General features: G+C 46.7%; 2 protein-coding genes and 1 long non-coding RNA gene across 4 annotated transcripts; 2 read left to right on the top strand and 1 right to left on the bottom strand.

The window, feature by feature from the left end:
* The first annotated feature begins 866 nt into the window (after positions 1-866).
* On the top strand, positions 867-17,248 carry Prss54 (serine protease 54). 2 transcript variants are annotated; one of them, XM_021641554.1, is made up of 5 exons: positions 867-939; positions 4,713-4,884; positions 11,582-11,840; positions 12,410-12,538; positions 16,718-17,248. In XM_021641554.1, exons 1-5 carry the CDS (start codon positions 879-881, stop codon positions 17,246-17,248), a joined length of 1,152 nt encoding a protein of 383 aa, XP_021497229.1. In that variant the 5' UTR covers positions 867-878. The 2 variants fall into 2 exon arrangements, with proteins under 2 accessions (XP_021497229.1, XP_021497228.1); XM_021641553.1 differs by having other exon boundaries at positions 879-939; positions 4,713-4,888; positions 11,586-11,840.
* A 383-nt stretch (positions 17,249-17,631) lies between these two features.
* On the bottom strand, positions 17,632-43,833 carry Ccdc113 (coiled-coil domain containing 113). Its single transcript, XM_021641586.1, has 9 exons — positions 43,661-43,833; positions 40,835-40,961; positions 39,099-39,260; positions 35,121-35,276; positions 33,328-33,408; positions 30,743-30,898; positions 26,508-26,615; positions 19,049-19,204; positions 17,632-17,781 (listed from the first exon to the last, which is right to left on the bottom strand). The coding sequence occupies exons 1-9, from the start codon at positions 43,759-43,761 to the stop codon at positions 17,695-17,697; spliced, it is 1,134 nt and encodes a 377-aa protein (XP_021497261.1). The 5' UTR covers positions 43,762-43,833; the 3' UTR covers positions 17,632-17,694.
* Positions 22,866-29,326, top strand: LOC132656828 (uncharacterized). The gene is made up of 3 exons (XR_009594579.1): positions 22,866-22,963; positions 26,580-26,640; positions 26,896-29,326. It is a non-coding gene; the product is annotated as an uncharacterized LOC132656828 (long non-coding RNA).
* Positions 43,834-71,124: the final 27,291 nt, after the last annotated feature.

Here is a 71,124-nt window from a genome sequence, read left to right on the forward strand (position 1 = left end):
GGTTTGGTGGTTCAGATAGTTTTTGAGCTCCCATTCCAGATTCACTGTTTAGTTGCTGTGTGACCTTGGGCTGTTACTCGGTGTCTCTGGGAGTCAGTTTCTGAGTCTGTAAAATGGGGATCATGAGCGTGCCTGTGTCTGAGGTGGCTATATGAACGGACTGAGCCAAATGCTGGAACCGTTGCTGGTGAAGACATCCCAGCAGGACTTAATGTGAGGTGGGGTTTATTTTGTTTTTATTTTTCAAGACAGGTTTTCTCTGTGTAACAGTCTTGGCTGACCTGGAACTAGCTCTGTAGACCATGCTGGCCTCGAATTTACAGAGATCCACCTGCCTCTACAGCCCAAGTCCTGGTATTAAAGGCAGGTGCTACCAGGCCCAGCCCTGATATGAGTTTTAATAGAAGTGTGACGTCACTGCATGTCACTCAACCTTGGGGGAGCTCCCACCAAAACCCTGTCTTTTCTTTCAGCAGTGTTTTATGGCTATAGAGTCAAAGCAAGGGTTGAATTCCACAAATCCAAAACCAACCCTTTTTAGAGAACCAACTCTCCAGCACACCCAGGGTCCCAGGCTGCTCTGAGAAGAAAACTGGAAAAAGCAGACTACCCTCTCTCCTTGGGCCTTCTCACAAACTTCTGGGCGAGCATCGGAGCCATACAGCCTCTTCCTGCCCATGACTGCACAGAACCCAGAGCTGGGGATGTGACAGGTCCGTTTACTCTGTCTGGGAAACTCAAAGGTGGAAAGGAACAGGCTTCTACCATGGGGCTCCGCCCCCTCGGGAAGCAGGGGAGCCTGCCTGAGGAAGGTGGTGGAGTCACGGCTCTTCTGTCTTCCCAGATGCCCATGGTGCTCGCTGCATTTGTCTCTGGGGATGACGGGGATGAGCGGGATGCTGCTGCTGCTACTGTATATGTCCCACTCAACATCTGCCAGTGAGTGCTCCCCTCCCAGGGCAGTCAGTGACAGGTGGAGCCTGGGGTGGGGTGGGGTCAGGGTTGGCAGGGTTATCCAGGAGTGGTCCTTACTGTCCAGAAAGGGACTCACTCAGCAAGGAAGACCATCTCTAGCACTTTGTCCTGGGAGGCATGTGTGAGTCTCGGGAATGAGGTAATGCAGAGTGTCAGGCAGTGGACGAATGTGGGTCTAATTCTAAGGGTGGGAAACAGGAAAATCAGCAGTAGGGTACAGAATGGCCCGTGGGGCAGGGTGATCGGTGTGAGAACCGCCTCCCACACTCAGCTCAACCTTGCCCGCCTGGGATACATTGAGCTCTGCAAACTGTGGCCCTGAGCAGGACTAGTCCCACAGCAGCAATGTTTCCCAGGTAGCAGAAGTGGTTGCTACCACTAATATGTCCAGCCTAGGAAGGGGCAGGTGAAGAGGGAGCAGTTGACTCAAATAGGCTCTGTCCACCTTTGTGCCACTGACTAGATGGGAGATCATACACACACACACACACACACACACACACACACACACTGTATATAGCTCAGACCCAGAACAAAGGCTTGGTCCAAGTTTTCATCATGGCATTAGAGATAGAATCAGGCACAAGGCAAGGGACTCTGAGCACGTCCTCTGCTACTGAGCCACCGCCCCCAGGACCCAAGTGGGTGCTTTGGAAAAGGGGATGTCGTCACATACACGGAAGTTCTTGGCTTGGGAAGGATCGGCTAATGCCTGCATTATAGGTCACCAGTGTCCCCAAAGGAAAACCAAGGCATACACAAGGAATCTCATCGTTGGTATTTCTGATGGAGTTAGTGTTCTCCCAGAAAAGTCTACGTTTGGAAATTTGGTCTCAGGATACCCCATAATGAAGAGGTCCTCTGTTCTGTTCTGTTCTTTATTGGTTTGTTTATTCATTTGTTTGTTTATTTATTTATTTTAAGGCAAGAGTCTCACTATGTAGCGCTGGCCACCCTGGTGCTCACCAGGTAGACCAGGCTGGCTTTGACCCACCTGTCTCTGCCTCCCCGAGTGCTGGGCTTAAAGGCATCTGCTGCCATCCCTAGCCATACCTGAGCTCCTGACAATACCATAGATGACAGCGGGCTCTATGTTTGGAAATGGCTTTGCTGCCGACATCCATTCTGTCACCACCAGACGAAGCCCTTCCATCCTTCATGCTTTCTCTTCTGGATACTCAGCACAGACCTTGGCTCATCTCTCTCTGCATGGTCATCAGTCCTTCACATGTCACTGTCACAGATGCTCAAAGCCCATCCCTACCAGCTTAGTCCCCAACCCTGTGCCTGGCAGAGCTCTGTGCAGGCTGGATGAATGGCTGAAAGGGCACTCACTGGGAGTCCAATGCAGAGGACCTACATGGCACGGAGACCCAAGGCCACTGCCAACACAGAAATAAGCATTGATCTGAGAGCAAGCAGGGAGATGGTTTGTGTTTTTGAAAACAGAATGACCAGTTTTGCCCCAAGGCTCAGCACAGTGACAGAGATGTAGTTTGCATGTTCCCATAATTCCCTGCAATCTTGCAACAATCCCACATGGTGTACAGCTAGGCCTGTGACTACACCATTTAAAAGAGGACCAGCATCAGAGAGAGTATAGTGGCTTCTCTGAGATCTCAGCACACCAAGAGACTGACTTGACTTTGCAGCCTGCATCCAGGCTCTTCACAGATACAAATCAGGGTCTAGCCTGGGGAACTTCTAGCAAATGCATTGCCCAGAGATTCTTGTAGATGCCTGATGCTCTTAGGGTGAAGAATCTCTACGATGAACTAAGGAACTAAGGGGTCCTGTGGGCACCAGAGTGCAACAGAACAAGGTATCTCAGTGCCTGAGGGAGGACACAGGCCAGTGGAGGGAGTCAGCAGACTAGAGGAGTAACACAGTTCACGAGGTAGCTTTCTTGCTATGAGTGATGCCTGGAAAGTGGGGCCTCAGCTCACTCAACCCGGCACTACAAGAAAGTCAGTCCCTGATCTGGCCTTGCCCTCCCTCCTCTTGCCTCCATGATCTTTGCTGTTCTAGCAGTCTCCATGTTGGCATGAGTATAGAACCTTCAGGACAACACAGGTCCATCTGACCTCAGGCTGGCAGAGGGGGCATATCGTTTAAACTACATTGTGCTCTCCCCAGAAACAAAATCCAGGCTTCCCAGGGGACTGCTGAGCTGGACAGTCAGAGGCTGTCCAGAGGCAGAGGCTGAGCGGGATTGGAGAGGGGGACACCGACAGCTTCCACATGCCAGGACTTTTTATCTTCTTCACGACAGGATGTCAGGGTGTAGGGAACTGGTGGAGCAATTTTACTCATACACCAAATAACTTATTGAACACCAACTGGATACAAGGCACCACGCTAGCTCCTAGGGACACACTAACGAGCAAAACGGACCTGGCAGGGGGATTCATGCGTGCCAGCATCTTGCAGGGGAAGCAGGGAAAGGCCAGAGTGAATCTGAGGCTGAGGGTGTCTAGACACAGATGATGACAAGTTGAGTGGTGGGGTTGCATTCCTCTGTTGGCTCCGTATGTTTGCTGTCCGCAGGACGCAGATACGGGCTACAGGCCCTAAAGAAAGCTGGAGACCTGCATCGATCAACAGCAGTGCCCAGGGCTGGGGGAGAACTGTCCCAAGTGGTGAATGCTGACAGGGCTCTAACCTCTGGGCCTCAAGCCCCTTTCATACTCTTAAGTTGTTGGGGGGCCCCTAAACTAGTTTTGCTCGGGGGGGGGGGCTTTGTCCTAATTTTACTTCTGCTGCTAAACACTGCGCCTGAGGGACATCAGTCCCACAGTCACACCCACAGTCAAGAGTGGAGAGAAATGAATGTACCCTTGCTGTCTGCTTGTTCCCTCAGCTCACTTTCTGTATTTTTTTTTTTTAATTGACAGCGTCTTACCATGTGTCATCTGACTGCCCAGAACTCTCTAGGTAGGCCAGCTTGGCCTCAAACTCCCAGAGATCCTCCTGCCTCTGCCTCCCAGAATGCTGGGATTACAGGCGAAATCCTACCACACCGGGCGGCTTCTTCACTCTTGAACAGTTAAGGATCCTAACCTGTCTAGGAAATGGCGCTGCCCAAAGTGACCCGGTTGTTCTCATACCAAATCACAGTCAAGACAGTCCTCAGCAGACATGCTCTCAACCTAACCTCATCTCGATAATTCTTCTTTAAGGCTCTCTTCCCAAGGGATCCTAGGTTGCATCAAGTTGATAATTAAAACTAACCACCACAGGCTGTATCTTCCACATTTCCCATAGTATACATTAAACTAGGAAAAGCTAAAGCACAAGAATAAACAAATTCGTGCATGCATTTAGCCATCAGGATGATGACATCACAAATCTGGAAAATTGTACCATACACCGGTGAGAGGAGAGTTGGGAAAGCAAGCAACAGCTTTTCCCTGAAGAAAGGGCCTAGACTCCGTGCAGGGTGCCTACATACGGGTCCAGCTTTTGACACCCGCTTTTGTAAAAAAAAAAAACAACAACAAAAAACAAAAAACAGGTAAGGCCTAGCAAGAGGCACTGCGCTTCGCAGAGGAGCGCCGATAGCAGAGTCTAAAGACGTTTAAAAGGTTCAGAGATGCCACCAAGCATCTTTTCTGTGGAAGATCTCCTGGGTGGTAGGGTGAGCCCCAAGCAAAACAGGAGTCCTGAGGGCTGGGGAATGGGGCGCTCTCAGGGGGCCGGCCGCTTGCCACACAGTGAAGCCTATGCTCCCTCTGCAGTTTGCGGCATGCAGAAAGCCATCATCACGGACGAGTCCACGGAGAACATCGTCGGCATCAACGAGTTCCCCTGGGTGGTGTCCATACAGGACCAGCATTACACCCACCTGGCGTTCGGCTGTATTCTCAGCGAGTTCTGGATCCTCACCACCGCCTCCTTTCTCCAGCACAGGCTAGTGCTCCCCCTGGCGGAGGGGTGGGGATGAGGGGGGGGCGGTCCTGCAGGCCTGGGGACAGGTGAGGCCTGTAGAATAGACTCTAGGTGTGCCGGCCTGAGCCAGTGGCTCACGGGACTTTACTCTGCGGCCTGAGGGTGGCACCAGCGAAAAGTGAGATGGCATTTGTTGTGTCTAGGGAGTCCACTCGGGATTTTTGCCGCAGTCACAGAGATGTGGATTCTTCCATTCTATCCACTGGGTGTCCTTTCAGGATAAGTTAAGGAAGTCGGCAGGAATCCTCTCAAGACACCTTGGGCCTCCTCACAAACGTCACTGCCACAGACAAGAATGGCATAGAGAAAGACGGAGGGAAATTAGAGCCACTCCCAGAATGCTTTTCTCTGGGTGGTCAGAGCACTCACGATTTCTTTAATTGTGCTTGTTTCTGTTCCCCAAATCATATATCATAAGCTCAAATTCTTACAAACAAGAAAAAAACATAAATATGACTAAGGAAAGTATTTGGCAAATATATTTTCATGATTTTGCAAGGTGTAGAATACCTTACTTCTAGGCCAGTGACCTTTAACTTTTGAGAACCAGATAATTTCAACCTCTGGGGAAGGGAAGTTTCATGTGCCAAGTTGTTGATTGGGTGGCTAATTACACAGAAAATGCCAGAAAGAAAGTAAACATCCAAGGGATATTGTGACACAGACCTGTGATCTCAGCATGTGGAAGGTGGAGGCAGAAGGATCAGGGGCTCAGGGACATCCTTAGCTGTATGTTGAGTTTGAAGCCAGCCTGGGCTACATGAGACTTGGCCTCAAAAACGAACACACAAATGAGACCTGATAGACTAGGATCAGAGGGAAGGGGAGGAGGATCTTCCTTATCAGTGGACTGGGAGAGGGACAGGGGTGGGAAGAGGGAGAGTGGGATTGGGAGGGGAGGAGGGTGGGAGGTACAGGGGAGATACAAAGTGAATAAACTGTAACTAATAAAAATAATTTAAAAATGAACACACAAAACAAAACAAACAAAAAGAGAATATCCACTTAGCACAGATAAGCAAATTATAATTTATTATTGCACACTATATGTAAGATAGTTTAATATGCATTTCATGAATGGAGAGAGAAAGCATAGAGATTTGTTTGCACGTGCATGTGTGATGTGCACATGTGTGTGATGTGTGTTTGCATGTGTGTGGGTGACACTTCCATTGCTCTCCACTTTACTAAAGGAGTTCTGTCCCTCACCACAAAGCTCACTGATTTGGCTGGTTGTTGTTTGGTTGGTTGGTTTCCCAGAGTTCCCTGTCTCTGTCTCCTGAGTGCTAGGATGGCAGGCAGGCCACTTAGCTCTTATGTGATTATTAGGGACCCAAACTCTGGTCCTCACACTTGCATAGTAAGTGCTTTATCCACTGAGCCATCTCCCCAGCCTGAAAGTATGATCAGTTTAACTGGCTAGAGAAATTGTAATAGAAACATCAGATAGAATATTCTGTAGCTGCTGAATTCTTTTTTAATTAATTATTAGTATTTATTAGAATTTATCCAATTTGTATCCCAGCTGTGGCCACCTCCCTTGTCCCCTCCCAATCCTATCCACCCTCCCTCTTCTCCCCCTCCCATAGTCCACTAATAGTGGAGGACCTCCTCCTCTTTTATCTCACCCTAGCCTACCAGGTCACGTCAGGACTGGTTGCATTGTCTTCTTCTGTGGCCTGGTAAGGCTGTTCCCCCCTTCTTAATACTTGTTTTATGTATTTTTAAACTATTATTCTTCTATAGTGCATGTAAAATAATGAGCTTCACATGACATTTTCTTTTTATTTTGGTGTATTTGATTTTCAAGACATGGTTTCTCTAAAATTAAATATTTTTATAAAATATATTTTGATCATGTTTCCCCTCTTCCCCAACTCTGCTCCACCTCTCTACCTACTCAACTTTCATCTGTCTTTTCTCTCTCTTTCAAAAACAAACAAACAAACAAACAAACAAAAAACAAAATCCCACAAAACAGAAGTCAAAACAACCAAGTTAAAAGGTCAATAAGATTAAAAAATGCCAAATGAAACAAAAAGCTCACAAAAAAATACCACTGAGTTTGTTTTATGCTGGCCAACTACCCCCTGGGCACGCGGCCTTCCCTGGAGTGTCGCTGATATACCTGGCAACTCCACCGGAGAGAAATGATTTTCCCTCTGCCAGCAGGTGCCAATTGCAAACATCTTCTTAGCTATGGCTGCCTGTAAGTCCAGAAGCAAAAACAAACAAACAAAAACTTCTGACACTCTAACCTTGGACTTTCTGTGTCCATTTCCCCTTTCGGTGCTGGGACCCTGTCTGTTAAACCTGTGTGGGTCTGTCTAGGTGTGCTGCCACAGTCTCCGTGTGTTCATACGCGCTTCAGTCCTTTTGTGCCTTGAGAACATTGGTTCCTTGGAGCCATCCATCACCTCTGGCTCTTACGCTCTACCTCCTCTTCCTCATAGATCCCTGAGCCTTGAGAGGAGAGGTTTAATGAACACATCTTATTTAGGACTGAATGCTCCTAAGACCCTCACTCTCTGCACATTGTCCAGTTGTGGGTCTCTATCTTAACTCCCACCTACTACAAGAAAAAGCTTCTTTGATGTGGTTTGATCAAGGTACTGATCTCTGGGTATGTCATTGGGAGTCATTTTATTGCTGTGCTCCTTTCACCGAACAATATTAGGTTTTCCCTCTCAGGTTTTGGCCACTTTCTATCAGGTACGGGCTCTGTCTCATGGAGTTGGTTGGCTACTCTGAAAATGTTTGTGTCACTATTGCACCAGCATATCTTGTAGGCAGGTTGCTGTTATAGGTCAGGGTTTATCGATGGGTATTATTCATGATTACCTTTTCCCTCTGGTGCTGTGCAGAGTCCCTTCCAGCACCATGAACACTAATCAGTACGAGTGAAGCTTCTGGTTAGGCACCAGACCAGCTTCTCCTCGTTCAATGAAATAAGTGATGTCTTCAGCAACAGGGCTTTACCATCAAGTTGTGGAGGGTAACCAATAGCCTTGGCAATAGTCTGTGATGTTTGAGGGGGCCCATGGGACCTCTTTGGTCAATGACTCAATAATATGTAACCCATACTTGATACTGGAGGTTTACTTGGTGGCATAAGATGTCTAGTTTCTTATGGATGCTTCACCCTTAACCAATACTAGTCAGAATTTATATATATATAATATATGCAATATTTAAATGCATATAATTTATAGGTATATATTTATATATTATGTATTATATTATATAATGAGCATGTAATCATATATATAATATGTAGTATTATAGAGCCTTGACTTTTATTATTTTAAAAAGCTTCATATTTCTTTTTCTTTCTGACTCTTATACTTGTGCCTTCAACCCTTTGACAACAGTTTTCTGCTTCTCACTAAGGAAGCACACCTGATTCTCCAAGGACACATGCAGCACACATGTCGCCTCCGTAGGCCCTGACGATGTGCTTCTTTGTTTTAGACTTCTCACAAGGACTTGGGTCACACAGCATGAGCCCCTTGAAGTCTGCCCGGGCACACACCACATGTGGATTTTGGTGCTTCCCCAACCATCTTGGTAAAGAAGTAAACAGTCCTATTGTCAGGGGTTCAAGAGAGCCTAGTTCTGTTAGAGGCTGTATTGTGGGAAAGCCAACAATGGTGTGTCATTGCTGGACCATTCTGAGTGTCTCTAAGCACTGTCTCTTGAAGAGCAGAGTTTATAATGTTTAAGTGGTAATCCATGTATACGGGTGAATATCCACAAAGAAGCAATGATACGCAGTGAAAATGTCCCCTCAGTCACTGTTTCTTTCCTTTGTGCTATGTTCTCTCATCAGTTTCTTGGATGTTCCTCTTAAAAAACAAAAACAACAACAAAAAACAAAAACAAACAACTAATGTGTTCATGGATATCTATATATGTTCCTATACCGATTTTTATGTCTATTAACATAGATAAAATTCTCCCTCCACTAGTCAGCTCAGGTTTTCATAACACAATATCATAGACTGGGCGGTTTAGCCCTGAAAGCCCAAGGTTAGAGTGTGGGCAGGTTTGTCTCTTTCTGGACTTACAGGCAAAAGCCTTCTAGCTGGGTCTTCACATGGCTATTTCCCTTTGTGTGAAAATAAGACAGAAAACAGATTGTGGAAGACCCCTGACATCAACTCCAGTCCTAGACACAAATATATACACATGTGTATACATATAAACACATATACACACATATACACATGCACAAACACATATACACATACAAATACACATACACACAAATATACATATATACATGCACACACTTACACATATACACATACATAAACATGAAGAGAAAAAAAATATATATATATATATTTTTATAGAGGGGAAAGGGACACTGGTCTTTTTGGATTAGGCCCTAGGTACCTGTCTACAAATGTGAAAATAAAGGCCTTGCCACCAAATAAGGTCCTGTTTTCGGAGATCACAATGTGTTCTAGAACACTATACTGTAGAACCCTCTCATTCCCAGTTCATGTCTTTTTTATGGCTCACATTTCTTTTCTCATAAAGACTTTCTAGGTGTCACTTTGCCCCTCCCATTGCCATTCTAGCTTCTTAAGTATTTCTGTGGAGAAGTCTGCAGTGATTCTGACTTTACGCAGGATGACTACCAATGCTCATATGCCAAGGAGATGCCCGGCTCGCCCAGCTTCTGCTGTTATCCCTCACTTCCTTTTCAGTTAGGCAAAAATTTCAGTGAGACAAGTGAGATTTCATTTTCACGAGCTAGACAATAAAGTGTATGAGTGATTTCCTCTTTGCCGGACTGGATGTCGGGCTATGCCAGATGGCTCCCGTCTGTCACTCCTGATCCACACTCTACTCATCCCCCCTCTGGTGGCCCCAGGCGGTTGACCTGTGTGGGTGACAGACAGCATCATACTAGTTATAGCTGGGTGTCATGCAGACACATGCTAACCATGGCCTGGAGAGGAGTGTAAGGTCAGGGTCTGTATTCTCCTGAGGTGAAGGGCAGATTGTTTTCCTCATCCAACTCTGCCTGACCTAATTCTCCTCACCTAGGGAGGCAGCTATGTCTGAGATCTGGGCTTCTGAAACCATGCCTCAGTGAACGAAATGAAAGTGCAGCTGAGCATGATTGCCAACATCAACCTCAGGCTTCCACACAGGCGCACACACAGGCACATCTCCAACACACACTCATGCACACACATATACACCTGTGTGAACACACATACAAATACACACATGCACACACACACAAGAAAACTTTGCTAACTTCTATCTCATCTTGGTCATTCTCAGCCTGCTTCCTAAGTCTCTCTCTCTCTCTCTCTCTCTCTCTCTCTCTCTCTGAAATAGGATTTTCCTATGTAGCTCCTGGCTGTCCTGGAACTCCGTCTGTAGACCACGCTGGCCTCAAGCTCAGAGATCCACCTGCCTCTGCCTCCCGAGTGCTGGGATTAAAGGCGTGTGCCACCACACCTGACTTTACTTTCTAAGTCATCATGCTTTCTATTCTCCTTCATGCTACTTCTAACTTGACCTTCACTCTTATCTACCTTTTTTGCTGAGAACCTTCTCGCCCAGCTTCCTCTGAGGTCAGCGGTAGCAGGTGTCATCTACCATCCCAGCTGTCTTCTGCTGGCCTTTGCTCAGATGCTAAGTGTTGACTCCTCTTTATGGTTTCATGCTGTGTGCATTTGCTTCGCATTCTTATAGTTTCTTGAATGACTCCCCAAGGATGAAGAAGAGAATACCCAGCTTAACTCCATCACTCTTAAGTCCTGTCTTTCCACTCATAAGCTATATCATATCACTCATGGAGTATGGGAGGAGAGATGCGTTAAAATAAGTGCTAGCCAGGCGAAGTGGTACACGCCTGTAATCCCAAAACTCAGGGAGTCAGAGGCAGGAGGATCTCTGTGAGTTCGAGGCCAGCCTGTTCTACAGAGCACATGTAGGGCAGCCAAGCCTACACAGAGAAACCTTGTCTCGACAAAAACAAAACAAAACAACAACAACAAAAGTTAAGTGCTAAGACTATGGGTGAGAGTCCAGATTATGTATTTGGTATGATTACTCCTATGTTTAAAAAGACTATTCATATAGAAAAAGTTACCCAAAAACATGTGGACAAAGATGATCTTTGGTTGGTAACATAAATGGTATTAGGACAGAAGAACAGAAGAATCCCCCAAGAGGCCTTGGGCTCACTGGGGAGAAAACAAACCTGGAAATTCAGAAGAGATTCCCTGGAGACTGAGTTCAAAGGTATGAGTAAAAGCCAACCCAGGAGCTGGAGAGATGGCTCAGCAATTTAAGTGCTCCTTACTCTTTCAGACAGCCCAAGTGTAGTTCCCAGTTACTCCAGATCCAAGGAATGCAATACCCTCTTCCTTGGCAGGTACTTGTGGTACACACACACACACACACACACACACACACACACACACTTGCATGCACTCACATATATGCATATATACACACTCATGCATACAGAAATGCATGAACATAAATTAAAAATAAACAAATATCCAGGGATTGGGTTGGATGAGCATGCCAGATTGAAAAAACCAGGATAAGTGAGAAAAATGGAGGAAGTGTGAAGCTTCCTTCCTACCTTGACTTCTCAAAATCCCTTTGTTGTCTTTCTCTCTAGGAAGAAGCTTATTGTTATTGTTGGTATAGCTAACATGGATCCCAAAAAGACTGATCACACAGAGTACCCGGTCCATAGCATCATCATCCATGAGAAGTTTAATAACCAGTCAATGAGCAACAACATAGCCCTCCTGAGGACAGAATCTGCCATATTTTTCGACGACCTGGTCCAGGCCATCTGTTTCCTGAACAAAAAGCTCCATAGAGAATCCGTTTTGAGGAACTGCTGGGTAGCAGGATGGAACCCCACGTCTGCAGTTAATGCATCCCTTCCCCTAGAGGAGGCTGAGTGTGCTGGCAGTGGGGGCGACTTGGATGAATTTCTTTAGGGCTTGTCTTAATCATTCAGGATGTTCAAGGTTTTAGAGTTGATTCCTAGTGCTTGCCTTTGTGGGGGTCTTCCTTTCTTCCCTCCATCCCTTCCTTTTAACCCTTCCTCTCTCTCTCCTCTCTTTATCTTTTTTTTTAGCTCTATACCCGAGAAGTATACAGGCAGCAGACTGCTCACCAAGTGCTGGGAGGGGCGAGGGGGCTGGGGTTGGATGGAGTCTTACCTAAGCCACCATTTTCTGTCATTCTTGGCGTTAGGATGAAATGAAGAAATGTTTATTCTTTAAGTGTGACAGAAGGGTGAATTGTTCTGTCTACAGATTCAAATTCAGAGATAGTTTTCAGTAAACACTCACAGGCTCTGAGTTTCTATGGGTAAAAAGGATGAATAGAAACATGTTCTGTTCACTTCTGTTTGGATATGTGAGTTGCTGTTGTGTTGACACTGGACCGCCTTCTTGTTAATAATTCTTGGCCTCTCTGTTGCATGGTCCAGACAGGAAATCGCATGACAATGAGTATCCTGAGGAGAATCTCCGTGAAAGACATTGCCATGTGTCCTTTTAGAGACCGGAAAACAGAATGTGCCAGCCACTCACATAAGAAATCCAACCATGTTTGCCTGGTAAGAAGTTGATACAATAGAAGCCAAATTTTGAAAGTAACCATGGGCTGCACCAAGGGATCCCGGGAGCGTCTCCTTACTGGACACTGGGGAATGAAGGCAGGGACAGTGATGTAGGATTCATGTCTCTGGTAGGAATAGCGCTTAGAAGAAAGCAGGCATTCAACTAAAAACCTGCTGAATGGCTGAGTGTGGCAATTCATTCCTGTAACTCCAGTGCTCAGGAGGCCAAGGCAGAAGGATCGTGAATTTAAGGCCAGCATGTGCTACATGCTGACACCCTGTCAGGAAAAGCGGAAGTCTGCAGAAAGGACTGTACGGAGTTTTCAGTGTAACGATTAAGCATATCCAAGTCACAGATGTTTGTTAATGAGATAAAAATTGAAGCTGTGAGTCTACTTCTACCCGTGGGCGTATATACCCACCTCGTGTGTGCATGCCTACAGAGCTGGAGTCACCGTATCCAGCAGCTATGAAACATGAACTCTCTTTTGAAGCCCTGTTTACCAGGAACCGGGGATTTCTTCTATAAGAAGCCCTGCTCTCTACAGAAACAGGAGCTGCAGAGAATGACTATTGTCTGAGCAAAACATGCAGAATTCACCACCATCTGGTTCAGGTCCCCTGGTGTCTAAAGACTAAGGTGGCTTACCAAGACTGGTAAATTAGAGCAAAGAGAAAAACTTCAGGCAAAGCTCTCCGTGTCTCTCTCTCTCTCTACCTATCTTTGTCTCTTTCACTTTCTCTCTCTCTCTCTCTCTCTCTCTCTCTCTCTCTCTCTGTGTGTGTGTGTGTGTGTGTGTGTGTGTATCATATGCATATATATTCTGGGGATCAAATCCAGGACCTAGAGGATGCTAGGTAAATGCTCTACTACTGAGCTACATCCTCAACCTAAATCTGCCTTTCTAAGGTGTTGATCACCACTCTCTTCAAATAACCTTCAAGACTCCTCTGGTCAGGATGTTTTTCCTCCAAGAGGAAGGCAAGACATTTTTTTAAGAGTAAAGAACACATACTCAGACACACAAACACATTTTCTAAAAGCCTTTGGATCTCAAAGGCTTGATGGTTCTCATTAAGCAGCAAGTTTGCTCTCCCCGGAAGTGGCCCAACGTTGATTGGCTGCTTTGTGCTTTGCTCCCTTTGGGGGAAGGGCCTCAGAAACTTCCTTTGTTTGTTTGTTGTGTAGCCTTAGCCATCCTTGAACTAGCTCTGAACAAGCTGGCCTCCAAGTCACAGAGATCAGCCTCTGTACCATGAGTGCTGAGATTAAAGGCATGCACCACCACTGCCCCATCTCAGCACCTTCTTAAACTGAATAATGTTCTAAAAACAGTAGAAAATCCCAGTAGCAATCATTCCACCAACCCAGTACCATACTTCATTGACTCTAAGTTGCCATCAGTGTAGACGCTGGCATAATTTTACATAATGCTAAGAAGAAAAAAAAAATAGGACGATGTCGGTTAGAATTTGCTACCAATGGATACAAAACAAAATTGTTTCTTTTTTTTTTAACTGTGGCACCCTCTTGAAATATTTGTTTTGGCATATGTATGTGTGTTGTACATTGCAGCGTGCACATATATGTGGCTTCATGTGTGCTTGACTAAAACCATTATCTTCCTAGATTGCTCCCTACCCTACTACTTGAGGCGTGTCTCCTGATTGAGCAGCTAGCCTTCTCCCCCAGTGTGTCCCACCCGGCCTCCTGAGCCCACGAGGCATTTGCATGGAGTCTCGGCATCCAAGCCTTAGCCTCCAAGCTTGTTCAGCACGTACATTACCCTCGGAGCCATTCCCAGGCACTAGCCCTTAGCCTTTGAACTGAATTCTGATCACAAAACATCTAACGGTGACCTCTGCGTTTTGAATGTTTTCCTCTCTTGGAGATGTGATCTGGCGTCAGGAGTCTGGAACACCACCTTTGTTGGGTGTAGAGGAAACTCCCAACTTCAGAGTCCGACTAACGATTTTCCCCATAGATGCAGAAGAGCCTCTCTTTGCTCTTTACCTTTATAGTTCTTACAACTCTCAGAGGTTTCATGAGATGTCAAGGGAAAGGACCACCCAGAGAAAGAAGCCCCTTTGTGTGGTAGCTGCCCCTGACCCCAGGAGGTAAGATAGCTGCTTCAGGGGCCCTGGGCCCGTGGCCTCTGCAGCTTTTACTTCAGAAACTAAAAATCACAGCTCTACTTAGGTGGGGGAGAAGGGGGAAACAAACAAACAAACACCCTAGTTCATTCTGAGCCTGGGGTTGGTAACAAAACCATGTGCTCGCCAGGGCCATCTGTACACACCACTGCGTGTCAGGGCCGTCAGGATGTGTGTCCTGAATTCCACCTCTTGTCTTCCTCGAGGGCAGTTACCATTGGCTGGGGCAGGACCAGTGAAAGGATGGAGAGACCACACCATTCTACAGCAAGCAGCTCCGTGCCCCAAGCAACCTTAGCGTGCTACGGACAATGCTCTTTCAGCAGTCCCAAGTGACTGAACTCTGAAATAACGTTTCGGCCACCTGCCATTTGGCAGTTTAGTGTGACACAGCAGGCTATGAAGATAAAAAGGGGGAGGGGAACACAAGGTTGCTGTGCAGAACGTATTGCCCATAAACTGGCTCTGGCCTTCTGAAAGGCCAAACCCGGGCATGACCATGCCTCGTCTCTGCCCTGCTTGCAATCACGCCTTCTACCATTCATTCTCACCTTGGCTCTGCCCATACTTCCTAAGCAAAGAGAAGGACAGTGGGGTGAGGAGGACAGCCCAGGCAGGCCATGACCCTCACCTCAGGTGGGAAGCAGCTGGGTGGTCGCCCATTGCCTCTCTGCTTCTCGTCCTTGAGTCGGTCTAAACTGTTTGCTGCTGTCGTGGCCACCTTGCTCACTGGTTGCCTCAGTCCGAACAGCAAGAACAACCTCATTGGCCAGCTTGCCTGGCTCTTCCAGTCAAGGGGGTCACAAAGTAAGCAGGATGAGTCATCCTTCCCCTCTCTCGGACCAAGAGGGACCACGAGGTGAGAGTGCGGCTCTGACACATTTGGCAGCGGAGGCCTGGGGAGGGACAGGTGGCGTAAACATAAACCTAGTCATTATCTTGGGACTTTCCCTCATTTACTCAGATTTCTACAGAAAAACTGTAGCCGTTACAATCCCTCACCCTGATCGTAGCTAATACTTTACTGAGTCATACTGCGTGTCCGGCACCAGAGCTGCTGCACAGGTCCAGGGCAGTAACTCATCCCCACTGGATTGGCAGCAGGACCCTTGCCCTGGCCACAGATCCAGCTCAGTATACTAAGCTTCTGCCTTCTTGCCTTGCATGATATAAGGTGTGTGTGTGTGTGTGTGTGTGTGTGTGTGTGTGTGTGTGTACACGTACATACGAACCCCATCGGAGAGGAATTCCTGAGCCCCTGAGGTCTGCTTCTTCAGGAGAGGGGAAGGCTACAGAACATCGGGGCTGATGAGCACAGGGAGTGACTGTGGCTATGGCATGGGGAGGGAACCTGTGGTTCCTGGAGGGGCTCCCCTCCATGCAGCTACTCCTTAGGAAGAAAGAAAAAGAGGAGAAAGGTTCAGATGTGTGGTTGTTCTAAGCCAGAATGGAAAGAACTCATGATATTTGAGGAGTAGCCAAAAGAGAGGTAAGACTCAGAGTACTAGAAAAAGGCAAGAGAGTGAAAAAAAAAAAAAAATAGCCAGGAAGCTATAGGCAACCGAGGGGCCAGGGCCACAAATAATTTGCATAACACTAAGAAAAATTGGCCTGAGGAAGTAGCTCAGCTGGAGGGTGCTTGCTCTGTGTAAAGCCCTGTTTTCAGGGATTTGATCATCCAGCTCTGCCTAAAAAACCCCCACTGTGGTAGCAGGCCTGTACTCCCAGCACAAGGAGGCGGAGTCATGGGGCTCAAGAGCGCAAAGCCATCTTTAGCTACATAGTAAGTCATAGGCGATCCACACAAGAAGGCAAGAAAGGGGGAGAGGGAGGAAAGCGGGGCTAAGGGGGAGGCACCCTTGTTATAGTTGGTGGTGGCTGTCTAGATTTGAAATGGTAGCCTAGAATTTGTTCCATTTCTGGAGAGAATCAGTGCAAAACTTGCTAAAACAGACACTGGCGCAAGGATCTGCCGGGAAAGACGTTTTTCTGAGCCCTAAGGCCCTCTGCCCTTTCTTGCAGGGGGAAGCAGGGAACCCTATGATGTGCCAGGCCAAGAACTTGGACCTCTGGGTCCTGAGGGGAATCCTGACCGACGAAGGCAGCTTGTGCCCTGGCCTGTTTCTGTACACTGCTGTGGAGGAATATAGTGACTGGATCATGGCCAAGGCGAAGAAGGCTGGCCTTCCGCTGTCCCCACTCAACCCCTGGGAGAAGTTGGTTCCTGAGTTCTCCTTTGACGAGTCAAATAACGCCCTGACAACGATTGCGTATTCTCTACAGAGCTATTCTGAGTGGCCTAAATCCTACTCCCAAGGACAAAGAATGTCCACAGTGTACGACCAACCAACACAAAACGAGCAGAACTTCAGGGCAAATGGGCTTCAGAAATTAGACTGGCCTTCGAAGGTGGCTGTTCAACCCATGTACTATGACTACTACGGTGGAGAGGCCGGGGAAGGCAGGGTTGTGGCTGGCCAGAACAGGCCGCATTGGTCCCAAGAAAGGATCTTGATGTCCCTCGTGCTTGTTTTCTTGGGCAGCGGTGTCTAGCTAGGAGCTAACCTATCACCACAGAGAAGAAGCTCAGAGTGCAAGCTGCTAGGCATCTGCCGTACTGTTCTGGTGTCTGCTCTTGTTAGGGGCCACCTGGGTGGCCACGGGCAGGCCCACGGCAGCACCGGGCTGGCTCTCCCTCCTCTGTCCCACTCCCATATGTGGGAAGGTCACTTTCATTTATGCTTGTGAACTAAATATGGGCTAACAAGTGTCAAAACATTAGAGTGCCCTGTGGTTCTTTCAGGGTTAACGGTGCCAGGGGGCCAGACTAGGAAGAGATTTCCATGGGTAGATGCGGCCCTGCAGGTGACCATCTAGATGTGGCCTTGGTGGGACACTAGCACGGCACAGGCAACAAGTGAGAGAGCCCCATTACTGGAAAAATACGAGAACATTTTAATGGATCACTTCTTGGTCTGCAAGCCGTGGGCTGCTCCTCACTATTTCCCAGGGGGCATGACCGCCTGTAGGTGCTTGTCCGATGTTTTCATTTTATTCCAGGCCTTCCGATAGCCTTTTAAAGACATCTACAAAGCAGAAAAAGGGGGAAAGGGAGAGAAGGTTACTTGAAAAAACAAAACAGTGCGTGCGCCCGTGCTGAAGACCACTGCCGTGTTTAAACTGCTGATTGTGCAGGTGACCCTGTTGGGGGCCAAGGTCCTGTGGTGCATCAAAAGGCCTTTCTCAGGCTGGGATGCAGGGGCAGTGTGTGCTCAAAGCCCTGGGTCTGATCCACAGTGCCCTATAAACATCGGAGTGGTTGTGAGGTTAGGAAGTGGAGGGAAGGGGATCAGAAGTTCAAGGTTAATCTCAGCTACAAATTAAGCTGAGTTAAGCTGAAGGATAGTCTGGGATACACAGGACCCTGTCTCTCATAAAAGGAAAAAGAAAAAAAAAAAAAAAAACAGCAACAACAAAAACCCAAAAGACCGTTTTAAAGGGTGTGTTTTGTCCAGGGAAATGAGATGGTACATTCCCCTGTCGGATTCTCTGCTCAGGTCTAGGTGTTATGTTGCCCCCAAGTTAGGGCCCTCATGTCCTTCCTATCACCTAGTTACTACAGAGGAAGATGGAGCTGGGGCCAAGACGTAACAAGATTCCAGTTTTCCCAGCAGCCCGTGTAGATTTTAAGCTTCACTAAGGACACCGTATGTGGGCTGGCCACCATGAGGTCCAGGTGCATGCCGCCCATCTCAAAGGCTGCATGCTGACTTACACAGAGGCCCACAGCAGCTACGTCAATGCATGGAGTTAGGTTCTGAAAGTCACTAAAACCTGCTGTATTCTATTCTCTCTCTCCCCTCTCTCTCTGTCTCTGTCTCTCTCCTCTCCAGGGTCTCACCATACAGCCTTGAGTGGCCTGGAATTCACTATAGAGACCATGCTGGCCTCAAACACAGATCTACCCGCCCCTGCCTCCCAGTGCTGGGGCTGAAGGCATGACCACCACATGCAGCTTTTCATTGTCTTAAAAGCTGTCTTCTCCGTGTAAGAAGCATACCCATGGTATGGAGGGATCCTGAAGACTCTAGAATTTATTATGGAAACAAACACACCCATGACCCTAAAATACACAGTCCCTAACCATTGAAGTCGGGAGCTTGGAAAAATATCCATTGTTCATCTTTTGGCTAAGAAGTTGAAACAACTACAGAGATTATAAGATGGCCAGCACCCCTATAATCTGAACCCGATAAACAAAAGCCTGAGGAAAAATGTTGGTGGCTGGAGATATTCTGTAATCCCATGGTCAGGGCTGTTAGACTAAACCCCGCCTGGGGACAGCAGGCTCACCTCTGCGATCTCCACCTTCCTCTCCCACATCTTGATGGTCTTCTGCAGGTCCCCGTTCAAGATCTTCTCCTTGACATACACCATCACCTGTGGGGCCCGGAACTCAGCCAGCTGCTTCCGTAACTTAGCGTTCAAGGTGTAGGCCTTGGCCCTGTCCTGTTGGGAAGCACCCATTAAGCCCATGGAATTCTGGGAGCTCCTGCTCCATCCCCATGTCTCAGTACAGTTCCAAAAGAGAAGGCGACAGTTGCAAAGGGTGGTGCCCTCTCAAGATTCTGTTGTTTTTTTTTTCTAGCAGACTAGAAAAAACACTAGAGTGGCCAGACTTTTCATCCCTTCTTTTCCTTCCTTGTTTTCTTTCTGTCCCTTACTAACTACTATGCTTTCTCTTGTTTTGATTTCTTAAGCTGCTTTGTGTGCGAGATTGTGTACCTATATACACTCCAGTTTTATCAGTTTCAATTCACTTTACTGTCTTGTACTGTAAACTATACATAACAAAACTTTCTATTTTAACCATTTTAAAGCATATAGTCCAAGAATTTCGGGTTTGAATTCATTCTTTGGTGCATATAAGGTTGTGAACCCAGTCTGAAGTACAAAGTACCCTGTCCCTCACAAGCAGGGGAGGCAACCTACTCTTGGTACTTCCAACTGGAAAGCTCTTATGTCATAGATCCACCTGAGGTGTTAAATCCTCCTCACTGAGGGTCGCCTTTGGATTCCTTGCATGTCTTGCACTGGGAACTAGTTAGAAATGCAGAACTGGGCATTTCTAACCAGATCCATCTTGTCAGTCTGAATGTTAACAGGCTTTCCAGGTGGTTGGTTTCCAGTTTCCAACTTGAGAAGCTCTGTTTTGATCATTGTGACACAAACTAATAAAACATACCAGTAACGTGTTTTGAGAAGGTGAGAATACACACTGATTATTGCAGGCAGGCAGCTGTGGTTAGACCTGAACCCAGAACCACAGTGCACTTGCTTTCTCACAGGGTGATGATGAGAGAATATTGGGTATTCTCTTGTGGCATCTGAGATTACTCCTGTAGCCCCCAAACTCAGCAGGTTGAGGCAGAAGGATGAATATTTAAGACTAGCCCAGGCTACATAGCGAGACCGTGTCTTGGAAGCAGGGTTGAAGGAGGAGTAGGAAGCATCAAAATGTATTACAGCTGAAGGATGACCAAGGTCTGCAGTATCTACAAAACATTCCACTTGTGCATCAGGGATGTCGCTACACTGTTCCCATTTCTCTGGAAAAAGCTGCCAATCTGACAGGGCTCTGGACCGCTGCCTAAAGGACCGACTTATGGAAGAGCATGAGGAGCGCACACCGCAGGACCTTGGAGGAAACAATGGCGATCTCTGGGATAGGCAGCTTAGAGGAACTGTTTTAGTCAGTTCCTGTTGCTGTGATGAACACCATGAGCAAAAGCAACGAGGAGAGAAAAGGGCTCATGTCATCTTACAAGCTTGTACTCTGTCATCCAGGAAAGGCGGGGCAGGAACTCAAGGCAGGAATTTAAATGGAAGCCACTTACTAGGCTGTCTCTAATGGCTGCTCAGCCTGCTTGCTTCCTTCCTGTCTGCCTTTTTTATTTGTATGTGCATATATGTGTGGGTTTTTGCAGATGAGTGCACAGTGTTGAATCTCTTGCAGCTGGAGTTACTGGCAGTTGTGAGCGGCAGGATGTGGATGTGGGAACCAAACCCAAGCCTTCTACAAAAGTAGTACTTGCTCTTAACCACTAATCCGTCTCTCCAGCTTCTCGTCCTGCTTTCTTATAGTGCCCAGGAACACCAGCCCAGGCTCATCATTGCCCACAGTGAGCTGGGCCCTTTCACATCAATAGTAAGTCAGGAAAATGCGCCAACAGCTTGCCCATTGGCCAATATGGCGGGGGTGTTTTCTCAGTTGAGATCCCCTATTCCAAAATGACTCTAGCTCTGTCTCAAGTTGATAGCAAACTAGCCAGGTTCAGTAATACACGTGACAACAAACAAAACAGTTGAGCAGCCAGATGGTTAACAGAACCAGACAAACAGACCAAGAAGAGCCTGCCACATGTACAGAGCAAGCCTCAGAGACTGACTACACCTTGCTGCAAAGTGGCCTGGCACTAAACTGGATCAGAATATAAGGCAGTAACCCCACAGGATTTCGGAAAGTAATAAAGAAACTAGCCAGTAACTAACATGGGCTCATAGCTGGGTGGGATTCCTGCAGAAACAGTTTAGCAGGAAGACAAAAAAAAAAAAAAAAAAAAAAAAAAAAGAATTCACCTGGAACAGCACCCATGCCTGGTTGTCAGACTGTGTCCCTCCCTCACAAGGCTGAGACCACTGACAACGTTAGCAGTAGGAGAAGCAGCATCTACTGACCTGGTCCAACCTGATCGCTAAACAGTGACAATGCCATGAAAGGAGTCAGGGATTATTCTGAGTTGCTGTATTATCTAAAACACACGGTTTTCCAAAAATTGTGAGGTGGACAAAAGCAAAACAGGAAAACTCAAGCCCCATAGAAGGACAGAACGAAAAGCAGGCAACATGAGCCGTCCAGATGGTGGGCTGAATGCACAGTTTCAAAGAAGCTATTCGAGGACCCAAAGTAGATCATGTTCAAAGACTTAATGGAGAGTGGGTGTGGTGGTGAAACCCTTCCAGTGCCAGCGCTCAGAAGGCTGAAGCAGGAGAATCAGGAGTTTGAAACCATCCTGGGCTACATAGCAAAACTGTCTCAAAAAAAAAACCTTTAAAAATAATTTATGTATTTTATGTGTATGGGTGCTTTGTCTGTATACCTGTAAAGGACATCTGATCCCATCATAGACAGTTGTGAGCCACCATGTTGAGTGCTGGGAATTGAACTCAAGACCTCTGGTAGAGCACTAAACCACTGAGCCATCTCTCCAGCCCCTCAAAAAAAAAATCAGTAAAAGATGATAACATCTCATCAAATAGATAATCATAATATAAAGACGTCATCATCATTGTTATCATTACTTTTTGTTTTGTTTTCTGAGACAGGGTCTCACTATATACCTCTGGCTGTCCTAGAATTCTTTATGTTGATCAATTCACCTACTTCTGTCTCCTGAGTGCTGGGCTTCAAGGCATGAGCCATCACGCCTGGCAACCATTATTTTTTAAATGGGGAACCTGAGGCTGGATGGATGGCTCAGTGGTTAAGAGAGGGTTACGGATCTTTCCAAGGATCTAATTTTGGTCCCTAGCATCTTCATCAGGCAGCTCACAACCATCTGTAACTCCAGCCTCAAGGGGATCTGATGACTCTGGCCTCTCTGGGCACCTGCATTCACTGCACACACCCACACGTAGTCATGCACACTTATACATAATAAAAAGTGAATCTTTAAAAAGTAGCGCACCTGGGGTCCTTTTTAGTAGAATAATGGAAAAGAAGTCTTCCATCATTGTGGGGAATCAGTAGTAGATTTAAGCTATTAGGGGAATCAAGCACTGAACTTGAAGATAGATTGGTAGAGATTATGCAACATGAAGAGAGGAAGTGAAAACAGAAAAATTGGCAGTTTCAAAGAAATGTAGCTAGCACTGGGTGTGGCACATGTAGTGGTGGTAACAGAAGGGGAAAAGGAGAGAGGAACAGAAAACTGCTCAAAGGTTCCGAGGATAAGAACCTCCCAACTGTTACTTAGAAAGCATTAAGCTCGACACCCAGATAATTGAAGAAGCTCTGATACGGTAAGTGAAATACCGCACACTCCTAACATCGAATGATAAAGCAAAGGAAGAGCTTGAGGTTGGGGGTGAGGGGCGGGAAACAGCCATCAATCCCACACGCAACCATAGGCAGACCAACACCTGACTGCTCATCGGAAGCAACAGAGGCCACAGGACAATGGAATACAACATACGATAAATATGGAAGTAAGAAAAGCTCTCTCCCCACTTTTCTCCCCTCCCCGTGTGTGTGTGTGCGTGTGTGTGTGCGTGTGTGTGTTTTATGTATGTTTGTGTAGTATGTTCACATATTCATGCAGGTGCCTATATGGGTATCTTTCTTGATTACTTCCTTTTTTTTTTTTTTTTTTTTTTTGAGGCAGGATCTTTCACTGAACCAGGAGCTTCACTGATTTGGGTAGGTTGGCTAGCTCATGATCACCAGGGATCTTCTTGTCTCCCCCTCATCCCTATAGTCACCAGCACTGAAGTTACAGATGTGCATCTCTGTGCCAGACTATAAGGGTGCTGGGGATCCAAACTCAAGTCTTCCTGTTTGACTTTACTGACTGAGCCATCGCCCCAGCCCTGGGTGCTTGTTTCTAATGATGCTGTCAATTAAAATGGATCAGAACTTGAAAAAATGCTGATCCTTAGATGGAATGAGACTCATCCAAGATGAGCACACAGCATCTTCTCATGCCAGGGAAGGCCAGGAGGAGTCTAGAATGATATGACAACTGAGTGTAGGGATATCCTGGATGGGATCTGCAACAGTCAGAGAATATCAATCAAAAACAAAGGAAGTGCATCTGAAAACTTGGACTTTCGTCAATAATAGTAAACCAATGTCATTCATTGATTGTAACAAACATCATGCTGACGTTAATTGTTAAAATAGAGCCAGCCGTAACTGAGGAGCTGTTGGTAGCTGTTAGTAGCTGCTGGCTTCTGGAGTTGTGAGGAATGGTGTCGCGGGGCCCCTGTCAGGTCCACCACACTCCAGTGGATGGCCCCACATCCAGGAGAATATCGCTCAGTGCAAAGTGGACTCAGCGTGCTATTAAAAACAAGGAGAGAAAGGACACAAAGTCTGGAGAGTGGGTGGAGAAGTAGGTGGTAGATCTGGAAGGAGTTTGGGGGAGGAGTGAGGGTGAACATGATCATAAGACACTGTATGAAATTTCCAAAGAAGTAATAAAATTGTACTTTAAAATGGGGCTGGGGAGGTGGCTGGGCAGTTAATAGAGCATTGCTGCTTTTACAGAGGGTGTGACTCCCAGCCCCCACACCAGATGGCTCATTACTGCCTGCTATGAAGTTACAGCTTCTAACTCCAGGGGGATCCAGTGTCTCTGACCTCCAGAGGCACATGCGCGTGCACGCGTGCACGCATACACACACACACACACACACACACACACACACACACGCACACACTAAAAAAAAACTAAGATAAAAACCTCAAGATAGTGTACAGAAATTGGAGCCTAACATACTACTGGTGAGAATGTAAAATATTGTAGCCGCATTGCAGTTTGTCGGTTTCTCCAAATGTTCAACATAGTATTGCTGTGTGTAACTCACAATTCTACTTTATTTACATACTCAAGAGGAAAGAAAGCACAGCTACACAAAAACTGTAAGCAAGGATATTCGTACCAGCACCAACAGTAGCTGAAAAGTGGAACCCCAGGTACAAACAAATGAGACCCACGTATGTGATGGATCCTTTTATCTGAAATGTCCAGGTAGGAAAACATACAATGACACCCTGCATAGCAGTGGTTGACTAGGCTGGAGGAAGGAAGGAAGGTGAGGTGGGGAATAGAGAAGGGTCTGGAACAGGGCCAGGGTTTCTTCCTGGGAGATGAAGAGGTTCTAGGTTTATTGTGCCGATCGTTATGTAACTGTGACTATGCCACACACTCTTGAGCTGTATGCTCTCAGTAAACTTGTCTTTTGATGTTAATAAAGGCACCAGGCATGGTAACATATGCCTTCAATCCCAACACTCAAGACGCAGAGGCAGGTTCTCTGAGTTCTCTGAGTTCAAGGCCAGCCTGGTCTACTGAGTGAGTTCCAGGACAGGCAGGGCTATACAGAAAAACTCTGTCTCAGAGAAACAAAAAGTTAACAAAGAACCCAGGCACCGTATAACACACCTTTAATCCTAGAACTCAGGACACAGAGGCAGGCAGATCTCTGTGAGGCCAGCCTGGTCTACATAAGGAATTCCAGACCAACCAGAGCTACATAGTGAGTCCTTGTTTGTTTGTTTGTTTGTTTGTTTGTTTGTTTAAAGGTAACAAAGGGCCATGTGATGCTTGAATGAAAATGGCCCCTATAGGCTCATATATTTGAACACTTGGTCTCCAGTTGGTGGAACTGTTTGGAATAGGTTAGAAGATAAGGCCCTGCTGGAGCAGGTGTATCATCGGGGGCAGGCTTTGAGGATCCAAAACACTTGGCCCATTCCCAGCGCCTCTCTCTGCCTCCAGATCAAGATGTGAGCTCTCAGCTGCCCCTGCCACTGTGCCTTTGCGCCACCGTCGTGAACCCTAATCCTCTGAAATCGTGAGCCCAGAATTACCACTTCTACGAGTTGCCTTGGTCGTGATGTTTTATCACAGCAATAGGAAAGTACCTAAGGCAGGCTGGAAGTGCGACCCTTGTAAAACATGCGAGAAGCCCTGGGTTCAGTCCCCAGCACTGAGAAAAAGAAGTTAACAGGAAAAATAAGATGGGCTAAATAAAGAATTCCAGGACTTTATAAGGTAGATTTTAAGCTTTAGCAGTGATCAAACCCAAAGGAAAAAACAATGGTCAGACTGCAGCTTCAGCTTTGGCACCTGCCGCTCTGTCCCGAGGCTTTCTGTGGGAGCTGGTTCTCCATCAGGCACATGAGGTGGGTGTTGACAGCACAGTCTAATGTGGCAATCCTGAACTGAGGCCAGGCCTTCTGCCAGGAGGCCAATGGACTCTCTCCATCCCGAGGGATCTCTCTGGATAACACTCTAGTGTAATATACACACGACAGAGATTCAGCTAACACGTGCTGAGAGCATGCAGTGTTGGTGCACTGTGCTGACCCCGCCCGCCCTTCCACACTCTGACTGTTGGCTATAGAGTGAGCTCTGGCTGGCCAGGGGTCACAGTCCTTCAAGCTGAACATCCAAAGGACAGATGTGCTTCACAAAGCACCCTCTCCCTCCTCCCTCCCTCCCTCCCTCGTTCCCTCCCATCTCTACCTTTATATAAACCATTGTACATTTTGTCCCGTATCAGTTACATTGCTATACACATTATTTTGGTTTGGTTTGGTTTTTACACGGTTTCTCTGTGTAGCTCTAGCTGTCCTGGACTCACTTTGTAGACCAGGCTGGCTTCAAATTCACAGAGATCTGTCTGCCTCTGCCTCCTGGATCGCCCACTGGGCTTACAGGCAGGTGCCACCACGCCCACTTACATTACATATTTTTTAAAGGTTATAGGCACAGAACCTCAGAACTCTCCAAGTGGTACCTTGGCATGTTCTTTGTGCGCAAACTCTAGAACATCACCCAGCAGTAAATGTAACATCACTGAGCTGTGAGTCCAGCGTCTGCTTTTGTGGCTCAAAGCTCTTTTGATTTTTGTGGTCTGGGCTCCTCCTCTAGATTGACAACCAAGGACCTGGGGTCTTGGTGGACAGTGACCCCTGTGGACAGGAGGGGGCAAACAGCGAAAACAGCAACTGCTGGCCCCTTACCTCCTCTGCGTGAATGGTTTCTTTTTCAATTTTCCCAAGCAGCTCATTTCTCATCATGATCTCCTTGTCTAGATTGTTGTATATATCCATGGCCCGATGAAGCTTGTTCTGAAACACACCAGCAGGGCACACGGTAAGAGGAGCGTTCAGAACCACAGGGAGGGGAGACAGGAGCGAGGCAAGGCCGTCCACGCCATCTACATAGATGCCTATCGACTGGGAGCGCCAAACATGTCCAGACCTGGTGTCTGAGAACAGGCTGGGGGAAAGGAGAGGACCTTGGGATCTTGACCTCCGATGGAGACTGTGGAGTGCTCCGACAACTGAACTCAAATCTTGCCCCACTGCTTCCTAAGAGAAATTTTAAGTCACTAAACTTCTCTTACAGGGATACAGTCACCTTGCTAGGTTGTGAGCAGACATCCTGGTAGAGGGAGCAGAGCATTGCACGGTTGTCACGACCAGCCCACGAGTGAGTGGGAGAAGGATCCGACCTCTCTCCCCATTTAAAGCAAGGGAGCCAGGATTTGAATGGATGTGATGTGGTCTCTCAGCCTCTGAGCTCCAAGACATACTTCTGCCTAAAGGAGCTGGGCCTGCTGGTGTCAAAGAACCCTGCAGAAACTGCCTCATGGATGCCCACTGCATTAGTTGGCCTTCAGTTCCCCGAGCCCCTGCTGCTTAGATTGGCCTCCTCTGGAACACTCTCCCTGGGCCCTACCCTGCAGGGAAGTCTCTAGAAATGCTGGAATGTACTCTGCCTGGCTGAGGACTGGGCATGGCCCACCCCCAGGCACTGGCTAATGAAACAGTCTAGGCCTTGCCTCCAGGAAGCTCACTCACACAGCCCATGCCAGGAGAGGTGAGGAGGTACAAAATCATGGTGAGAAGAATTCCAGGATCGCACCTGTGCCAAGGGGCACACAGTGGGTGGAAGCTGGTGTGTGTCAGGAGTGGGGGTGTCCTGCAGCAGGGATGAGAACAGAGAACTAAAAAAATAAAAGCACACTTTGCTCTGTGAAGAAGGAGGAGGGGGCAAGGAAAGGGTAGGGGAGAAACAGGGTCCCAAAAGAGCTGGAAGAGATCACAAAGTCAATGGGAGGAGGAGGCTGCAGGGACGCTGCCCCAGAATCTCAAAACTTAGAGGAAGCAGAGATGCCTGGCACCACCCATGAACCACTCACTCCTGGTTCTTCCAGGCTTCGCTTCTTGAAGCCTTTCCTTCCTATTCCCTGCCCTGTGTGAGGATGAGAAACCAGACAAAGATGGGCCAGCTGCGGGGTGCAGGGCTGAAGGCAGCGTTTGGCAGAGCTTTACCACAAGCCAGCCACTCAGGTGGGAGGGAGAAGAGCCAGCGGAGATGATGCCCCGGCTCTGAGAGGCAGGGCGGAATCTACGCTGCTCTGTTGGGCCGCCTGACGCCAAACCACGTGAATGCCGCTCAGTGGCAGAGTCAGCCACTTGAGATCACTACAGAAGAGACAGGCCCAGCTTTCCAGTGTAACAAAAAGCACCTTCAGAGTCCAGGCCTAAATCGACGGCCGCTCCTTGTCTCCATTTACCCAGGGCACAGGGAAGCTGGCTTCTCTGCCCATAGGGCCACCAGGCCGAAATCTAGGAGTTGGCCTCGACCTCAGCTTGTGTCTAGATTTTGAGGGCCTCTCTTAAGCATAATGGTTGCTGGCAGAGTGCATTTCTTTGAAGTCCATGGAGTCAGAGGAAACACCAGTGCCATCCACTGTCAGGCTCACCGAGGAGAATCACAGAAGAAAAGGGGTCTGCCTGGTTGTTCTCAGAGCTGTGCCCTGAGCATTTGGCCGGTCCCTGGCAGGCACGGGCATCGGTGTTTTGCCAATAAAGAATTAGTCTGAATGTTTTCAACAAAGTGTCTTACTGGGGTATTTGATATGTGTGCCAAATGGCTCCCCCTTTCACCTTCCCGTGACCACCAAATATACAGCTAAACTGCTGACGTTTAGCTGCTCTTCGCTGAGCACCTGCTCTGGGCAGGCCTTGTTCTCTACTGCTGGGCACACCACACAGACCACACAGAACTCCGTCCAGGGGTGAGACCTTGCCTCTGATAGCTGAAGCACCTGTACTGCGTGAAACCTCGTCGTTCCCACCAGCACAGCCGCCAGCCAACCCCAGGTAGCGTCAGACTCCCAACGTCACTCCTGCTCATTTCTCCCATGAGAGCTGAGAACTGGGACACAAGAGAAGCCAGCAGAAACAGCAAGACAGCTTCTCCCTCAGTTCCTTGCTTGGGCCTACCCTGGGACTCCCGTGGAACAGCTCTTTTGGCTCCACCTTTGTTCACCTTCACGGGAAATAGGCTCACAGGCACTATTCCGACTGGCCAGCTGTGCTGCTGCTGCTCCCATTTCGCCAGCAGGCTACGCCATGACCCACCCTACGGAGGACAGACTCCTCAACCTGGCAGCTTCACGGTGGAAACCGTAGTTCCACTGCCCAAACTCTACAAGTCCAGGCAGGCACTGAGCTGCTGAGCTGTCTCCATGAGGTCGAGGACCAGTGTCAGCTAGCCGAGTCCTACCCAGCTCTCCGAGCATTGAGGATCTGGAAGACCCGGGCTGGGCTCATCTTGAAGTAACTGTTCAGATGGCGTAAGCCAAACGTGGACGGTCTGCTCGTTAACCACACGTGAGCCTGGCTCGGTATTGCTTCGTGCTCTGTGGGGTGAGGGAGGTCCAGTGGAATGCACACGAGGCAGGCGGTCGGTCCCCCACTGGCTCGCCAAAAACCTCAGCATTTTCGCTTCAGGGTTTTTGTGTGTTTGTTTGTTTGTAACGAAAAATGTTGAGCAAACGTTAAGTCTGGTCTCACATGGTCAAATTCACTTTGTCTCGCTTTTCCTGTGGAGGATTTTTGGAGCTTTTGTTTGCTAGGAGGCAAGGTCTCCTCCCTGGGTTGCCCAAGCTGCCCTCCCCACCCCCAAGCACAGGGATTATGGACACGTGCTACTTTGCCTGGCTACAAGTTCACATTCTTGGGGGCCAAATGAAGCTCATGTAGGAGCTAACTAAGCTGCCGCCACCACTGTCACCTAGGCACAGGAGCCAGCAAACTCATTCTGTGGCGGGCCAGAGGGTAAACTTTTTCAACCTTGCAGGACCTGGGGCAAAATTTTACACACTATATAGTGACTCATGCTAGCAAGGGAAAGGCTCCCACGTTCCTACAAGCAGAATGGTGACCGGGCGCGACACTTTCGAGCAGGGTTGGTGAGGTGGCTCAGTGGGTGGACCTGTCTGCCATGCTGCGTTTAATCCCTGTGAGCCACAGGAGAAAACTGAATGTATGTATTTCATATATGCATATATATACTAAGATCTCTATCACATCTGTGTGTGTGTGTGTGTGTGTGTGTGTGTGTGTGTGTGTGTGTGTGAATGGACTTTCTAGAAAGCAGGTCAGTTTTTCTGAGTTGGTTTGACAGTGTTCTCCATTGATGAGTTACATGCAAGTGTTTCTCAGCGAAGGCCATTCTTAGCTCACAGGCCATTTGGCTGGGGGAGGGGAAGGGGGAGGAAACAGGCTGACTGGGGGTGAACGACACACAACCTGCTCACTCATTTTGCCGGTCACTGCAATACTTCACTCCTCACAGGGTGAGCAGATGGCCTGGTCTGCTGAGGATAGGCCCTATTCATGCCCATAGTCCCTGCTGAATTATTAATAGTGCCTCTTTTCTCTTCCCCCAAAGCGTTGCATTCGGCTGTTAAATAATTTAGTAGTTTTCTGATTTATAGCGGAGACTGTTTTCCTTTGCAGGGTTTGTGAAGTGCCGGATACATACCTCAATTAAATGGGGCCCAGACGTGGTTCACTTTCAAACACAAAAACCTCCTGGGGAATTCAAAACAAAGCCAGGTCCATGGCCCTCACCAGCTCATTCAATCAGTCAGGGCGGGACTAGAACACAGATGTATGTGTTCACAAGGAGAAAGCTCCCAAAAACAGCAACTGCTGGCCCCTTACCTCCTCTGTGTGAATGGTTTTCTTTTTCAATTTTCCCTATCATGTACAGATAGGACTGTGAAAACATTCTGGGGGTTTTAGGAGACCAGGCTTTACCAAGTCAGAAGAAGTCAGGGGACAGCAGGAGATGCCCACAGGCTGAGGAACTGCTGGTGTTCACAGGGACCTCCCTGAGGCGGGGCAGGTGGCTGGAGGAAGCCCGGCAGGGTGCCTGGCCCTGAGGTGGGCCTTACCTTGTAGGTGTTGAGAACCTGTAAGGTGTTCCCACAGGCCAGCTTCAGCTGGATCAGCTCTTTATTCCTCGCTTCGATCGTCTCTAAAAACTGAGCATTCTCGATTTTCAGCTGCTGAAAGTCGACATCGTGGAGGGCCTCGCCCACCTCCTCCTTCTGTGATTCAGAAAGGCAAGGTCAGGGGTGACCATCAGCTTAAGCTCCCACCTCGAAATCTGCCAAGATTTTGGAGACCTGCCACCACTGCGTGAAAACGTCCTGGGCATTGGTATGGTGCTACGCACCAGGGCTCACATCCGCGTCTCTCTGCACAGCAATGGCATAGACATTAAAGGTCATCCACATCCTCCCCACGTCCAGACCCCTCAGCATGATGCCTGAGCCTGCACGAAGCCCTGGAGACCAGGAGCTCATATCTGCAGGCAGCCCCAGGGCAGCGTTCCTTTTTCTAGCCCTCCCTCCATCTTCCTTTCCACAGCAGCCCTAGGCACAGACAGCCACCCTCCCTCCTCTTGCACTCACCACACTGTCTGTTGCTTTCAAATGTGGAGTTCACGTTGGTGGGGCTGCCAGGGGAAGGGCAGAACAGAGCCAGTCCCTCCTTGGTCTGGTTTGTGTTTCTAGGACAGCCTGGGCCCCTGCTGAGCTTATTGTCCTAGACTTTTAATCTAAACCTGGGATTGTGCAGGTATTTTGGGAGTCTTACATTTCTCCTTAGTCACGTTAGGGCTGCTGCAGCTTGTTGAGGTCTTTCTGGATCCTGACTCAACCAAGCCCTAGTTGACTGACATGACCAATGTCCTGTCCCAGTCCTATGTCACTGTTCATGGCTACCTCTGAGGCACATGTCATCAGCACCCACATTTGATATAATGATAAAAACATTGGTCAAGGAAATGATGGTGCTCTAGACCATGCTCCAGGATCCTGGGGCCACACCAGCCCTCCTGCCTTTAACTGGGAGTCCTGGAAGTCAACTGCTAAAATACTCACCACTGTACAGTGCACTGATCCCACTTGGCCACATCCCTCAAAATCCACACGTGTCGTAAGAATCTCAAGTCCAAGCCAGCTTTGTTTACAGAAAGCCTTAAATTTGCCTGCCCAGAAGCTATATTGGTTTCAACAAATGGCTTCAAACCCAGTGGCTTACACGCATGGAGGTATATTACTTTCCCCTGAAGGTCTGAATGGGTTTGGTGATAAAGTCATAATGTTATCAGTGCTGCGTTCCTTATGGAGGCTCTTGGGAAGAACATTTCCTTGTTCTTCCCAGCTTCTGGAAGCCACTTGTATTCCTTGGCTCGTGACCCCTTCCTCTATCACAATTATCACCACTTTGATCTCTGCTTATTATGTTTTCTCTCACCCTCTTTCCTTTCTTTCATAGAAGGGAAGTGATGTTGGGGGCAGCCAGGTATTCCAAGGTCATCTACTTCGTGGGCTAGCTTTAATTGTCCAATTGAAACAACCTAAAATCACCTATGAAGAGTGTCTCAGCAAGGGTTTGTCTACACTGGGCTGCCCTGTTGGGGAGTCTTAATTAGGCTAATTGATGTAGGAAGACCCAGTCCACTGTGGGTATCATCATCCCCTAGGCAAGGGGTCCTGAACTGTATTAAGAGTGCAGAAATCCAGCTGAGCACAAACAAACAAGCAAGCAAACGTGAGCACATTTTTTTCCTGCTCTTGACTAGAGAAGTGCGGATGTCATGTGACTAGCTGTTTGAAGTACCTGCCACCTTGAATTCCCTGTAATGCTGGACCATAACCAGGAATGATAAGCTGAAAAACCGTTGTTTCTCCCCTAAGTTGCTTTTTCTCAAAGTATTGTATCACAGCAACAGAAATAAAACTAGAACATCTCCTCACCTCAAGACCCATAAACTAATAACAACTGCAAAAGTTCTTCTGCTTTGTAAAATAACCTGTGCAAAGATTCCAGGGACGAGGACAGGACTGTCAGGGGTGGGAGGGCTGATGGGTGGGGCTAGTACTCTGTGGTGGTTTGAACAGGAACAGCCGTCACAGACTCATGGTTTGAATGCCTGGTCCACAGGGACTGTCGATATTAGGTGTGGCCTTGTTGGAGTAGGTGTGACATTGTTGGAGAAAGTGTGTCACTCTGAAGGTGGGCTTTGAGGTCTCCTAGGCTCAAGGCACCCACAGTCTCCTTCTGCTGCCTGCGGATCAAGATGTAGAACTCTCAGCTCCTTCTCCAGTACCATATCTGTCTGCATGCTGCCATGCTTCCTGCCATGATGACAATGGAGCAAATCGCTGAAACTGAAGCCAGCTCCAACTAAATATCTTCCTTTATAAGAGATGCCATGGTCATGGTGTCTCTTGACAGCAAGAAAACTCTAACTAAGGCACTTAGATTATCTTTTTTTTTAAGATTTATTTATTATTTATACAACATTCTGCCTGCACACCAGATCTTACTATAGATGGTTCTGAGCCACCATGTGGTTGCCGGAAATTGAACTCAGGACCTTCAGAAGAACAGCGAGTGTTCTTAACCTCTGAGCCATCTCCCAAGCTTAGACTATCTTTTTAAAAAGAAAGAAAAAAAATCCACATACCTGCCTCAGTTGTAAGAGCATCTTTTTCTTCTGAACTTTGAGAGAAACGTTTTTCAAACATAATTTATCCTTCATATTATCCTTTAAAAAAAAAAAAAAGCACATTTTAATCAATTACTCATCTTTTCCCCTGTTGATCTGAATAGTAAACCTGGGACTACAAAGCAGACCTTGCACACCAGCATTCAGTCATTTCTTTCTGGCCATCTTCATTCTGCCCAAACTGGCGTTGAGATGACATTTCACTGAAAGCTGGGTGGGGTCACTGCCAGTGTCACAGGGCTTCCTGGATTGGCATGACTCGGGTGTGGTGCCACTGCAGGGGCCTTTACTGACAATACAATCTTGGGACTCATTGACTTTTGTTCGGAGGGCAGGCTGCAAACTTTTTATCTTTCATAATGTGTTAGGATTAAGAACCCTCTGGCTGGAGAGATGGCTCAACGGTTAAGCCCACTGGCTACTCTTCCAAGGTGTTTAATCCAATTCCCAGCGACCCTGTCTGTAATATGATCTAATGCCCTCTCTGGCATGCGGGTGTACATGCAGATAGAACACTTGTATACGTAAAATGAAGAAATAAATCTTTTAAAAAAAGATTAAGAACCCTGCTCAAGTGATGCCAGGTTAGCATGCTTAACTATTATGCGCAGTTGAAAGCTTACTCTCCTCACCCCATTCCCTTCCTTTCTCATGTCAGTCTGAGTCCATCTCCTTATGGGAAGGAGATGAAAAGGGCTTGTGAGCGACCTATCTCACCCTATGCAGTAACTGGACTAGTTTGTACCTTTCTCAGGGACACACACAGATCATGAAACCCAAAATAAACGAGAGGAAACCAAGCTGAAACTGTGAGCAGTCATCCTTCCAGGTTGGTCTTGGTTTTGTCATTTCCTTTTTGGTTTTGCCTTCATAAACATGCATTTAAAAGGCCTGCTTTGGGGGTTGGAAAGATGGCTCAGCACTTAAGAGAACTGGCTGCTCCTCACTAGGACAGGGGTTTGATTCCCAGCACCCACATGGAAGCTTATGTGAGTTCAGTTTCAGGAGATCCGATGTGTTCCCTTTGCCTACACAAGCACCAGGCAAAAACAACATACAAACACACACAGACAAAACCATATACATGACATTTTTAAAAATTGAAATACATGCACATTTGGAGATTTAAAAAGTTTTACGTGTGTTGGTAGTATTGTAGGGGAGTACAGGAGAAAATGCAGACACGACCTGGTGACCAGCCTACTTGGCCCACTGCACCGCGCCCCTGAGGTCAGAACACTGAATTCTGAAGTAGAGTGGGCAGCCTGTAGCTGGCCTGTGCACGAGTCTGCACCCTCCACGTCTCCTAGAGACCCTGGTGATGTGAGCGCTCACTCCCCAGTCTGAGGTAATGTGCCAGCCAGTCACAGTCCGCAGGCTTCCACTGTGTAAGTGGTTGCTCACATGCGGTAAAGCAGGTGCTGTTCCCTGAAACCCGGTCCTGAGTGGTTTACCCTTTACTGAACCACAGGCATTGCTGTCTTGTCTGAGACAAGGAACAGCTGCAGTAGAACAGTTCTCTTCTTTTCTTCTTTCTTTTTCTTTTTTTCCCCCCCACCCCCAGCCCCGAGACAGGGTCTCTCTACATAATCCTGGCTGTCCTGGAACTATGTAGATCAGGCTAACCTGGAACTCACGGAGATCCACCTGCCTCTGTCTGACTCCTGGGTGTTTAGATTAAAGGTATACACCACCAAGCCTGGCCTAAGAATCGATGCTTCAAGCCCAAGCTCTAACTGCCAGCAACTCACCCTCCGGCGGTTCATATCCTCAATGTACTTCATCACTTTCTGAGTGGCCAAAATGCTCCCTTTCTTCTTGGCTATAGTTTTCAGGATATCCTTTTCAAACTCGTGCACCGCTCTCTGAAGTTCATGCCACCGAATATCTGCCTCCTCGATGATAGCCTGGAAGGGTCAGCACGAGAGAGATGGGAGTTTCCAAAAGGCTTCAACAGCGCGTCCTCCAGGGCGCCGCTAGCCCCGTTGCCTTCTGTCTCGACACAGGTGTTTCTTCTCAGGCTTAGAAAGACATCTTTAAGTACAAACCTGATTATATGACAACTACTATTTTTAGAACATGTAGGCTGGGTGGTGGTGGCACACACCTTTAATCCCAGCACTTTGGAGCCAGAGGCAGGCAGATCTCTGAGTTCAAGATCGCCCTGATCTACAAAATGAGTTCCAGGACAACCAGGGAAACAAAGAGAAACCTGTCTCGAAAAACCAAACCAAAACAAACCAAAAACACAAAGAACAGAAACAAGAACTTTGAAAGTTAGAACCTCCACAGGGGCTGGTAAACCAAACACAAGACCAGTTATCAGTCACTATTTCCATGTTGGGAATATTGGTTACCCATTAAAGATCAAGACATAAAATACATGGAAGATCTGGGTGCGATGGTGCTTACATACCTGTAATCCAAGCACTTGAGGGGATGAAGCAGGGAGACTGTCATGGGTTTGAGGCTAGCCTGGCCTACAAGGTAAGACCCTGTTTCAAAATAACACAGTACCTACCACCTGTTGTAAATAAAAATGAATGTTGGACGAAATAATGTTTATTATGTTTAGCCCTATAGTTATTGCAACGATACTATTTGCCCCACTATCAGAAATAAGAAGACACAGACACCTTTAGATTTTTATAATTGCCTTATTACCTTGGGTCAGGCAGCCATTTCTACCACCTCACCATCTATCTCCCAGCCCCTGCCCAATACCATCCGCCTCAACCATCTTTTTCTGGGCTACCTTTCATCCATAATCTTATGAATACATGTTTTTATTCTTTATCTGGACCTTTCCACTCCATTCTCGGAGTCCTTCCTCCCAGCCCATGTGTTCTTTCTCCACATTAACCCATCTTGGTGTCCTCCTTCCTCCTCTCTCTGTCTGTCTCCCTGTGATTCTCTTGTCCTCTAAAGCCCGGAACTTTAGCCACACCAAACCCATTCTGCCCTGCCCAGGTATAGGCCTTTAATCAACCAATCAGGTAGGTTTACACAACAAGGATAGGTGTATCAGGGCAGAAACCAAACCTTGAGGGTCAGTAATTTGCATCAAAATAAAGCATCAAAACTACCCCCAACAATCACCAAAACTCCAGGTCATACAATGCAAAGCAGGAATCACACTTAAATCTGGGGAGATGAAGGATTAGTGAGTGAGATGATAAAGCACTTTTATATGCCTCTGTAACTTGAAGAAAAGATACCGCAAATGAATACATATGCACAGAAGTCCTTTCAGTGTCTTGCAGAACAGTGTCTGCAAGAAATAACTAATTCAGATTTTAATTAGTGCATCATTCTAAATAGCACTATAAAATTTCCATTCTGTCTCACCTGGGACACAAATCATCTTTTATTCAGTGTATCCTGTTAGACATGCCCCCCCCATGTTAATCAATTAGTAGGCACTTGGATTAGCCATTGACTGTGGGGAGATGGCGGATTTCACTGTTGTCCAGGTTACCCTTATTTTTACTAAATAAACGCCCCCAAATGCAAAAGAAATGATGCTGGCATTTTATTAATATTTTTTGTTACAGTTGTTGCATTCTCTGTTGGTTATTGTTAATCTTGCTTTGCCCAGTGTACAAGATAAAAGTTATTACATGTATGTAGAGGAAAACAGAGTATAGGGTTTGCCACTATCCAAGGTTTTGGGATTCCCTGGGACAACTCGGATAATGTCATCTGCAGATAAGGCAAGGCTTTTCGACACAGAAATGTGGTGTAAAGCAGTAAGTATACTTCCCGAGAGAATATGAGGGCTCTTAAAAGGAAACCCGTAGGTGTAGAGAAACTTGTCCTTCTGCTGAGATGGCAGCGCCGTGCTTCCAAATGTCCCTGTAGCTTACCTATACATTTAAAACGCTGTATAACAGGGCTGGAGAGATGGTCAGGTAGACAGGACACTGGATGCTCCCACAGCAGACTCTTGTTCACAGCACACAGGTTGCCTCACAACTCCAGTCCTGGGGGACCTGATACCTTCTCTGGCTTTCATGGGCACCAGACATGCATGTGATGCACAGACATACATACAGGCAAACATTCATGATTATAAAATAAAAATAAATCTTTAAAAAAAAACGAAATAAAATACTCTATGACAAATATGGACTGCATTGACCACTGAAGCATATTTACACATGTTCAAGAACATACACACACAACACTATGCACCACACACACACACACACACACACACACTCACACACACTCACACACACTTTTTTAGGAGATAAAGTGGGAAGGCACTCAGGCCTCACAGTAAATCATTCTAGTCCAGTCTTTCCTGATTTGCCAACAAGAAATAGTACCTTCACTCCATCTCTTCAGACTCCACCTGGGAGCACAGGGCTCCTTACATGCTGCTTTTAGCATGATGTTTTTCTGTTCAATCATTCTCAATGGGATCCGGCTTTTAAGATATGAAAGGTTTTAAAAATCTTCTGACTGTTCTCAGGCCTCACTGCTGTCCTTAACCTGATTCCCAAACTGAGCTCTTCAATATAAGAGAGTTTGCCAAGTCGGGCATTGTGGGTGGCACATGCCTGTATTCCCAGAACTCAGGGAGGCAGAGACGGGCAGATCTCTATGAGTTTGAGGCCAACCTGGTCTACAAAGTGAGTCCAGGACAGCCAAGGCTACACAGAGAAACCCTGGCCTCGGAAAATCAAGAGAGACAGACAGAGAAAGAAAGACAAGAGAACAGGTGCCAAGCTTGTTCCTATGTCACTTCATTCTCATGACTTCTGCCTCACCAGTGAGGCTCTTCTTTTCCCTTTCCTGAAAAAGGACACCCTTCTTCAAAGACCACGCCATATCCTGTGCTAAGGAATGTTTATTTATCATCCTTGTGGCTGTCAAAGGCAGTATAACTTCATCGCATGGGAAATTAAATGAATAGATTATTTCTTCTCTGGAGGGCTGATTTTATTGGACTAAGTGAAGATGGATGTGTTGGAATGCAGAGGTCAGGTTCATGATTGTACACATGGCATATGAAGGCTGACTTGGGCATTTGCACCTAATTTACCCACTTAGACCTTAAAGTTCTGTGTTATTAAAGAATTCTTGTAAAAAAAAATTGAATGGTTATTGTGGTTATGGTTTTTAAAATACTTTTATTTCTTTTATAATTTTTATGTATATGAGTGGTTTGTTTGCATGTATGTATGTATGTATACCACATGTGTGCCTGGTCCCTCAAAGGTCAGAACAGGGCTTCAGATCTCCTGGAACGAGGTTATAAATGGTTACAAGTTGCCATGTGGTGCTGGGAATTGAATCCTAGTCCTCTCCAAAAGCAACAAGTGCTCTTAACCTATGAACCATCTCTCCTGCTCAAGGCTATACTTTTAAAAAGAATCAAATCTCAGAGACAGATGATAAGATGTTTACAATAGACAATATGCCTAGAGCTCACTCCCTAACGTCCCAGCAAGGAGAGGTGAACCAGAGTGGTCTTATGCTAATGACTGTCATATCTGGGTGTTGAGCACATAGGGTCTGGCAATGATAGTTCTCTATGCTGGAGTATTTTTGATATTTTATGTTAAAACAAGTAAAAATGGTTGCATGCACACAGCTGTTGGAAGGTTCTGTGAAGGTAGGTCCTTTGTTTGTCTCATCCTCCTTGGGTTTCTTCCCAAGGATGGGCAATGGCATGAACACCCCACGGGCAGTGCGGTGGAGCCCAGAGGGAAGGCTGATACCTCATGGTGCTGCAGGTCCCGTTCTGCATTAGCCCGCATGTGCCGTAGTTCATCTCTTGTGTCTTCTAGCTCCTTTTGTACAAGATCAAGCTTTTGATCTACAGTGAGACCTGCCGAACGATCCAGAGCTAGCCGGCCCTTGGATTTACGTCTACTTCGTAACTGCAACCCAAGCAAAATAAAGTCAGGGTCAAAGAGGTGATAAAGCAGCCCAGGGTAGTCAGAGCTCAGAGACCTACAAGAAGGTGCCTTGGATGGAGCCTGGGAGCCAGGGAGAAGAAAGGATGTTGGATGTTAGTCTGAAACAACATTTTCCTAGTCATCCTAAGGCACTGCTCTAGGCTTATGTTTGACAATGAATTGAATATATCTGGTGTGTCTCGAGGGTAGAAATACTGAAGAACATGAATGCAAGGCACTATCCTCTTAGCCAAACCATTGCCATCAAGAGAATAGTTCTATCTAGCTTCGAGAGTCCATCACAACCAGGCCTGTGGACTGCTGACCTTGAACCCTCACCCGAGTTTCTGGGTACCCCTCCCAGCCACCTGCAGGCAACTCTGCCCTAATTGCATGAGGTCTCTAGAAGGGGCAAGAATATATAGGCTGGAGAGGACCAGGGGGAAAGTTTCCAGCCGTGCAGCTATGGGGAAGTCATCATCCATGCTGGGAGGAGACTTCCCAGGCACCATGCTCTCTAAGTAAATAAGCACAATAAACTCATTGCATCCAGGGGGTGAACTGTGTTGGGTTTGCATTCTGGTTTGTGTTGGGACCTTAGGAGGATAGGACAGTTGGGGCTCACAGCTCCCTTGGGAAGGAATTTTAGAAACACCCCAGCTATAGGCCCGGGAAAGCCCAGATGCTTCCAGATGAACACGGAAGAGCGATGCATCCAGGGCACCGTGTTTAGCCAAACAGACAAAAATCACGAATTTTCCAGGCACTTAAGGGCAACGACCATAGAAGGAGGTTCAGGTAAGGTGTGAACCTCAAAGTAAGTTTGTGTGATCCTCAGAGAATAAACTTATACAGATTGGTCCTTTGAGATAAGTCTGGCAGATGGGCGCTTCACGCATTTACGTGGCTGGGCAGTCTTTGTTGTTTGTTGCTGTTCTGAGACAGGGTCTCTCTGTGTATCTCTGGCTGGCCTGGAACCCACTATGTAGATCAGGCTGGCTACTTAAAACTCACAAAGCTTTGCTTACCTTTGCTTCCTGAGTTCTAGGATTAAAGGCATGTACAGCCATGCCTGGTTTGGACAGACCTTGTAAACTGAGTCACCAATGAAAGGATTTTTTTTTTTTTAAGTGAAAGGATTTAAACCCAGGGCTCTGTGTCTGTCAGGCAAGCATTCTCCCCCTGAGCTACATTCTCAGTCCTTGGGTTTTTATTTGTTTTGAGACATGGTCTTATTAGGTAGCCAGGCTGACCTCAAACCCTGTGGCCTTCCTTCCTCGGCCTCCCAAGTGCTGAGATTACAGGTTTACTGGTACCACTACACAAGCCTTCAGGCATCCTTCTGTATAAACTAAGGTATTCCAGAAGAGTCAGCTCCTGAGTGGAATCCCCTCCCTTGAAAGGAACTAGAGGGAAGAAATAATCAGATAGTAGAACAAGGAGGAAGTCCTACGGCCATTTGACCCAAGAAGGCGAATCAAAGGCAGATACACAAACCCTTATTTGCATTCATGGAGGCAGACAGGATGAAATAATTTTCATCTTTCGTTGTGTACCTGTGAAAATTCTGCTGCTGATATTTTATATTCCGATAACCGTGGCATTCGGTGGTCCCTGGGTTCCAGTCTATAGTAATATTTCTCAAACATCTCTGTTTCTGTTTTGAGAGCTGCGTTTCCATAGCTGTAAGATACAGGGTACCTAAGTGAATTCTATGAATAGCACCCCCATATAATCAGTATTTAGTACATCATCGGCCACACATGGCCTCTGAGAGACATGCAACTTCTTGGTGCCTCCTTCCTTCCTTCCTTCCTTCCTACACAACAGGTATAATGACATCACCATTGTTTAAGAGTTGTGGCAGGGAATTCAGTGACCTGAGGTCAGGTCTGGACCAGGAAATGATGCTGGAGTATTGAACCTATTGGTAACTGAGTCTAACAAGTCACAAGTTCCAGAGTGCTGGTGTTCTGTTGATGACCGCTGCTGCTGGTCCCATCTTCAGACACCATCTAACTCATTTGTTAAAGTACTTCTGGCTGACCACTTTCTTGAAGCTATCTACACCCGCCCACCATCTTTGGATGCTTCCTCTGGCTGGTGTTTCTCCGCTCTTTCACCACCGGCCCCCAGCAGGTTAGACATTCCACTGGACCTTCATCATAAACAGAAGGATAATTTGAAAAGTGGTTTTTAAATAACCAGGGAAAACATATCTAGCTTATCTTGTGTATGCCAATATTATGGCCCCCATAACTACAGCGCGTACATAAAACTTGCCTTTTGTGTTTGTTTTTCTTTGGAGACAGGGCGTGGTGGTTTGAATGAGAATGGTCCCCTTAGGCATGTGAATGACTGGTGTCCACCTGGAGGAACCGTTTGGGAAGGACTGGGAGGCGTGACCCTGTTGGAGCAGGTGTGTCATTCATTGGCTGTGAGGTTTCAAAGGCCATGCCATTCCCAGTTGCTGCTACAGCACCATACCTGCCTGACTACTGCCATGCTCCCCACTATAATGGGAGTTTTGGTTTCCTTAAAAAACTCGATTATGTTATGTAAATACATTTTTGTTTTAATCCCAAGTGTGGGGTTTTAGTTTGGGCTTTAGTTTGTCCACAGCTGATAGCTGCCTCCCTCGGGGTGTGGTCTTTGCCAGCTGGTAATAGCCTGCCTCATGCAGCACAGGGAGAGGCAGAGGCGTGGTCTAGGATACTCTGAGCTTCTCGAAGAGCCCAGAAAGAAAAACCGTGGCATGGGTCGAGTGGCAGTTTGGAGAGACCAGAGAGACAGATGGTATGGTGGTTTGGAGCAGACAGACAGAGAGAAATGTTTCGTAGAGCTGTTTGGAGGAGACTGCTTGCTGCATTTGCTGTTGACAGAGATTGGTATAGCCCCAAAAAAACCCATCGACCCCAAACAGCTGGGAAAAGTAGAGGGACCTGTACTCCCTCTCCCCACTAACCTTGGGGGTGAAGTTGGAAAGGTGAGGCTTTAAGGAACCCCAAATAAAAAAGTTTTTAAAAATGACCACCACACCCCACCATGATCATCATGAACTTAACCCCACCCCTCTGGAGCACTGAGCCCCTAAATTAAATGCTTTATTTTCTAAGTTGTCATGGTCATAGTGTTTTGCCACAGCGATAGAAAAGTAACTAAGAATCAGAGTATCACTGTGTAGCCCTGGCTAGCCTGGAACTTGTGCTTTGTGGACCACAGAGCACAGAATTCGCAGAAATTCTTGAGTTCACAGAAATCCACTGCCTCACTGGTAATGGGACTAAAGGTGTCAGCCACCACGCCCAACTTTAGTGTGTGCATGCGTGTGTGTGTGTGTGTGTGTGTGTGTGTGTGTGTGTATGCTTAGGGGAGTGAACCCGTAGCCCTGTGAATACTAGGCAGAAGCTCTACCCTGGAGCTACAGCCCCAATCCTAAAACTTTCCCGTTTTATCTGCATGCACGTACACACACGCAGATGACACACGCAGATGACGAAAAGAGGGTAGCACTGAGATCTACTTGCACTGTTAAGCTAATTCCTGGACTTTGAGATCAGTACAGAAGCCTGATGGAAAACAGAGGAAAATCAAGAAGCCTTGCCTTTTCAACACATATCCTACTCTGAGTGGAACCTTCCATGGGCCCCTGGGTCTGAATCTCTGCTGCCTGACCGCAGGGAAGGAGACTTCAGGAAATGGGTGCCTCCTAGGGTGACTATATCCTGGGACAGCTGTACAAGGCTGTGGCCTATGACAGACGCTCAAATGGTAATTAGTAATAATCCCACAGTTCTGGCATGAACTATTTACAGATGTACAGAAGCAACACCCAGTCCAGCCAGAAACAGGATACTGTGTAACGTCAGTACATCGGACACAAGCCTCAACTACATCATGGAATCTTCCTATCCAGTTAGCTCGCCATGAAGGGTAGAAAACAGGAAAACAGAGTATTGGGCCAATCATTGTTCACCCTCCAGGTCCATGCTTAAACCCTCATTCAGCCCATGAAGCCTCAATCAAATCATTTCAGTAGCTTCATTTCCACCCAGGCGCCATAATAATTTTATCTTAGTATTAACTTTGGGAAAGGGCTTAGGAAGACACCTGATGCAGGCTGGGAGAGTGGCTGCCCTAGTACCAGGGAGACACCAAGCCAAAGCTCTCTGATCTTTGCAAGGCGGTCCGGTCCCTTGCCCCTTCTCCCAGTCCCAGCTCCATCAGTGGCTTATCGGCTCAGAAGCCTGTAAGAAGCAGAGATAATCAGGCAAACGAAATTCCTTCTCCACCGTAGCGGGCTGTGTCCCCGCGGGGTTGGGCGTAGGCATGAGTGGGCTGCAGGCTACAGCAGAGGCTACAGAGGCTCAAGGTGCCTGTACCTGAGCTCCTCCACCAGCCCGCACAGTTGGATGACGGGCAGCTCGCCCTCGTCCTCTGCTTGGGAGTCAGTGGCCACGCTCTCTGAATCTTCCTCAGTCATCTTTCAGCCCAGCGCGCTCTGAGAGCCTTGGGTTAAGGCACCCCAAGCACTCTGTCTGCGACCCGGTGGCGCGTTGCCTAGACAACTGAATGCCGCTTATAGGGGCGGGGCTTCGGGAGGTCCTGCCCCTCCCTTGCGCCTCGCAGTGGTGAGGGAGCAATGCTGCCTGCCTCCTCTGACGCCTAAATGCGATCAGTCTCACATGGGTAAGAGTTGCCGTTAAATTGGTAGCCAAAGTAACAGCTCAGGCTTGCCCAGAGCCTTCTCTGTCACTGAAACCATGTTAAGCCTACTTCGTTCAAATCCTTGCAAGGACCCTGTAATAATTCTATTCATCCTTGCCAATCAGAGACCCCCAAGCCCAAAAAAGCTAGCAGAGGCTGGTGGAAGTCTCTGCCCCACGGCACGGTAAAGATTCTAGTCTGTGTTCGCTGCCTGCACCTTCAAACAGGCTAGCTGCAGTTTTTCTAATGTTGCTGGAAGAGAAAGAGAAACTGTGGTTGGTTTTAAAATAAGTGTGAGTTCAAGACCAGTGCCTAAAAGAGACTGAGCCGTGTGTCTTTACTATCCTGGGAGGAGGCGAGGCAAAGACCTTTTGGGCCCTTAAATGGCTTGCAATTAATGAGATAACGGAGACTCAAACAAATTGCAGCCTAGGGTGAGGATAACAACAGCATTCTCTGGTACCCTTAAAGGTGGTTAAGACGGTAATTTTTTTAAGATAGTAAATTTTACGATTTGTGGAGCCTGGGCTACCAATATTTACTTATGAGACCTTGCCTCATCAATCAATTTAATTAATTAGTGGGCATTGTCGTACGTTGCTTAGCAACAAGGAAACACTTTGAAAATGGGTTGTCGGGCTGTTGCAGCATTGGACAAACCCCATAGAGTGTACTTACACAAACGTAGGAGGCCTGCTGCACGCCTGGGCTAAAGGGTATAAATATTCATAGTTCAGCCTACCTCACCCACGGCCACGATGAGCAAAGCACCCCAAGATTAAATCAAACACCAGAGAGAATGATGTAACCCAGGGATTTGGTAAACACAAACCCAGGAAGCTGCTGCTGGCATAACACACCTTACTGCTTCACAGCGAAGCTCTCTACGCAAGCAGAAAGAATATATGCTAAAATAATGAAAAAGTGTACGCTTCTACTTAAACCAATATGGTAATTTACTCTCGTTATTAAACATGTACAATATTCAATTGTAGTGCTATATTGTCAGGCCACTGGCGGCACACTGGCTTTGGTTACACCAAGAGCATCGCAAACATGCCAGTAATACATTGCACTATGACGTTAGGATGGCTATAGCAATGCAGGTCAACTCATTCCTACCTGTGGGAGCACAACAGAGCTGCCACGAGCGGCCGTTGGCTGTGTATGGGCCACAGAGCAGAAGATGCTCAACCTTTCCTTGTGGAAATGAACAGGGAAGCTATAACCGACAATAAACTCACCACCTCCAATAAATTCAGCTCTAAAGGGATCTGACGTCTCTGGCCTCTGTGAGTACCTCCATAAACATGAATACACACACGTAATTAAAATAAAGTGAAAACAATTTAAGGCTGTGTGGACATTCCTGCCTTTGGACTTGATAGACCTGGGTAGACCTAGGTTCCTTTTCTTGGGTGAGCATATCACCCAACTAAAATTAAATAATTAAATTAAATTAAAATAATCTCTATTTTAATAACTATAACTCCCCAATAAACTCCTACTAAAGTGCACAGAACTTAAAAACCCTGACCAGATCAAGCAGTAGGTAAAGACTCTCACTGCTGGTCCCGACGTAGAAAACCCCTCGGGAAAACAGTTAACAGTTTCTGAAAGATCTAAAATACTTTACCACGTGACCCGGTCATGCGCTCTGAGATGCTCACCCAAGCAACCGAAATGTCCGCCCACAGATAGAAGACTAAAGACACTCCTGGGCATGAGTGACTGTCCGCCCATAAAATAGAGAAGTGGCGTGCTGCCTCGTGTAAGGACACGCATGCATAAGCCTCAGAGTGAGGGTGGAGTGAGAGAAGTCAGACTACAGAAGAGTCCTGATACGTAGACTCCTGTGTGTGAAATTCTAGAAAATGCACGCTGTCTATGAGGACAGAACTAGATCGGCAGCTGCCTGGGCCGTGAAGATGCAGTGAAACAGGGCTACGGAAGAGGCCCCACAAGGAAAGGAACATATGAAGAGGCACTAAAATTTACCAAGTTGGACACTATACACTCTTTAGTATGTAAGCTTGCTGCATATGGATTATAAATCAATGAAACTATACGGTAAATGTGCTGTTTTCTCCACTCCAGCCTTGCACATTCAACCCCTGCTGTGTGACAGGCGTGTCAAACTTCGAATCTTCCCACTAAAGTCATGAGCTTTTTCTCTGTTTCTCTCCGGACCCACTCTTTGCACACTCATCCTCATCTTAATAGATAACGACTCTATCTTTCCATGAGCGCAGTTCAGCACGCCTGGAAGTCATCCGAGACCAGCCCTCGAGTGCCCCTGCCTCAACTCCACAGCTGATCTTTCACCAGATTCCACTGGCTCCTCCTTCAAAATCAATGCAGAACATGACTTCTTCCGGCTGTACCCACCAAGGTCTAAGCCGCCATTATCTTTCACCTAAATGACTGCAGTTATCACCTCATTGTGCACTCTGTAATGTGTCAGTAAAACTGGAAAGTGGGAAGAGAGGAAAGGGACAGGAAAAGGGGCAAGAGGAAGATGAGAAGGGGGGGAAAGACTAAGGGAGAGAGGGAGGGAGGGACAGAAGGAGGGATGGGAGGGAGGGAGGGAGGGAAGGCTTTCCTTCTTTCTTCCCTCATATCAGGCAGGATATTCACAGTCAGCCAAGGCATGGGTTAAACACAAACATAAATGGGACCGTGTCTCTTGGCACAGAACTCCTGTCCAGCTCACATCCAGAGTTCCTCCTGAGGGTGTGTTCTCCCTGTGGCCTATGCTAGGTCTTCCCCTGCCTCAGTTCTTACCTAGACCTCCTGACAGTGTGACCTTCTTTCTAGTCACACTGGCTCCCTGGCAGTTTCCTTAAACTGGCCAGGCAGGTCCCTGCCTCTGGGTTCTTACCGTGACAGTTTCCTCCCCAGGACACTCTTCTCTCAGACGTCCACATGGTACATCCCTTGGCCCGTTTCAGATTCAGTTTCCTTTCAAGTCGGTCTCCTCCTTTCTGCTGTCTTCTCAGTCCTGGAAAACCTACCAAGCAAATTTGTTAATGTTGAAAGAAGCACCTGGAATGCAGAATGGCTTGCACACGCTGCCCGTCACTGCAACAATGTACAGACTGCATTCCACCCCTGCCCCTCCAATCATCATCTTTTATTTTTGTTTTTGTTTTGTTTGTTTGTTGGAGGTATGGTCTCATGTAGCCCAGGTTGGCCTTGAACTCCCTACATAGCCCAGGGTGACCTTGAACTCATGAGCCTGTTTCCTGCTCCTCAGTGCAGGAAAAAAGCATGCACTACCACGCTCTCTGCACCCGGAGAGAGCTTTCTGATTTTTGGCAAGGCTGCCAGCCATTCATTTTCCAGTCTCCACATCAGCCCTCAGCATCGAGGTGACCAGCATGCCCTACGTCCATGCCTAGCTTTTATGTGGCTGTCTGGGATCTGAATGCAAGTCCTCATGCTTCTACAGCAAGCACTTTTATCCACTGATACATCTCCCCAGTCCCAGAAGCAGATTGTCTTAATGGTCCAGGTTTCCAGCCATCACTTCGACGCTTGCCTTAACTTGGGTAAATCTCCCAATGGTTTTGACCCCTTGGTTTCCACCCCTAAAAGTAGAAACAGCATGTTTTCGGTGACTGCTCTCTGTGTCTTACAAGACTGCCGTGATCACAGGATGGGGAAGGAAAAGCGTGTAGAAAACATGAAACCGAGATGGACGCTCTGGCATCGCCTCCGCCTGGAGGAGCCACGGTTGCAGTGGTGGGTGTGGAGGCTGCTTGTGGCAGATTATTGCCTGGCCAAGTGACTCAGCTTGCTGAATTTAAATAATAATAGTGGAAGTCACCATTGTTAGCGCTCTGCGTATCTGTTACCCATTAGGTAATAATGCCACTATTGCCTAATCAATGCACTTAACCAATCATTGTTTCATTACTGTTTATTAAGTGCTAGCTGTGTGTTGGATGCCGTGCAAAGCACATTCTGTGCATCGTCCTGTTGCGTCAGCACTGATGATTCTGTGAGATACAGGCTCCTCCGTGTGCCCTGTTTCTCTCATGAGGACACTGTAGACCAGAGAACTTAAGCAACTTGCCCGACATCACGTAGCCTTTCCGGGCGGGGCTGAAATTTAAATCCTGGTTCATCTCACTCCTCTCTGCCCTTGGAACTATCTGCCCTGTTACCACAGTGGTCCTCAGTGGGTTGGATGGCTGGGACCTCTACCTCCCACCCAGGAGACTTCTGGAAATATTTGAGCTATTTTTGTTTGTAGTAACTGAGGATGCCATGAGCATCAGATGGCTGTGCTAGAATTGTGCTCATGCTAGCTTCCTAGAGCCCTCAAACAGAGACTGGTTGTCTCACAAATTCTGAAGGTTAGAAGTCCCAGATTAAGGTGTCAGCAATGGTCTTGTTTTTCTGAAGCCTATAGAGAAGAATTCTTCCCATTTTTGCTGGCTTCTGGTGACTCCTTGCTCTCTATGGAGTCTTTGGCTTGTGGCTACCTCACACCACATCACACAGCTCCTCTCTGTAGTGCCTCTTTCCCTATATCTTGTGTCCTCTACTTTTTCCTGTAAGTCTGACTGACATCAGGTTTATTTTTTCATCTTTATTTTACTTTTTATTTTTGCTTTAATTAACTGAGTAAGTGTGTGCATGAATGCATGTGCCAGAGCCCACATTTAGAGTTCGAAGGACAACGTACAGGAGTTGGTGATCTCCTTCCACCACGTGGTACTGAGGACTGAACTTGAATCATCAGGTTTGGTGGCAAGAGCCTTAACCCACCGAGACATCTCATCAGCCCTTCAGTTCATTTTTAATAAAAAAAGAAACCTAATATTCCAGAACATTACATTAAGAGCCAACTCTAAGTATATATAATATATAATATATATTAGATATAATATGTATTTATATATCATATAAATATGTTTCTATAATATACTGTCCTGAGCTCACTAGGAGCTTCTAGTCTGAGTAAGCAGCTTTAATCCAGTGTGGCAAGAAGGGAGATACAGGGTGCTCTGTATTTCGAGGCATCAGGACGGTTTCTTAGAGCTAGTGAGGTCTGAGCTGAGATGTGAAGCCTGAGAAATGCGAGTCCAGGTGAGCCAGGCTCTTAGCCCAAATTGACCACCATCTTTGACCCCAAGCAAAGGCCAAAAGAAGAGTGGTAACCCAGAAAGGATGTGTGATGAAAGAGTAAGAGAAGAAAGACATCACATCACTCTTCTCAGAGTCACACGGACTGTCGTAGGCCCGATCTCCTAAGCCTCTGAACCCATTCAGAAGCACCAGGAAGTACTGAAAATAGCTGGACATCTTTGCTATCTAGAAGTTGCTTTGTACCAGCCAAGAGGCAGACAAAGACAGCAAATTCTCAGAAAGCATGAAAGTGTGCATGTGTTCACAGAGAGTGTAGCTCCCACCATAAAACTCAGCACCGGAAGCATGTGGTTAAGAGCCAGTGAGACGCTTGCTTGCCTGGCAAAGGGGCAAGTCTCATTCACCAAGGCGTTATACCGATAGTGGCAAAATGGAGGGACTTAAAGACCTGTGTTGACTATTCTATCAGTATCAGACACTAACAAAAGCATCGCAAACCTGGGTTCTGGCATCAAAGTGATCTGGGTTCAGATCCTGCCCCCACCACTCACTGGTTGAACATCTCATTGACTTTGATCACACTACTCTCCCCTAGGCTGCACATCCATATGTGAATTGCAGGCCTCATGACCCCCTTTCCACAAGAGCTCAGCACACAGACAGAACACAGCCCTCTGCATTCACTTTTTTTTTTTTTTTTTTTTTTTGCTTGTGCCCAGCTTCCTCCTTCATCAAATTTCTGGAGACACTCTCTGGATTGAGATGGTGGAGGGTGTTAAAAGACGATGGACTCTCTCGGGGTGTTCCTTTTTATTAAAGATTTGTGTACAAGAAAATGTGCACAAGCCATACGGGTACAGCTTGACACAACCTTGAAAGTGGGTGAGACTTACACAACCAGGGTACGACTGGAGAAATAGGATACTACTTCCTGGTGCTCATGGGCTATAGACCTTAGCCTTCTAGAGACCTGTTTCAACGTCATCACTGCCTGCCAGGGTTACCTCTGAATCCAGACGTCAGCCACTGACGTCTTCTCTCTTCTAACTGACCAGTCAAGACACAATGTCCATGTCTGACTTCTTTCACTCAGCATCTTGGTAAGTGTCAGCTGGCCCCCACACGCACACCCCTGTGTGGGTGAGTGGTTATCCGTTACCCATTCCTGCTGCTGCTGCTGCTGCTGCTGCTGCTGTGTATCACGTTGCCATTACCCATTCCACCATGTATGGTTTCTTGGGGTGTTTCTAGTTTGGGGCTGTTGTCGTAAATGCAGCCAGCCGTGAAGATTTTAGTGAGTGTTTCTGCTGGCTGTTATCTCGGGAGAACCGCTAGGCCATAACACATTTTGAAAAGTCTCGGGTTAAGCCAGGCACGGTGGCTCCTCCCATCTCCCACTGTGCGCCCTCTTTAGATGCTGTAGGAGGCTTCTTTTTCCCATTGGCACCTATCCGATCCTGACTAGGATCTCCAGGGGCAAAGGGGAGATCTCCAGGTCAAAGGACAGGTCTTATTCACCATACCGTGGTAGCAGAAAAGATGCATTAGTTTGGGGACGGGTGACCCTCTAGGTTACTTGTGGTCTCACAGGGAGGGCCACTGCCAAATAAAGACAGTGACTCTTCCCAAGCGAGGAGCAGTTCGAACGCCAGTCTCAGGCTCGTGCTGGCCAAGGCTGCTCCTTCCTGCTTATGGACCCACAGACTAGTTCTCAACATGAGCTGCCACTGTAGCCGTCCCTGCCTAGCTCTCTAGGATGTGCCCTGTCTTCCTGCTTAGTGAGCGGCCCCAGGAGTGGAGAGTGGCATCTCAGACCCGATGGTATCCCTTGTGCCTCATGCACAGTGGGCAGTCCTAACTGACAGGTAAGCCAGGTAACCGTGTTACCATGTGCGGACGCTGCTCCCAACACTGATGTCTTAACTCACTAAACACATTACTGTGAAGCATCCTCCGGATGAGGTGAGGCTCGGGCAGGTACCCAATCAATGTTTGTTGTTATCAGCAGCATCAAGGCTCAGAGTCAAGAAGGCTTTGCACACTCTGGGTTTAGAATTTAGAAGACCATGTTTTGAAGCTAAAGTCTACCTTTTGTAAGCCTGTGAGGTTCCTCAGTTTCCTTTGCTGTGAGACGAAGATGAATGACACACCTGAGGCAGATTCTGGGAGAATCAGACGATTATTGAGGTTGAATCCGTGGTAAGCGTGCATGCATGCACAGCAACAAAACTGGACTTCAGTGCAGGTGTGTCACACTGGCATTCTGGCTGTAATCATGACCTTCAGGATTAAAAAAAAAAAATTTAAAACTCATCAATTAAGCTGGCCATAGTAGTACACACTTTTAATCCCAGCACTCTGGAGGCAGAGGCAGGTGGATCTCTGAGTTCAAGGTCAGCCTGCTCTACAGAGCAAGGACAGCCAAGGTGACACAGAAAAAAACCCTGTCTGGAAAAATAAAACGAAACAAAACAAAAACAATTAGGCCTGGTAGATGACTCAGTGGGTGAAGTGAGTGTCAAGGTCTAAGTTTGAAGCCCCACAACCCAAAAACTGGATGGAGTTTCTTGTAATGTCTCTGATTCCAGCGCCACTGACAAGACAAGGTGAAGACAGGGGAATTGCTGGAAGCCTGCGGGCCAGGCTGACCAGTGCCTGACATTGTCCCCCGACCTCCTCGGTTGCACTGTGACATTCATGTTCCTGCATGCACGCAGGCATCACACACATGCCTATGTGCGCATACACATACACTGCAAGGATTAAAGCGAGCTAACAATTACCGTATTTTATCTGATAAAATCACATACATTAGGAATATGCCTGTGTCATTCTGGACACCTCCCTCAGGTGTGTCCCTTCGTGACCACACTGAAATCCCAGTAGTACAGCTCTTTTTTTCTTCCTTCCTTCCTTTCTTTCTTTGTTTCTTTCCAGTTACAGGTCTCTTCTAGGACTGTACCCTTTTAAACCTTTGATTTAGTAGTATTTTGAGTTGCAGTAGTATCAAAGAATTGGCATATACCCTTTACCTAGATTCCCCAAAAGTCTTGACTATTAACCATTTGCATTGGCTTTGTCATTCTCTAGGTATTATTTCTCCAAAACACTTAAGAATAATTTGTGACACCTCTTTGTTCTCATATACTTCAGTGTGCCTTTCCTAGAAACAAGGGCATTTTAGTAAACTATAAAATAGAATCAATAATTTCTTTATAATAAAATTTAGCTGAGGTCTGGAGAGGTGGCTCAGTGGTTAAGAGTACTTGGTGCTCTTGCAGAGGACCTGGGTTTGAGTCCCAGCACCTCCTAAATAAATAAATAATAAAATGTAATGAATTATAATGACCAGGAGAATGGTTTGTTGTCTAATTTATGTTCCTTGTGTAAAATTTGTCTGTGGTTCTGCTAGTGCCCCACATAGTAAGAGAAATAAATGCATCATCAATGTTTTCAGGTTTCTCTGTTCTCAAACGGCGCCTCAATCATTGCTTAAAAGACTTATTTATTTTATGTGCGTGAGTGTTTTTGTTTACATGTATAAGCTCTGTGTGCAAGCCTGATGCCTGTGGAGGCCAGAAGAGGTTAGGGGAAGTGCAGTTATGTCTGTTGTGAGCTGCTATGTGGATGCTGGGAACCAAATCCCAGGGCCTCTGCAAACACAGCAGATGTTTTTAACTTCAGAACCATCTCTCCAGCGGCAACCTTGACATTCTTTTCTTTTTCTTGTGTGTGCGTGTGTGTGTGTGTGTGTGTGTGTGTGTGTGTGTTTAAAGATAGAGTCTCAAGTTTCAGTATATAGTAGTCCTGGAACTCACTGCGTATATAACAGGCTGTCTTCAAACACAAAGATCCACCTGTCTCTGTCTCTTTGTGTGCTAGAGTCAGCTCCAGCCTTGACAGTTTTTGTTTTGTTTTGTTTTCAAGACAGGGTTTCTCTGTGTAGACTTTGCTGTCCTGGAACTTGCTTGTAGACCAGGCTGGCCTCGAACTCACCGAGATCCACCTGCCTCTGCCTCTGCCTCCTGAGTGCTGGGCTTCAAGGCGTGCACTACCTCCGCCTGGCTGATAGTCTTAAAGAGTAAACTCCAGTTGTTTTTTTTTTTTTTTTGTGCATAGTGCTCCTCGTTTGGGGTTTGTCTGGTGTTTTCCTGTGATTCAGTTCAGGTTCTCATGTTGGACCGCAATACCAGAGAAACGAAGGGTCACTGTGCGGGCAAGAAGCGCCATCCACGAGAGAGTTTGAACATGGGTCAGCCCCCTGGTCAAGATGGCGTCTGCCGGGTCTCTCTGCTGCAGCTGCTGTTTGTCTCTTTGTAGTTAACGAGTCATGTTGTGGGAAGATACTGTGAGTCTATTTAAATATCTTGTTTCTCACCATCCTCCACCCACCAGTGTTAGTGCTCCTTATGATTCTTGCCCAAATTCATGTTACTATAACAGCTGCCAAATGGTGTTTTTCTTTCCTTCCTTTTTTTTTTTTTTGGAGACAGGCTTTCTGTGTAACAGAGCCCTGGCTGTCCTAGACTAGCTTTGTAGACCAGGCTGGCCTCAAACTCACAGAGATCCACCATGCCCCTGTCTCCTGAGTGCTGGGACCAAAGGCGTGCGCCACCACGCCCGGCTAATGGCGTTTGTTGCTGTTGTTTTTCCTAATCCCGTTATTCTCTTTATGTTTATTTGTCTAAATTGTGCTTTGTTTGCTTATGTCAGGATGCACTGAGAAGTTCTTTTTAAATTTCATTTATCTTGAATTTATGTATATGGTTGTTTGGCTGCACGTATATGCTTAGTGTCCCCAGAGTCCTGAGGAAGCTGTCAGGTCATCTGGACCCGCATAAGGTTTTTAACTGTCATTTGGGTGCTGGGCCTCCAATCTGGGTCCCCTGGAAGAGCAGCTCTTAATCTCTGGGCCATCTCTCCATCCCAACTGGTAGATTCTTACTTTATTGTGAAAATTGTAATTTCTTGCTACTGTTAGATTAGTTGACACTTGAATCACTCCAAATTTGGCCAGGAGAAGCCCCTCTAAGTTGATGCCTGTGTCCTTTTGACGCATCCTCGTGTGTGTGTGTGTGTGTGTGTGTGTGTGTGTGTGTGTGTGTGTGTATTTGTCTCTTCCCTGGCAGACCAGATGTTCATCTGTCTATGTTTCCTATACTCAAGTCTGGGCTCAGCTCTTACTCCAAAAAGTTCTGGTTCCCTTCTGTGTGTAATTTATATAATAAAGGAAGAAACCGGAAGGACGGAGCAACTAAGAAGGATGTACGCATTCACGTGCTTTGTAAATGCCCTCGCTATCTTTTATTCCCCACTAGCTGTGCGATCTAAGCACTCAGAATGTTGCCTGCCTTCTCCCCATAAACACAAATTTAGGGCTGTCAGGTGGGCAGGCTGGGCAGGGCCGGGCAGGGCCGGGCATGCTGGTGTGTACTATAATCCCTGGGCTCTTGGGATGGAGGTCGGGGACTGTAAGTTCAAGGCCAAACAGGGTTCTGCATAGTGAGACAATTAAAAAAAAATAGAGAAGAGTTACTGACATGCAGAGTTCTCCATTCATTGTGTACTGAAGAAGCCTCAGGATGTTGGGGCACCCCCTCTTCCTTTCTGCCGTGGCTCCGGTTTGTTTCCAGTTGGCTACAGAGACCCCCGATCTCCATCAGTTACTTTCTGAGGAATTCAGTGATAATTAAAACTGGAAGCATGTGATGAAGAGGGACCCCTGTTCCATCCTAACCCACAGAACATGAGGAGCCATCCCTGGTCCTCAGTCATTTCCCTGGTCCTCAGGGGGAAGCAACGATCAGATGCTGAAATGGCAGGTACGGAATGGGAGAGGCAGAGGGAGCCAAGAAGTGCCCTGTTCTTTGTTGTTAAAAACCAAAGTGGTATGGGTGATATCCCCTGGTTATAAAGGGATTTCCAATAAACCATGAGATCCTAATTTAAATTTTATTTATTTATTTTAATTGCATATGTATGTGCGTGTGTGTGTTTGCACAAGTGTTAATGTACATGTACCTGTGGAAGGCACAGGAGGGCATTGGAAACTCCCTGGGACTGGAGTTTCAGGAGTTGTGAGACTCCAGGGATGGTGCTGGGAACCAAACACAGGTCATCTGCAAGAGTACAAACACTTTGAAGTGCTGAGCCATCTCTGCCTAGCCCTAGACTCTAAATCAATCAATCAATCGATCGATCGATCGATTGATCGATCGATCAATCAGCCAAGCATGGTAGCACAGGACAGCACTTGAAAGGCAGAAACAAGAGGATCATTAGTTCAAGGCCAGCCTAGGTTGCAGAGTAAGACCCTGTTTCAAAGAACTAAGCTAGGAATGAAGCTCCAACCAAGCTGGCACTGGTGTGAAGTTGCTATTGCATGGCAAAGAATGTTGCTTGAAGTAAAGAAATCTCCCTAAGTCTTTCTTGAGTTTGCCCCCATAGCTGGTAAAAGGCAGTATGCTGGGCAGGCTGCTGCATGCCTCTTATCCTAGCACTAACGGGGCTGAGGCAGGGGGATCTTGAGTTGGAAGGCAGCCTGGACTACATGGTGAGACCCTGTCTCAAAAACAGAGAGAGAGAGGGGAAAGGAAAGAGAGATTAAGCTGGCTGGTAAGATACTAGATTCAGCCACTGTCGGGTCTGAAAGAAACCCGGGACAAATGACTAACTGGTGCTCTCTAGCAGACCAAAGCACATGCTGGCCTCCAGGCTCTCTCAGCATGGCGGCAAGTACTGGGGAGATCCTATGCGGGCATCCTGGCTCTTCTTAGCTCTTCTCACCCAGCCCCCACCCTGAACTTCTTCAGCTCGTGGGCTTCCTTTCCCCCAGCTTCTCATTCCTATATAACCCTGTCATTTTGACCATGCACTCTTCTCTCTCTCTCTTTCACTTGCTCTCTCACTCTCTCCCCTCTCTATATCTTCCCCCCTTCCTTATGGTCTGTTCCATTCTGTCAGTCATGTTCAGCCTCCTTCTTTCTTTCCCTACTCTGGACTCTTTCAAGTGCCTCTAGCTGCACTCTCCCTCATCTCTCCAACAATAAAAACCCTCCCCTCAACCACACCTTGGAGTGGTCATGTCCTTACTTTATACATCTGGTGCACTTTCTACAGCCACTTTCTTGTCTGTCAGATAGAATCAGGTGTGGCAGTTCATGCCTGCAATCCCAGCATTTGGGAGGCTGAGGCAAGATGATTGCCATAGACTTGAAATGAGTATGGACAACACAGTAAGTCCCAAGCCATCTTGGGATTTGAGTACGATCCTATCTGAAAACAAAAGCAAAAAATAATAAAGAGTCTAAAACTTTGGGGATAATTATACGCACTTCTGTAAGCTTTGAAAGTGGTCCCTGAGGATCACGTAGAAAATGCCTAGTGGTAGGCGCTCTTGAAGTATGAAGGGAATCTAGGAAGCCCCATTGGTGATTAAAACTCCTCCCATATTCCATGGACATAGGCCCAAGGGTCCTAGATTTCATGACTCTTCCTCAGTTTCCCTCCTATGATTTACTAATCAATGAACATGGCTCCACTTGCCCAGGCTGGCTCCAAAAATCCCTCATGCATGGCCTAAGTGAAAACAGCCCCTTGTCTCTCTGGGTTTGGAAAGGATCCCTTCTTCGGGACTGCAGAGATGGAGTGCTCTCTAAGCTCCAGCTGCATGGTGGCTCAGAGGGAAGGGGAGGAGAGAGCCATCTCCACCCTCTTCAACAGTGAGTCACCTTGTTAACATGCCTTTCCAGAACTCAACTTGCAGCTGGTTTTACCAGATCCCCTGGAGATGGGGCCTGCCCTTGCCCCTGCCAAGCCAGAACCCTCGCCCTTTGCCCTCCTTCCAAGTCAGAAGCAGGACATATGCCAGCCCAGAACGCCTGAACTCCCAGACCCCTTTCTGGTCAAAAGTCCAATTTTCACTCTCACCACAGCCAGGTAACTCTTCCCCACTTCCCTGTTTGCATTTGCCTGTGAAACACACAGCTTCGCTTTTTATGCCTGTGGTCTCTGTGAGGACTGATGTATCATAACTGTCACTCTCCAGTCACGGTTGTCCTAATACGCACACAGTGGACAAGTCAGGGTCCTCTGTGAGGTGCTGCAGGTGAATACAGCACACCTCATTTATCCTTTCCTTTTATGGACCTTTGGGTGGTTTCCCGTTTTTCTTTTTTTACATTTTATTTCTTTTCTGTGTTGCAGTATTTTGTCTGCATGCATGTCTGCGCACCACAAGCGGGACAGATGCTCAAGGAGGCCAGAAGATGGCCTCAGAGCCCCTAGGACTGGAGTAATTGATGGTGGTAAGCCTGCATGTGGGTACTCGGAATCAGACCCAGGTCTTCTGGAAAAGCAGCCTGTGAGCTTAACTGCTGAGCCTCCTGTCTATCCTCCCAGTTGTTTCTTTTGTTCTTTATCAAGGTCATTTCTTTTCTTTTCCTTTTTATTTCTTTTCTTTTCTTTTTGGTCAAAGTCATGTACACTCATGGTTTATTAAGTCACTATTTCTAGACAAAATCAGTAATGTCCTCCTTTCCTGCCTACACACAGTTTCCATCTGTGAGTTCCGACTCTCTAAGGAAAGGCCACTCTTGCATCTGTCTCTCCTGGCATCTGCCTTCTTTATTTCTGAATAAGATGCTTCCTTGTGATGCCTTGACCTCTTGACCCTAGACACGCCTGCCTGCCATGCCCACCCACATGCCTCCTCTCTCCAGTCATCCTGTAGAGTTGTATGGCAAACTTCTCGTTAAATTCTGTTCTGTTTTTATTGTAATCAGTGAAGTATTTTTCCTGCCAAAATGTGGCTCTCGACTTTAACTGCCCACTGAATAACCCAGGTACCTTTAATCACAAAGCCCAGGTTGTCCTCAAATCTCTTACATCAGGCTATGTGAGAGTGGAGACCTCACTGGGAACTTTTAATGTTTCCCAAGTGTTTCTAACATTCGGCCAAGAGTAAGAACCGCTACTCCCAGGCCAACTACAGCGAATCATTATTTTGTTTTGTTTATTGAGGCAGGGCTTCTCTGTGTAGCCTTGGCAGTCCTGGACTTGCTTTGTAGACCAGGCTGGCCTTGAACTCACAGAGATCTGCCTGCCTCTGCCTCCCGAATGCTGAGATTAAAGGCGTGTTCTACCACACCTGCCTTGTGAATGCATTATTTTCCTTGTTCAGTATTACCCACTGGGACATTTTTCACTCCTCTTTTCTCTTTCCTTCCTTCCCTCCTCCCTCCCTCCCGCCAACCATACCCACCTAGAACCTTCTGGAGGTCTCATCACCCTGCTCCACCACTCATCGTGCCTGTGAGCCCTGTCACATTCTGCACGTCTCCACCTCATTCCCTGCATCCTGGATCCCAGGTCATTCTTTCTTGCAGTTTCCATGAAAGGGTGCATTGGAATTATATGAATATTTTCATTCTGTACTCAAATCTGATGGACTGAGCTTGGTTTCATGTCCTTCATTTCAAAATTATTTTTCTAACTTATTTCGGAATTAACTTTCTGAAGTATTATGTAAAAGAGCTGTTTCCTGTAAATGCCCGTGACTCCGCAGGGGTTGTTTCCTCCAGGCCTCCTGCTCATTCCGAGTGCAGGAAAAGCTGCAAGAAACAATGCTCCACTCACTTGGAAACAGTGCTCCTAGCCCACTGAACGGAACACTTCTGAGGCGCGTTCTTTCTGCCTGATGTCTGAAGGTCCCCAGTCCCACCAACTGCAGCTGTTCTTCTGTCCACTGGCGTACTAACACAGCTGTCTATTGGCTTTCCTCCCTTCCGGGTCTCACTTCCCTAGTCCTTAGGCAGTATTCTCTGGGATTTTCTGCCTTTCTTTTTTTTTTTTTTTTTTTTTTTTGTGATGCTGAGGATCAGGCCCAGGGCCCGGGATGTGCTGCAAATGCTCTACCACTGGGTTGCACCATACCTTAGCGTTAACAAAATTTTAAATCACACTTTTATTTATTTAGTGTGGTGGCAGTGCTCCCACACACAGGCCGCAGCATGCATCCGGAGGTCAGAGGACAACTTGTGAAGTGGTTCTCCTTCTACCACGTGGGTCCTGGGACTTGAACTCAGGTCATCAGGCTTTGCAGCAGGTACCTTTGCCAGCTCAACCATCCTTCTGATTCCCTGACGTTTCATTGAAAGGCTCACCCTTGCTGTTATGGGTAGTCTTAACCTGGCTCGTAACATCTACACCTTAGTTTCCTGTGTTTCTCTAATAGCGACTGTCCAGTTTTCTGCTGTGGGAAACATGCGCCCAAGTGACAGAATCCTCAAAGCCAAGCGCCCAGAGGGCGGGTTTCACGTGGACTTTCACACATCACCTCTGGCTTTAGAATCACATTCCTTTTCTGGCCCTGCCCTGTGTCTTTAGGTCGAAAAGTTTCCTTGATTTATAGAACAAACCTGTGCCAACGTCCAAAGGAGTAGTTGTTGGCTACGCCACATTTGAAAGGGCCCGTAGGCGGTTACTCCAAGGACACCTGATGTGAGAAATCGCACTCCAAAGTAAGGAACAGCATTTATTTTACAGTGTGTTTCTGTGGCTAGAGCGCTGAGGGGAAGACTCAGCTAGGGGTTCTGGCTTGGGCTCTCCCATGCAGTTCCAGCCTGCTAGATGACAGAGGGCCAGCCAGGCCTCCGTGTGTGTGTGTGTGTGTGTGTGTGTGTGTGTGTGTGTGTGTATGTATGTGTGTATGCGCATGCGCGTATGCATGTAGTCTTGTGCTTTTCCCTGTGTTTCCCCACATAGGCGACTTTGAGGTTTGGTGGTCTCGGGGATGTCAAACTCCTGACATGGAAGTTTAGGCTTCCAGCGTAAGAACTCCAGCCCAGCAGCATTTCTACTGAATTCTGTTGTCACAATTGAATCATGGATCGAAGGCCCCTCCATCGAAGGAACGGGAACACAGCCTCCATCTCTCAATAGGAGGAAGGTCTCAGGAGCATTGTGGAGATATGAAGTAGGAGATATTGCCTCAGTCCCCTTCTAGCCTTGTTGCATCATTCTGACCCAATTCCTAGCATTTGGGGGCTGTCACTCGTGAACCTACCTGCTTCTTGAGAAGGCTTCCCAAGTAGGTGTATGCAAGCCAAGAGTACCAGCAAATCCACATTTTAGGGAGCAGATATTGCCAACTCGGTTCATTGATGGTGATCGTTTGTCAACAGACATCAGCACAGTGGCAGGGAGGCCACACGATGTCAATTTCCACCCATGGCAAATGAAAAGCGTTAGCCACTTCCTCTTCACGTAATGACTATGCACTGGCGTGTTCAAGCCTTGGACATGGCAATATGATGTCATCTACTATCAACACATTTGGCTACATTTGTAGCTGACCTGGGAGGCATGTGGCCCTTGACTGGAGCCTTGAATAGGCTTTGCATAGACTAGCAGAACAGGCTGTTTGTTGGCACCTCTGAGACAGTTTCGACCTGTCAGTTCAGCTGCTTTCCACCTTCCAAAAACTCCGATAGCATCTCTCACCAGATGTCCCCGCTCTGCTCCCTTTGACGGCTCTTTATGGGTTTTCCCTCTGACAGCTGTTTACTGTGAGTTTTTCATTGGTCTTTGAGATGAGACAGAGGATTTTCTCAGCCTGTTCTTTTAACTGAAAGTGCCACGTTTTCCACTTTTCTCCAATGTAATTGCTGCAGCATTGTCTCGTTGCGCGCATAAGCAAGGGTCCGGATCCCATTGTGTAATTTTATACCTATAAAAATGGATCATACTGTGCATAGGGTTTGGCAATCTGCTTTTTTCACTTAATATATTGCCAATGTCCATGTATACATATTCTCCTCACTCATTATCATAGCTGTGTTATGTTCCAAAGTTAGGGACGAGAATTATAGTCCAGAAGGAAAAAGAGAACAATAACAACAACAACAACAAAATCACGCTTGTCATTTTTATCCCTTCCCCCAGGGGTAGGGTACTGAGCAGATTAGGGGAAGGAGTGGGGGTGCAGCTCATTGCTTCTGGCACCCTTATCTGTCTTTCCATAATTCTTACCATAGCGTGGACACTTCAGATTCTGCCTTTTTCTTTATAACATTGTTTTCATGAAGCAGCATTTCTTGGCTTTGGCATGGCTCACATTTGGATTTATTTTGATTTATCAAGGACATTCAAACCACAGAACATGCATTTGGTTTCCATCCCTGCTTCTAGCTCATGGAAACTGTGGGAGGGGGCACTCACTGGGGCATGGCCCTCATTTCTCCCCTCTCCCTGCATTCTGTAGACCACTTGCTGTTGCCTGTAATCTTTGTTACATCTTTCCTAATAAACAGTCTCTGAGTTCTAACAAGGTGCTCTGTCTCCCAAGAGGGCTGAAAGAACCTCAGTTAAGGTACCCAGTTGGTCTGAAGCACAGATTACAGTCTGCACTTGAGATTGGCACCCCCAGTTGGGCCTGGCTCCTCAGAATATAGGATCTGACTCTGTCTCCAGGAAGAGCTCTGTGTTAGAACGAAGCGAAATCAGAATATGTCCAGCTAGTGGCTTTTTGCAAATCTTGCAGGGTTACTTGGTCTGGGGCGGGGAAGCCCCACAAATCTGGTATCAAAAGTGTTAGGTCAAGAATAGGAAAAGGCACTTTCTTTGTTTTCTTTCCTGTCTCCTATATATGTGTTTATAAAAAATTAATCCTAATCCCTCTCTTTGTTGTTGTTGCATGTGTGGTGCATGAGAATATGTGTTATGGGTGCCCATGTGCATGCATGTGGAAGCCAGAGCAAGACATCTCTCTCTGGCCTCTCTTTCACATATGGTAAGACTCTCCTCAAACCTCTCTTTTCCATATGGTAATGTAATATCTCCCCTGACTTTAATTATCCAGAATCCTTTGCAATACCTCCTTATTCGTGCAAAGCATGAATAAGGTACATGTTCATGCTTTGAGATGAGACAGAGGATTTTCTGTCTAGTCAAAGACATCACTTTTCAGTATCAGGGTTTTTTATATAATTCATTATTTTTTTTTATTTTATGTGCATTGCTGTTTTGCTTGCCTGTTTGTCTGTGTGAGGTGTCAGATTCTCTGGAACTGGAGTTACAGATAGATCTGAGCTGCCATGTGGTTTCTGGAAACTGAACCTGGGTTTCCTGGAAGAGCAGCCAGTACTCTTAACCACTGAGCCATCTCTCAGGCCCCTCAGTGTCAGTTTTAATTTTTTTAGGATTCATTTTCTTTTATGTGTACGAATGTTTTATCTGCATATATGCCTGTGTACCATGCACATGCCCGGTGCCTATTGAGGTCAGAAGAAAGTGTTGGATCTCCTGGAACTGAAGTAACAGATGTTTGTGAGTCACCTTGTGGGTGCTGGGGACTGAAACCAGGTCCTCTTCAGGAACAGCAAAAGTTCTTAACCACTGAGCCATCTCTCCAGCCCCTCAGTGTTGTTTTTATAATACAGAAAACAACTCCTGTTCCTTGTCAAACCATTATCCTAACAATATTCAGAACTTTAATTCTTATTACAAATGAGCAGGCACCCAAGATGTGTTTGTTAACAGGGAGATGTTAGATGGTATGAAGGACCATCTAACTCCATTAGAGGAAAGAGTTATTTGGACCATGAGGAAAAGTCTTACCATGGCCCATGTCAAAATAAGTCTGCCAGGTTAGGAACAAAATTGATGAATAGCCTACAGGGCAATAAAACTTTGGGATTGTTTTTTATATGTGTGTGTGGCAAGACCTTACAATGTAGCTGGGGCTGGCCTCAAACTCTTAATCCCACTGCCTCAGTGCCCCCAATTAATAGATGTGTGTCAACATGCCTGCTGGGGTTATCCTTTTTAGCAGACAAAATTTATTTGTCTCACTACTCAAATGCTGTCAGTTAGCATATAACTTTATAGACTCTGGGCTCCAGAGAAGAGTGACCTTCAGTCAGACAAAGGTAATCTCTTAAAAACTGAAACCATGCCGAGCTCTCTGTTAGAAAATGCTGCAGAATGCACTAAGAAGATGTGCAGTACTTCTTCTGCTTTTCCAATTTGGGGGCTTTTCAAACATTCTTTATTGGTTAAAAGATTTACTTGTTCTAATTTTTGTAAGTATATATGAATGCATGTGTGCCACGTGAGTGCAGGTGACACTGGAGGCCAGTAGAGGGCGTCAGATTCCCTGAATCTGTAAGGCGGTTGTGAGCTGCCCAGCCAGGGTGCTGGGATCCAAACTCCAGTCCTCTGAGGGAGCAACAGGTGAACCATCTCTCCAGTTCCACATTTTCTGTTCTCTAGTAGGGGAATCCACATTGGAACCAGCTTGGTTTTTTTCCTACAGGAAAATACAAAAAGTTTCTGTGGTCCTTTCTCATCTCTTATCTTCCTTCTCTCTATCCACACTCCAGTGAGGTGAGGCCAGTCCCCTGAAACACGTGTAATTTCATTTAGTCACTGCCCTGACCAGGCTTCTTGCCTGCTCTCACCCTTCTCCTTTCTTGCCTCCCTCCCTTCTTTTCCTGTTTCCTTTCTTCCTCTTTGTCTTCCTTTCTCCCTCCCTCCTATCTTCCTTTTCTCTCTCTCTCTCTCCTTTCCTCCCTGGAACTCCCTTCCTTCCATTATTAAAAAATTAACTATTTTATTGAGCTATGATTCCTATACCACATAACCATTTAAAGTACATAACTCGGTGGCTTTTCACATATCCACACAGCTGTGCATTCCCGTCACCCTAAGAAGGAGAAGCGCTATACTCATTAGCAGTCGCTGTCATTGCCTCCCACCCCCTAGCAACCAGGGATCCACATTCTGTCTCTATGGATTTGCCTATTCTAGAGAGGTCTATAAATAAAATCATACAATATGTGGGCCTTTTGTGACTGGTTCCTTTCACTTGGCATAATGTTTTCACTCTTCATTCATGCTGCAGCATATATCATTAATTCACTATTTTTATTACTAAATAATATTTCATCAGACAGAAATACAGAATTGCACTTAGCCACTAATCAGTCTGTGAATACACGGGCTGCCTCCACTGCTGGGGCTATTAAGAATGCTGACGTAAATGCTTGTAGACCACTGAAATTTTATTCACCGGAGGTGGGGATGAGTATTTGTTAATGCAAATTTTTCACTTTTTTATACTTTTAAAAAACTGTTAAATCACACCCATTAGTCTTACATATTTTTCTGGTTAAGAAAAATGTGGGAGCTAATTAAAACTCCACTCATTTTTTTGTCCGTTTTTAAAGTTTGTTTCTCATTGAGACTTTCCTATATTCAGACAGTGTATTTTGACCAGATCCACCGCATTCCCTCCCTTCTGGTTCCTCCCCTATCCCTATCACCGCTGTTTCCTCTCACTTTCACAAGTCCTCTAGTTTACAGTAATGTGCGCATGCGTGTGGGGACACCTACTAGAGCATCGGCATCCACTCAGGGCCTGGAAGAGAGAACTGAAAGACTATGAGGGCCAGAGGCAATGGATGACTATATCGAAACAGTGTTTTCTGGACACAAGAGGGAAGCTGCACACGTGAACCCATGACAGCTACAACGACGTGCCCAAGCCCTGCACAAATTAAGTCAGACAAAACCCAGCATAGAGTGGGGAGGAGGCCAGGAAGTCCCGCCCTAGCTGAGGAGTTACCAGCAACTGATGGCTACTGGGGGGCGGAGGGGAGAGTCAGTTTTCTTCAGTGTTGTTTGGTTGGTTGGTTGGTTGGTTGTTTTGTTTGACATTAGAGTCTCATGAGGCCCAGGATAGCCTCAAACTCTCAAAGCTGGCTGTGAACTTCTCAGCCTCCTACCTCTACCTCACAAGTGCTGGAATTACAGTACATGCAACCGAACTCAGCTGGTTATATGTCAGCTTGACACAAGCTGCAGGCATTGGAGAAGAGGTAGTTCCAGTTGAGAAAATGCCTCTGTAAGATCAGGCTGTAGATCGGCCTGTTGGGCATTTTCTTAATTAGTGATTGATGAGGACCACCCCTGGGTTGGTGGTCTTGGCTTCTATAAGAAAGCCGGAAGAGCAAGCCAAGTGGAGCAATAAACAGCAGCCGTCCATGGCCTCTGCATCGGCTTCTGCCTTAGGCCCTGCTTGAGTTTCTGTCCTGACTTCCTTCAGTAAGGGACTACTACTGTGTGGAGTGTGAGCCAAAGAAACCCTTTCCTCCTCAACTGCTTTTGGACATGGCGTTTCATCACATCAGTCATGACCCTGACTAGGACAGTGCTATTTGAGAACAGAATGAAATTACCTCCTTCATCACAAGGATAATAAGCTAACGCCTTAAAAAAAAAAAAAAGTGACTCCTTCAAGGAGGGGTAGGCATCTTAGAGGAGTCAATGCAATGTTGTTTGTTAGCTTATCAGATGGCAACCCACACCCTACAGGGACAGAGCTTAGAAGGGAGGGAGTTTTGACTCATTGAGAAGGGAAGGGAGGAATGTGAGAGAGCTCGGGTTATAATCTGATGGCTCTGTCCGAGGAGTCACATTCCAGGACACAGCAAAGGACAGATGGGGTTGGTGGCATCAGAGCATTTTTCATCATTCACCAGCAGACAGACAGTGGCAGCAGGTACCACACAACCAAGTGTGCTCGCACCTAAATTTTCAATGGTGTTTGTCTCACCGATTCCACACCTGCCTCTCAGAGCACAGGCCCGTCCAGCTGACTAGCCTCCTAACAGACGCCCAGAGCTGACTATTCTCACACCTGTGGACCATTCTCCTATTTACCTCATTTTATAGTCAGTCTCTTGACTTTGACGTTCACTGTTCAAAGAAGACCATTTAAGAATCCCCTCCTCTGCTCAGGCTGCTCTGACGGCTTCCCACCATGGTCGTTTGAAAAATCAGAATCTCTAACAAATGGTCCACAGAGCTCTGCCTCCATCATTCACTGTCACCTACCTGCTGTCACCTGCCTGCTGACCCTGCTGCTCCTCAGCACTTCTGTCCAGGCCACTGCAGATGAAGCTGAGTCCGCTAAAAACACTCCCGTGCCAGAATCTGCAAGGTAAATGCTCTTCCTTCGCATCCTCATGGGGCTTTTTGTAACATTCCGTCCTCCAGCTTAAGGAGCTCTGCTTTGCCAGATTGCTCACTGTCTGAGGTGGTATGAGCACAGAAGAGGCAAAACTTCATTGTGTGCTGTGGTTGTAGGTTGAAATGGACACTTTAGACTCAACTCAGAGAGAGAGATTGACTTGGTGCAATTATGAAGGGCAGCCAGGGTGCAGTAACAATGAACACACTTCATGGCCATATCATGATTTCTAAAAAATCTCTACAAAAAGGAATAAGGACACCTTGGAGCAGTAGCTGACTGCAGAGCTGGGGCAGGAAAAGTAAGGCATGAGCCTGGAGTATCCTTTATAGCTAAGTAGCTGGGAATAGCAATGCACACCTGTAACCCCAGGAGTCGGGAAGTTGGGAGTTTAAGCCAACCTGCGCTACCTAGTGAACTTTATTCCTAAACAAACAGACAAACAAATAAAAGATACCCAGGAACAGTTGAAAGAGGGTCTCACAACATGAAAATGATTCATTGCCGGTCAGTGGTGGCTCACACTTTTAAACCCAACACTTGCAAGGAAGAAGTAGAGGCAGGAGGATCTCTCTGAGTTCAAAGCCTGGTCTACACAGAGAAACCCTGTCTTGGAAAAAAAAATCAAAATAAAAAATTCATAGAGTTGATAGCATGGTTCAGTGGGTAAATGTGCCTGGTGACCTGAGTTCAATCCTGGAGCCTGTAGCAGAATGAAAGAAGTGACTCAAAAAGTTACCCTCTGACCTCCACATGTGCACTGGGGCTTATACATGTATGTGTGCATACACACACACACACACACCATAAAAACAAATACATAATGATTTAACTTTTGTTTGTCTGTTTGGTTTTCAAGACAGGGTTTCTCTGTGTATCCTGGCTGTCCTGGACTCACTTTGTAGACCAGGCTAGCCTCCAACTCACAGAGAGCCACCTGCCTCTGCTTCCCCACGTGCTGGGTTAAAGGTGTGTGCCACCATGCCTGTCTTCAATTTAACATTTTTTTAAACCTTATGATAATATCTGTTTTGAGGAATTTTGCTATGCAGTACAGGCTGACCTTGATCTTCTGTCTGCAAACCATGACCTCCCACTGTGCACCACCGACTCCAACCTCCTAATACTATAACTCATTGAATAAAACAGGACCCCACGAGTTCATGAGTATACTGTTTGACAAGGACCAGCGGAATTACCCCGCTCTCAAAAAAAAAAAAAAAGAAAAGAAAGAAAGAAAGAAGGCCCGCCCCAAAAGCTGTATTCATTAAGAAGGTAACATTCCAGTGGAGCTATCTAATCCAATGCTACCCTGCTAATCAATTGACTGAAGTCACCAGCTCCAGCAATGGGACAATGGACATTGAATGACCCTGCTAGGAAAGGGACAAGCCCAACTTTTATCTGTGTGTTGTTTCTGCCCAGAATACCTGAGCCAGATACCTCACGGTGAATCCTCTGCAGTTGCTCTTCAGCCTCTCAACAGATAGGCAGAAACTGTTGTCAACTGCAAAGGCTGAAAGATGCCTGACAGCTAAAGCTACGGGTGATCCTGGAGGGGATCCCTGTGTTCCAAGGGACTGGGTTGGGGCAGATGGCATTAGAATTAGGATTGGACAGTCGTGAGGTGGAGGTGGTTGCAGAATGACACACTGCTTGCACTTACTGGAGAATTAGGCTGGGTCCCTGCTTGACTCAGCATTGGTTCCAGTGATGACACCAGTCACCAGTGTCTGCGGATGCAACTGTTCCATCCTCCACCCACCGTCCATGTGTCCTTTACTGCTCAACGAAGCGACTGGTCATCACCTCAGGTGTGTGTCAGTCGAAGCAGTGTCTGGAGTTGAGGGTAGATTCCTGGAAGCTTGTGTTACACTGCTCTGGTGGGCAGGTGCCCAGGGCCGTTGAGCCATTAGGCCCATCCCTACTGTCTAGGCTCCCACATGATGGTGCCCCAGTCAGTTGTGTAGGCCCCAGAGCGTGCACACTGAGCACTTCCTAAAGCAAGGCAGCAGAGCGTGATTTATATCATGCGTTTGTTGACCCATCTTAGGGGTACAGCAGCTATCGTACTCATTTTAGGGGTGCAGCAGCTAGTGTCTGTCAGGAGAAACAAAAAGCCATCTGATCGCAGGCTAAAGGATGTTCTACAGTGAAAAAGAGTGAGGGTTGGAGTGCAGGAGGAAGCCTGACCTCAGGAGGGTTCCTCCACATTCTTTTTTGTGCCAACCACAGCAGCTGGCCTTTCTGGAGAGCGTTCTTACTCCACAGTTACACCAACTGGAATGTGACAAGTATCTATGTCAAGGTCATAAATACAGCTAATACTACTGTGATTGATTTATTGGTTGATTTTTTTCATCCCCACCTCCCTCTTTTTGTCATAGATCCAGAATGAAAGGAAATACTCAATTTTCCATAGAGGTCACTGGGTAATGATGTAAATTCTTTTGGCCAACTTCATGAACCTGCTGAGTTCTAGCCACCGACTCTGGCTGGCACGTGTTGAGTCTGAAAGCCCAGCAGTTGCTGACGAGAGAGCCCCAACACTGAGCAGAGGTGATATAAGCTTAAAGCAGGACGAAGGCTCTGGGTAGTCCTGATGTGACGGGACGGGCAACTTTAAGCAAGAGGGTGAAAGTGAACTGACATCTGCAGAGGAAGTCAGCTGGATGCCATGGTGGATGTGATGAGACAGAAGTTAATGACAATTCTGAGAAATTTGTTGGGAATAAGACATGCCGGGGAAGAGCCACTGAATGTCAGGGAAAGCTTGGTGGCCTTGTAAAGCACTGTGGGGTACTGTTCCTGCAGAGTTCAGCCCATTTCACTCCAAATGCCCACCCCAGTCAAGCACAGTGGAAGCTGCCCTGGGAAAGACTGCAATTCTCCCTTCACTTTTCATCACTTGAAATCCCAGGATTGAGGGTGCATTTGCTAACCATCTTCATCCTGAGCCTGTTCAAACGGATGTCCCTTTGAGAAAACATTGACAAGTTGAGAATCCCATATCTACAATGTTTAAAGCCAGAAATACTTAGGCTTTGTCAGATCTTAGAGAACCTACATATGGATGATGAAATATCTTTGGAAATGGGACCTAAGTGTAAATACACAATTTACTTCCGTCTCACATGTAACCTTTTGAACGTAGCCTAAGGGTAATTCTGTACAGTGTTTTTGGTGAAGCTGATCACCCAAAATATAAAGTCATGTGTGAAATATTTCACTAGTAACATCATTTTGTTACTGAAAAGTTTTGGATTTTTGGGCTAGAGAGATGGCTCAACCAGGAATGTGCTTGCTATGCCAAGTATGAAAATCTGAGTTTTGATTCCTAGAACCCACGGAATGGAATGATGGCATGTACCTACTGTAACCCCAAGCGTGGGGGAGTGGAGGAAGGCAGAACCCTGAAGCAGATTGGTCAACCAGCCTAGCCAAATCAATGGGTGTCAGCTTTAGGGGAGGCCATGTCCTCCAAAAATAACAACTGAGAAAAGACGCTCAGTCTAGACTCTTCCTTCCACATGCACCTTCAAATACATGTGCAGAAATCTACATTAACATGTGCATGCTTAACACCTGTCAGGTAGACAGATGACAGACAGACAGACAGATATGTAGATGAAATCCAGGAGGTATTTGTTCACTTATAAGCCCAGTCCTAAAGAGGCAGAGAGCTAGGGGAATCCTTGGGGATTCGGTGAGAAACTCTCAAAATGTGAGGTAGAGAGTAACTGAGGAGCAGCACAGGTTGTCAGTCTCTGATCTTCATGCACACAAACACTCACAGGTGGGCACACACTAATGAGAGTCCAATTAACTTTGAGAGCTCCTATCCCCTACCCAGCCAGATGGACTGAACTCATTGACAGAGTAACAGAGTGTTACCATTTCTGTACCCTTTTTGACTGTGCTGTGCAGTGTCATATTCTGCCCCTCCCGTAGGAAACTCTGGATGGAGGACACCGAGTCATTCTCTAAGAGTGATGAGGGCAAAAATATATATATATATCTAAAAGGGATGTCCCTAAGGATTGTGTGTTCAAGTAATCCAGGACAGCCAGTTGGACTCTATTTAACATTGGAGCCCAGATGCACCCTTAGGTAAGAGTCCAACATTACCTGTAGGCTCCTTGTATCAAACTGAGAATTCAAAACCCCATTTTTTTTTTTACCCTGTTCCTACTTTCAACTGATAAAAAGCCCTCACAACCTGTCAAGTTACCTGAGTGAGGGTGGGGACAAATCCCTTTAGAGGACTTTTTTTCTGATTATAAACATAAACATTATCCCAAGACCAAAAGGCATTGTCTGCATTTCCTTCTAGATCATTCCCTATGCATTCCTTACCTACCTGCAATCTCGCCTATTAAACACGGGTGTGTATTTGGGGATCCTGCTCTGAATGGGAGTGAAGCAAAATAAAAGAGCATAGTTTGTGTCGTACATTGTCACTACGAGAGAAAAGTCCTGGACGGATAGACACCAAACTGTGAGATTATAAAAGGCAGCAAAGAATAGCTTTTGCTTTACACTTTACTGACTCTTGAGTTCTTTGCAAAATGTCTGTTACTGTTAAAGAAAACATTTTTTTTTTTTTTACAACAGCATGCAAAGTAACGGGTTTCATCTTAAAGGACAATTTATTCATGACGGTTGTTGAGGATGGAGGAGACTTCACTTAGTGGAACTTTGTTTCGCGTGGTAGTCGGAAGGACCATCCACCAAAGCGTGTCAGCTCAGCTCACAAGCAGAGATTAGCAACCAGCCTGTAGGGACAGGGGGGAATGGAAGGAAGCATCAATGACAAGGAGTCTCTAGCTAAACAGACTTGCTGACATTACTGCTGAAGACTGAGGAATGTGGTAAGATGTCAAGAACAGAAAGATGACAAGCCGGGAATCTACGCTAGCCTGACTTGGCAGGACTTTTTCTTCTTCGACAGCTTTGTACACATTCAAGAGGTGTGTGTGTCATTTTCACACACTACCCTCTTACCTGCCT

This window comes from Meriones unguiculatus, chromosome 10, assembly GCF_030254825.1.
Source record: "Meriones unguiculatus strain TT.TT164.6M chromosome 10, Bangor_MerUng_6.1, whole genome shotgun sequence".
NCBI classification, from domain to species: domain Eukaryota; kingdom Metazoa; phylum Chordata; class Mammalia; order Rodentia; family Muridae; genus Meriones; species Meriones unguiculatus.

Coding starts and splice junctions, on each gene's coding strand:
- Prss54 (XM_021641554.1), top strand. CDS start 879: ATGACGGGGATGAGCGGGATGCTGCTGCTGCTACTGTATATGTCCCAC. Junction 940..4,712: donor GTCCCACTCAACATCTGCCA/GTGAGTGCTCCC, acceptor CTCCCTCTGCAG/TTTGCGGCATGCAGAAAGCC. Junction 4,885..11,581: donor GCCTCCTTTCTCCAGCACAG/GCTAGTGCTCCC, acceptor CTTTCTCTCTAG/GAAGAAGCTTATTGTTATTG.
- Ccdc113 (XM_021641586.1), bottom strand. CDS start 43,761: ATGACTGAGGAAGATTCAGAGAGCGTGGCCACTGACTCCCAAGCAGAG. Junction 26,616..30,742: donor AGGTTCTCAACACCTACAAG/GTAAGGCCCACC, acceptor GGTGTGTTTCAG/AACAAGCTTCATCGGGCCAT. Junction 19,205..26,507: donor AAACCATTCACGCAGAGGAG/GTAAGGGGCCAG, acceptor GCTTCCCAACAG/GACAGGGCCAAGGCCTACAC.